The sequence below is a fragment of the Elaeis guineensis genome, chromosome 5, assembly GCF_000442705.2.
Source record: "Elaeis guineensis isolate ETL-2024a chromosome 5, EG11, whole genome shotgun sequence".
In the NCBI taxonomy this organism is placed as follows: Eukaryota; Viridiplantae; Streptophyta; class Magnoliopsida; order Arecales; family Arecaceae; genus Elaeis; species Elaeis guineensis.
This window is the reverse complement of record NC_025997.2, coordinates 22,439,386-22,511,474: the sequence shown is the minus strand read 5'-3', so window position 1 is coordinate 22,511,474 and position 72,089 is coordinate 22,439,386. Positions and strand designations below refer to the sequence as shown.

Sequence of the window (72,089 nt, the reverse complement as noted above, 5' to 3'; positions counted from 1 at the left end):
TACAAATATGTAGAATCTAAAATTTACTATGGAGAAAAAGTAGATACCTCATCTGACATCAGAAAAATATCATCACTTTCTTCTGCATCGCTATCTTGGACTGTTGCCGCAGTAGCTTTTGTCTGATCTCTGAGATGTGGGCAATCTCTAACTCGATGTTCTAACTCATCATATCTGTAGCATCTAATCTTGCTGAAGTCTCTCGACTTAGATCTGGACCGTCTACCTTGTGATCCTCTGCCCCTTCATCCTCTGTTACTACCTCCTTCAATCACCGTCATAGTCAAGTCACCATCTGAACTCAAAGCTCAATTCTCCCATCTGAGAATCTTATTTTAGAAAAATGTAGAAGTGATATCATCCATCTTGATGGTGCTCTTTTCTACAAGAAGAGTAGTCACTAAGGACTCAAAGAAAGGGAGAAGCGAAGAAAGCAAGACCAACACTCTGATCTTCTCCTCAATCTTTTCACCAATATCGAGAAGATCAGTGAGGATCTTCTGAAAGTTATTGAGATACTCCTGTATGCTCTGTCCCTCGCTCATCCATAATTGGTAGAACTACTTTCAGAGGAAGAGAGCGTTGGTGAGTACTTCATCATGTACATCTCTTCGAGCTTCGTCCATATCTCTGTTGGAAAAGTCTCGCTAAGTGCATAGATCACCATATTATCTATCAAGTACAAATGAATCATACTCACCACCTGCATCTAGAGCCACCTCCAGTCCTTCTCCTTTATAGTAGTGGATTTTTCTTATACAAGAGAGCATCAATCAACCCTTATTGAATGAGCAGATCCTTCATCCTTACTTGTCATAGGGAGAAATTACTCTTTCCATCATACTGATTGATTTCTATCTTAATTGAGCTTATCTTCTCCATCTTCTTCAATCTCGATCAACACCATTACAATCTGGACAATCATGTGCTCTAATACCACTTGTTGGAAAAGATCCCTCATGAGTGCAAATATAGATCTCCTATCCAAGATCGTTAACCCAGGTGGTGATATCGATATCGTAATAGAAAGAAAGAAGAGAAAAAAAAGACACGATCAAATACATGGATCAACCCAAGACTTACCTCCATGAGATATGCAAGCTTCACTATGAAAGAAAATAAGTACAAAGGAGATCATACCTTCTCAACTCTCATATATCAATTTTTCTCAATAAGAAGCATAACTCTTTATAAAAGCTCTCACAAAATCTCTCAAGAAGACTCTCTTATAGGCCTACCATATTAGGATCCTCTAATACCCCTAGACGCTTCCTGCAATGCTCTCGGCCATGGATCCTCTCCTCTGAGGTGCTCCACCTCCTCAAGTTGTCAGGCCCTTTTAAAACAAAAATACTATGTACAAGAGCCCTAAATCTCATCCAAAATGTACAAAAACTTTTGTCAGAAATTTGAAACATCCCTGACCGTCCGATCAAGCCCGCATACGATCCTGGCCATTCGATTGTGCAAAAACATCCCAGGGCCACACATGAATTGTGCGGTTAGTCTATGCACCATGCGTGGACTGCGCGTCTAGCCTCCCTGTACTGCATGATAGACCTCGCGATGGACCATGCGGGCGCACCTTGGCCGCGCATGCAGTCCGCATGGGTGCATGCTTGGACCGCACGCCCATACACATCCTAGGCTGCACACCTAATTGAGCCACATGCACTGTAGGCCCTGCCTGGGCCGCGCATGCTGCAGGCTCCACCTGGGCCATGCGCGCTGCAAGTCGAGTGCCTGCAAGCTTGGCCTGTGGGCTTCTCTGCTGTGAGCTTCACTATAGTGGGTCGAATTCGAGGCATCAAAATTCAATAGATAAAGATAAGGGTGTTATGCTGATCGATGAAGGTTATGTTTTAGAGATAACAATCAACATGATAAGTACAAATTTGGCCAATGCGGTGGATAATCATGACCGAAATAGAATGCAAAAGACTGAAGACATGAAGAAAAAGATATTGAAGAAACCACAATAATGGGAAAATGAGTTTGTGGATCTATGATATGAAGATCTGTTGCATTTAGAAGTTCTATGCCAATTTTGCAATTGGATATTCTGGTTCAGTGTCACACCAAAAATGGTAGTATAATATGAGAAGTATCACTAGAAGAATCGAACTCAACATTTGCTAGTTAACAGGTGGAGAAGAAGGGGGTGTATACCATCGGATGTAAGGCTGGTGTTGGAAAGAAGGCAAACCAAAAGTTCAGTTAATATATAGGACAAAGGAAAAGAAGTGATGAAGTATGAATGTATAGCATGACAATATAAACTTAGTAAGGTTGAGTATAGGAAAGCATGTTGTAGAAAGGATAAGACTGAGATGGACTTTCAATCAGTCGAACAGGCAAGATAGTTGGTCAACTAGCCTCGTAGAGTCAACAATGTTATGGTGAAAGGAGGAAGTTCTGGTAAAACAGACAATGATCGGAAGAGGCCGAAGTCAGTCAAACCTCCCATAACATATGTTGGAGAATAGTATGAAGTATGGCCAAAAGAAAGAAGACAATTTCAGCCAAAGCCATACAGAATGAAGACACAAGAGGCGATGACAAAAAAACAAGAGCATTAAAAAGAAACATAGCATGGGAGGTGCATAAGATGTATCTTCAACGGCAATGGAAGACAAGAATCCACCGATTAAAGTTGAAGCTCAAAAATTGATGGAGGAAGAAATCTCTGAAGAAGTTCAATCAAAGATTCGATTTGGGACACTGCTATGTTGATGTGAATATGATATTTACTTTATCTTGTATCTTTCAAGCTAAACCAGACTAGCCATCACAAATTGAAAGGGACATTATAGAGAGAGGGGAATATCCAAAAGGCTTATGTGTCAATCATGAGCCAGATGTTGTCAAAAGTAGACAAAGCCTAGGGAATTTGGCATCTGACAAGAATGCGGTGATAATTTTATTTCAAAGACTAACAAGAGAGATGAAGAGACACATCAAGCCACTGTATATTGATGTACATATATTTGGAAAATCTGTTCAATCGATTCTGGTGGACAATGGTACAGCGATAAATATTATGCGAATAGAAGTGATACATAAACTCGAGAGAAAAGATGATGAATTGTAGCTATAGATGTGGTGGTTATAAACTTCATGAGAGGATCTTGTAAATCGAATAAAATTTTGTCAGTGTGTCTTGAAGTAGGTTCACGGTCCTCTAAAATTGCATTCTTTATTATTAATGCTTCGACCATATACAATGCTTTATTGGGTAGATATTGGATACATGCCAATTTTTGTGTCCCTTTATCCTTGCATCAACAATTGATTTTGTGGAATCTTGATGTAAAAGAAAATAAGGATGAAGTAGAGGTTGTCATAGCAAACAACAGGTCATTCATGTTAAATACAAACATGGCTGAAACTATGTTATACTAAGATGATGTGGGTCCATTGAAGTTTATTGGGCAAGATAAGTTTGGAAAACCTATGGGAGTAACCGTAATGAATTTCATGGATGTATGTCAGACAAAACATGAGATTCAATTGCAAGAGATAGAAGAGCAAATTTGCTTGCAATAAGTTTATGATAACTCAGGAAGCAATGAAGGCCACGATATATACTTTTACCAGATTATTGGCCAATGAAAAATTTAAAGAAGCAGAAAGTTGAAATATCATATATCTAGAGTAATGAAAGATTCGGATGAAATACAATTGGATGAACTCAAAATGGCACCAGTAGAAGATGGCAATGCTGGAGTGCCTGATGAGATAATGAAAGTAAATTTGAAAAAAAATTACACCTTCAGATCACCTTTATCAGTAGGGTATTGCAGTATGAGAAAAGAGATCAGTTAGTTACATTGTTATGAGAATTTAAAGATTATTTTGTGTGAGATTATATGCCTAGTTTGAGCAGAACTCTAATAGAACACTGATTGCCGATCAAAGAAGATTTTAAACCCTACATATAGCTAAAGAGAAGAATGTCGACAGAAGTTGTTTTGAAGGTGAAAGAGAAAATAGAAATATTATTTGAAGCATGATTCACAAGAACTAGAAGGTATATAGGATGGTTGTCTAATGTGGTCCCTATGGTTAAGAAAAATGGGAAGCTATATTTTTATATTGATTTTGGAGATCTCAACAAGGCCACATCAAAAGATAAATATCCAATATCAATTGCTAACACACTCATAGATGCGGCCATCCGCCATAGACTGTTATCTTTTGTAGATGATCATCCTAGGCATAATCAAATTTTTATAGCTGAAGAAGATGTGCATAAAATAACTTTTCAATGCCTAGGATGATTGGGATGTTTGAATGGATAGTGATGTTTTTTGGCTTAAAGAATGCTGGGGCAATATATTAGGGAGCTACGAATGCCATATTTTATGTTATAATTGGCTAGTTCATGGAGGTGTATATAGACGATATGGTGATCAAGGCTCAAAATTTTGAAGAATATTTGGACTTTTTGAATAAAATATTTCAAAGAAGGAGGGTACACCGGTTAAAAATGAATCCTCAAAAGTATGTATTTGGGATTTTGGTTGATCATTTTTTTGGTTCTCTTGTTCATCAGAAAAGAATTGAGATTGATAGAAACAAAGCATAGGCCATTATTGCAACAAAGCCACCTAAAAACAAGTATAATTATAAAGATTCCTCGAACAAATGAATTTTCTTAGGAGGATCATTTTCAATTGTGCAGACAAATTAAGTTCGATGTTGAAAGCACAAGATGAATTCATTTGGATCAAGGTATATCAACAAGCATTTGAAGATATAAAGTAGTATTTGGTGCAACCTCCAATAATAGTACCATCATGCTAAGGAGTACCACTGAAGCTATACTTGTCTACAATCAAAGATTCTATTGGAAGTTTATTGGCCCAAGATAATGAGAAAGGGATTGAATAGGTAGTGTATTATTTAAGTTGAGCATTAACTAAAGTTGATGGTAGTATATGTTGATTGAAAAACTATGCTTGGCTCTATATTATTCATGTACTAAGTTGAGATATTATACATTATCTATTCTAGTTACATTATTTATGTTGGTGATGTAATCAAATATATGTTAACAAGACCTATCATGCATGGAATGATCGAGAAGTGGATGTTAACTTTATCGAAATATACATTATAATATGTTTCATAGAAATCGGTTAAAGGATAAGTATTAGTCGACTTCTTGATTGATCATCCTTGCTTATTAATTGATACTGAGGTTGTGGCAAGTGCACCAATTGGGTATGTTAATTTGAAATCATGGATATTGATGTTTGATAGTTTGAAGATAAACAAAATAGCTGGTGTTGTTAATGAACTAGCGTGGTATGTTAATTATTCGGCTAATAAACTAGCGTAGATTGCATCCAGATTGAAAATTCCTGAAGGAATATCAGAAAGAACATTAAAGTAGAAATAAAAGTACTATCATTAGTTATAGACTGTCGAAGAGATGATTATATTTATATTAATGATCTCAAATGGTTCAGAATGATTAGAGATACCCAATCAATGATTGGATAGAAAAATTAGATTGAGGTCTCTTAATTATGTTTTAATTGAGGATGAATTATATAAGAGAAAGCCAGATGGTCTTCTTTTGAGATGTATTAGGGAAGAAGAGTTCTTATTAGTGATGGGAGAAGTATAGAAGGAATATGCGGGACTCATCAAGCTAAGCCAAAAAATATATTGGTTAATTGTTCGACATGGATGTTTTTAGCCGAAGATGTAAGAAGATTGTATTCGATATGCAAGAGGCCATTAAGCATATCAGAAACATGGAACAATCCAAAGAATTCCCGCAATAGGGATGCATTATGTGATCAAGTTTTGACCATTTAGAGGATAGCTTATAGATTTGATTGGCCAAATTTATCTAGCCTCTTCAAAGGGACATAAGTTTATTATGATAGCAACTGACTATTTTACTAAATAGGTTGAAGTGGTTCTCTTGAGGTCAGTAAATCAAATATCCATAATAAATTTTATTAGACAACATATCATACATAAATTCGGCTTGTCAGAAACTATAACAGTAGATCAAGGATCTATTTTTACTAGTCAAGAGGTAAAAAACTTTGCAGAAGAGTCTTGATTCAAAATAATTCATTCAACTTCTTACTATGCACAAGGTAATGGACAAGCTGAAGCAACAAACAAACTTCTAGTAAATAATATAAGAAAGTTTATTGGTGAGAGACCAATGGTATGGCATGAAGTGTTGTTAGAAGTACTTTGGGATTATAGGACTTCAAAGAGAACATCAATATGTATGACATCATATGCTTTAACTTTCGATCATGATGCAGTACTTCCTATGGAGTTAACTGTGAAATCAAGATGAGTGATGCATCAAGATATGCTAGGCAAAAGAGAAGTATTCGTAAATTATGATAGCCAAATTAGTTACTTTAGATGAAAGAAGATTAAATGCTTTGGAGTGAATGATTGCCAGAAAAGGAAAGTAGCCCGAATTTATGATAAGAGAATCTGATCAAAGTGTTTTAAGAAAGAAGAGTTAGTTTGAAAGACTATCTTACCATTGGGACAAAAAGAGTCGAAGTTTGGTAATGGTCGTTGAACTGGGAATGGCCATTTATAGTACATTGTGTATGACAAGACGGAATGTATCATTTGAGAAACATGGATAGAGTTATACATGATCGAATGATCAATAAAAATACTAAAAGAAATATTACTAATAATCTAAGAAATGTAGGAAGGAATAGATATACAAAAGCAAAATTCGACTGTATAAGCCAATTGACATTAATATTTCAATAAGTCTACTCTTTTAATGTAAAAGAAGTAAAAGTTTGACTAAAGAATCACACAAAACAAAAGCAAGATTTATAGCTTCTTGAAAGCCAATTGAAGTAAGCTCCACTGATCTAGCATTGGTGTTCCTAAAGATTTCATTTCATCGGCTTGTTGTTATAATTCAGGAAGGCATGCAGATAGCTGAGCGAGATGGTGCTCCAGGTCCTCTAGATGTTTTAGTTCTAGCCCATGAAGGTTATTATGGTTGGCACAATATTTCTATAAAGTTGATATCTCAATCTTAATTTAAATAACTCTATTCTCCAATTTGATCAATGTTCTCTCTTTCTCCCATAGTTGGTTCATCCATCTTTCAGAGTCATCGATGGCATGTTGAAGTTTTTGTTGAAGCTGATTTCTTTTCTCTTCTAGTTTAGTTTTCTTAGTCAGTATGACGTCTACTTCATTTGAAGGGATAAAGTGCCAGGGTCGACTCAGCAAGAGTAGATAGACTTTTTTTTAGTTTCAGCAAATCTAAAGATGATGAAAATAAAGTGCTCCTCAGTAAAACCTCTAAGGCTCCTTGGGCTCCAGACAATGCAAATGAAGATTTAAGATCATCCAAGAATGAACTGGCAAGCCTAAGTAATATATAGCAAACTTGGATAACTTCAACTAGAGTACCACCCTTAGATGGTCTTGAGGAGGCCGAAGATGTGGAGGAAGGGGCCCATTAGGTTTTTACCCATGCCAATGAAGCCAATGGAGGATGTTGAGACTGTATAATATCCTACAGGAAAAGAAAGTTAAAACTACTAAATAGAAAAAAAACTTAACATTCTTGGTAGAGACTTACTGATTGAACAACTGGAGCCACAGGCTTCTGAGATGAAGACACCAAGGGATGTGTAGTTGAACTCAGAATAATGTAGTCATGTTTTCATCTATAGGAGTGGCTAAACTTGGAATAGTTTTAGAGATGTCTTCATCTATAGGAGCAACTTGTGAAGGTTGAAGTGATGTCGATACTGCTAAAGCCATGCTGTGTTTTGGAGGCTCTTTTCCTTCCTTTTCTTTATCCAACTTAACTTGAATGGATGTGGGATTTTTAGTTTTCCTATGTCGAAGATGGAGACCAATAGCTGAACCAGTAGGAAGATGATGAGCTAGAGATTTACATATCTTTGGTACATGTGGAGCCAAGATGGGTTTAGGTCTAGACTTGGACTTAGAGTTAGGCTTAGGTTTCTTGATAGAAAGAGCCTCTAAAATACATCGAGAATAGAAGAATGATGAGTTAGTACAAGAAGGAAAGACTGAAAGATGAAAATATTAATCTTACCCTTAAAAGAAGAGTCAACTGTCGCTGCTTTTTGATAAGCTGGCCATTCAATGTCCGAACAGTATAATCTAGACTAGATAACTTTTCATTTTTAGTAAATTCAATAGGTGCAACAAGATTGGCCAGCCTAAATCTAGTAGAGGATTCATGAGGCCAATGCTTATCTAGCCATCCATAAAATTGCCTATAGCAGGAGACCAATTTAGGTGTCTACCTAAGATATTTCTAACTATATTTTCAGAACAAAGATGAAATTTATATTTAAAATCTTCTAGTATACAGTCTTTGGCCTCTTCCCTACAAAGCATATTAGTGTGACCCTTCCATCCAGCATACTTAACTCCATAAAATTTTTTATACTTTTTGATTGATTTGCAGAGCTCCAGAAGAATACTTTTATCTATAGGGAATGCCAACAAAGCTTCACCTATATTCTACACAAAAAATTGAGTTTTAGCTAGAAAAGAAGCTTCATTCTAGGCAATTCGGATAAGGATATTTGAAATCAGCTCTTGTAGAATGGTCTTCAAGTGAGATGCCCATTATGTTAAGAATTCTTCAGAATTGGTCAATTTGGGATCGAAGGGGGAGAACTCAAAAGTAACATAGGATTGCTTGTAAATATAATCAACCAATTCTATAGACGTATGATCAGTAATGGAAGTTCGATCAAACAGGTTTTGATTAAAGAAAAATAATAAAAGATATAGTATAGCTTGAGGGAGGCCGAACTAACAAGCCACTAGACTGAAAGAATACTGTTCAATAGAATACCTATTATTATCGATTAATTCTATGATCGAGCTGACATGCAAATCTTGAAAAATAAAAAAAGATTGCCAAAGCTAACTAATGGATTTTGTTTCATCCTCGGATGCGGCAGATGAAGGCATAACAAGCCAGAAAAGATGAGGGGCTCATAGAAAAGGAAATAAAAAAAGGAATTTTTCTCTGAGAAGGTTGTTCATAGAATTTATAAAAGTATGCAAAGAATAATAGAAAAGGATCTTCTAGATGAGCCAGTTTGATGTCGGCAGGTGTAGAAAAAAAAAGAGATGGTCGAAGGCCGAAATTTAGAGAAGTAGGCATAAAGCTAAACCTGAAGTAACTAAAAGGGGCCACTATAGTTAGTGGAACCCAAACAAAATTCTTTCAAACCCTTGAATAAAGAACCTAATAAAAGAGAAGAGAGACAAATAAGGCAATTTTTGGCCAGTGATGTAGTAGGTCTAAGATATGCTTTTACTACCTTAATAGATTTACAATAAAATAAGAATTTGTAAAGCCAAGCAAGATAGAAGGCCATTAATTCTTGATGTGTAAGAGAGCCACTTCGATTACTATAGAACTTGATGTAAGATGAGTAACTAGCCATTTTATCTAAATATAGACTGAAGTTGTCGGTTAAGATAAAAATATCAGATGTAGCTGAGAAATGTTCAATCATTGGTCGAAGATCTAGTAAGAATCCTAAGTCAAGGAGAGTTAGGGTCGACATGCCATGATTGAAGTGGAAAGTATTGGTTGAAGAGGACTAGAAGCACAACGTGGTGAATAACAAGGGTTGATTTTTTATCATTTGAAAGATAGAAAATTTTATAAGATTAGAATCTCTATGCCATTCCCAATTGGTATCTTTATAAGAGAGATTCGATAAACCTAGCAATCTCAAGAAGGAAAAAATATAGACCAAGGTCTGTGAGGGTTGGTACCCTCCCAAACAGTAGTTCTAAAGTTAGATTGTTGATATAGAAAGACTTCTTTATGAGAGATTGAAAAAATAAAAGAACAAGATAAAGGAACATCAAAGTTGAAGATGGGACCCAGGATAGTAAAGCTAGAAGATTTAAGTATAAGTACTTAAGGGTTAATGAAGGCGAAAATATTAGAAGCCTCGAGTTTATGTTTCTTATATCACTCGACTAAATGAGGGATGAGGATGTTATGGAAGAAGCTTGAAACAGAGGGTATAGGAGTCAAAGTAGATCAAGGTCAAAAAAGAAGAGACTTATTAAGATATAGTATCCTTTGGAAACGTCAATTCAACAAAAACACCCAAAGAGAAATTGACATGCATAAGAGACTTTCAATATTTCAAAAATATTGAATCAATATTTATGGCTGAGGTCTTGATAATTGTTCACCGATTAAATGAGATCGAAGAAAGTGGATGCTAAAGTTAAAGTCATAAATACATCTTATAATCCTCCTGTCCGTCGGATTAAAAGATGTAGAGGGCATTGTTTGCACCATAAATATACATCTACCAGCTATTTGAGTTTAATGGATCAATTGAGGAAGGTCTGATAAAGAGGGTGACATGTAAAGGATATAGAGATGATGAATTTTAATGACATCAAAAATTATTTTAAAAGAAGCGATTATTAAGAAGTGGATGAGTGGGGGTGTGCGGTATTGTAAAACTTATTTATCCTAGATGTAACTGCATGAGAGGGCATGAGAAATCTATGACTACTGCACATTATCTTCTTATTAACTTTATCTTTTGAATTACAATTTTAATCTTTCTTAGAACTAGAGGGTAGTTTTGTAATCCAAAAGTCTTTGAAGTTTTAAGGAATCTCTGAACCCTATTATTCTCTGCGAATTTCTGACCTGTGCTGTATTACACTGCGCACTTCTTTTCATGTTGCCAATTTATTATTTTTTCTAAACTTCAGCCATGAAAATAGAAAAATAGGACTAAACTTTTATAGTTTAGGGACCTTTTAAAAAAAATTGATTTAGTTCAGGGATCAAAAACATAATTTATCCTTATTTTTGTTATAGATCCAAATATAACATAAAGCTATTTTTGAGATTAATGCTTGCTAATATGCTTACCTCCTATATACACCATAGAATCATTTTTATCCATGTTGATAAGAGCATGATATGTATGTCTACAGAGAGAGAGAGAGATAGATGATTTTTATCCATATCAACATCATTGTTTTCTTGATGGAATATGTGTATGTGTGAGAGAGAGATTTTTCATTTTATGCATATATACTTCATCCATATCATATGATATATTATCTGTTTAACCTTAATTAATTGTTGGCATCTTGGTAATCCCACTTCTAAACATAAATACAATTATTGATTAGATGTAATATTTTAAACTATATAATTTAAATGTCATTGATAATGCACTTTTTCTTTTGCCTCCATCATCATCTCTCCTTTATTTTCAGAAATATAAACATTGCAATTTAGAAGAAAGAAACAAAAAGGAAATGTTATCAAGTGTATAACAATGGAAAGATTAAAAAAACAAGATGAGGGATGAAGTATCCCGCTTCGATTCCTTGTCTTGCAACAAAACTAAGCCTCGAAGTCTATTTTTTTGACTTAGTATAATATATAGCTTTAGATGTGAATGCAATGTTAATGTAACTTTTAGCATCTAGTCCAAAGAATGATACTTCTTTTGAAATTCATGCAAATTAATTTTTATATTTTCTAGTGAAGTTTATTTTTAAAAATTAATTATTTTTCAACCAACTACAATAAATGGTCAAAAGAATCAGATCAACCAAGATTTGGTTAATTATTTGTACATAATACTTTAAGAGATCCTATTTGACCATGTTGCTATTGGTCTTCTAACTAGGTTAGCTTAATCAGAGAAGGGATGAGGCTAGTGCTAGACAGTGGCACTTGATTGAAAAATAAGTTCCTGATCGAGTTGGCTTTGATGGGGATCCTCCAATGCTCAAGTCACAAAACTAAAAAATAGAAGGGAAGGAGCAAGTTAGAAGAGAGGTGAGAGCATACTCTGGGTGTCTCCTTTGGTCCTCTATTTATAGGTGAGGATAGAGATGCCGTAAGGAGAAAGAAGAATCAGATTTTTGCATTTGCCTTATCGGGTGAGATATGTTTGTTATTTGCTACCTTACTTACTCATGGTAAGCTATTACTGTGAATTTCAAAATTTCTCCAACCGTGCATAATTTAGGCAATAAATCGACTATAATCCTTTTCTAAAATATTGATTTAGCTCATCCTCTGAAGTACCTTAGGTTGGTCATGCTCGAGGCAGCAACATGTCAGCTCATCCGAGATAAAATTTTTCTCTCCATATCATATACCTCCCACTCTTGAGTCCAAGCTAGAGTTAGATCGGATGAAGAGAGTAGATTGGTTCATTTTTCTTGACTTTGCTAGGGACATATGTTGCACCTCTATTGCTCCATACGAAGTGTCACACCCTCTGATGGGCCATCCGTGGGAGGTCTGTTCGGCCAACCAGAGGATGCTAAGTGTCGGCCAGCCAACGAGGCTAGCTAAATCAATACATCGTCAGCATCGTCCGAGAAATATATAAATAGGGGTCCGGTCCTTATTATTTTTACCTTTGCTATTTAACTGTCTGGGGCTCTAAGGTGGTGGATGATTTCCAACAAAGATGCTACATCTCCTCCAGCAATGCTCTAATAGTTTCTTCCACAATTGATCCATGGGAAGCCTCGGTTTGGCAACTACTTCATCCCTCCAAATCTTCTTTCTTTTCTATTACTGTCTTTTTATTCTTTCTTTTCTATTGCTGTCTTTTTGTTCTTCATTTTTTCTCCTTTTCTTTTATTTTGGGATGGGTGAGTGGGAATGTATAGGGAGCTGGTCATCTAACTCTTTCTCATCCTCCAGAGTATAGCCCCAGAGAGTCTAACATTCAATATAGGCCCAAAGAAGAGTTCTTTATACTCAAGCACTTGTACTTAGTGCTAGATGTGGACAACTTGGAATTTGATCCAAACTCAATTCCAAATCCCACCTGAGTATCGACTGGAAGCTCTAGGATTGAGTGGTCGAATTTACGACCCTCCTTTAGGTCAGCTCAAACTCTATGAGAAGTCCTTCAAGATTGGTCTTAAGCTTGCCCTTCATCCCTTTTTCATGCATCTTTTTTTATTTTCTTAACATATAACTAAGTTCGATTGTACTAAACTTGTGGTGATTTATCCACAGCTTTACAACCTTTTGTTTCTTGACTAAAGTTTAGCTTACCATCACCCTTTTTAGGGTGTGTTTCACTTTCAAGGACACCCATATGCAGGTGATTAGTGGTATCCTCAGAGAGGAGTTTCTCCTTTGGTCTGAGGTATTCCTTCCTCGGTTCATAATTGGAAGGAGAGGTTTATTCCCCATGGGGCCAACCTAGAAAATCGATTCTTTCAGCTCTAACTTTGGGGGATGAGGAGTTTTGAAATTATAATATCTTGGTTGGGTACAAGGTCCCGCCATTGAAGGAACTACTATCGGAGTAGATACTCTTTAATGTCAAGCTTAGCTAGGTTGATGCTCGAGGTGAGTGTTGGATTTTCTTTAGTGTGTGTGTGTGTGTGTGTGTGTGTGTGTGTGTGTATTTGAACTAATTTACCATGGTTTGGTGTAGAAATGATGTCGAACGAGTTGGAGAGAATCAGGGTGGTGCAGAAGAGGAAGAAGGCATCAAGCACTGTCGAGGCTCAATAGAAGCATCCCCATACTAAGACTTTTGGAGGTCGGGGTAACCCTGGCCTAACACAGGGCCAACCTATGGTGGAGAGTTTGTCGGCTTATACCGACATAGTTCTTGCTTTCTCGGGTCAGGTTCATGCATCGGATAGTGTTGTCGCTCCGATCTTTATCACTTGCCCACCAAAAGGGAGGGGGGTCTTCTCAGTCATCTTCCCCCTGGGGCTTCTCGCTTGGGGCTGACCCCTACTTCAGTTGAGTAGGGGTTATGCATCCCATCAGTTTGACTAGCCTCCAACTCGACTTTGGAGAGTTGGAGGGTTGCCTGTGACTTGGTTCATAGGCTTCTTCTTCCAGCTGATGCTAAGAAGCTGGAAGAGATAGGTTCTAGCTTGCAAAAAAGGGACATGCTAGACTCGTTCATCCAAGTGAGTTGCCTTCTGATCTTTTTTCTTGTCTTATTTACTATTTTTTGTTGCTTCTTTAGTCTAACTGATGTTTTTCTTTTCTGCAACTCGGCCATTATCTGAGAATCTTCATAAAATCAGTCAAATTATCAATGTCAGAAGTTGTCGAGGCTCTTCATACGATTGAGGTTGCTGAAAAGAGGGCCTCTGAGGTGGAGGAGGCCATGAAGAAGGCCCAGATAGAGGTCAAGATAAAGCATTTGAGGGAGGTGCTACAGAAAATCAAGGCAGAACTTGTCTTGAAAAAACAAAGGGGATGAGCAACCCAAGAGAAATTCACCGAGGCTATAGAAAAGTCTGAGGGCAAGACCATCAAGCCAGCTTATCAGGCAGTAGAGGCATTCTGAGTCTTCGATGATTTTGTCGAGGAGAAGGCCAACCATGCTTTTGAGTCCTATACCATCAGCCTAGGAGTATGTTGGCAGAAGATCCTCGAGCATTTTGTTAAACTGGACCTAACCTTCCTGGTTGAGGATGAGGACAAGGATGACATTGAGCTTATTGAGGTTTTGCCCCCCTCTAGTCCTGAGGTTGTTGCCACCGATACCGTCTCCGCCCTAGTCGCCAAGGATGCCCCCTCTCAAGCTAAGGATGTTGCAGTAGAGATGGCAATTGGGTCAGATCGGATCATATATGGATCGGGTCACTGCAGGTCAACTTAGAAAATCATCAACCAAACTCAATCTGTTTATTAAATGGATCAAAAATTCAAATATGAACACAACCTATTTATTAAATAGGTGATCCGATCTGATCTATTTAATCTATTTATGAAATAGATCAAATTATATTATATTAAATAGATTAAATAGGTTAAACATGTTAAATAGATCGGGTTAAATAGGTCAGAAATAGATTAAGTAGATTTTAAATAAGTTAAATAGTCTTAAATAGATTAAACAGGTTAAACAGATCAGGTTAAATGAGTTAGAAATAGGTTAAATAGGTTTTAAATAAGTTAAATAGGTTAAATGGATGGTTAAATGGATTATTTAACTCAATCCGATCTGAATATTAAACGGATTAAACACGTCAGATATCTAAAATGCAAATCCGATCCAAATATTAAATGAGTCAAATGGGTTGATCTGTTTATGATCCAAATCTACTTAGCCTAAATTCAAACTTGTTTATGATGGATTGAACATGGATTGGGTTGGTAGGTCAAGTCATATTTTCGACCCTATGTTACAGCCTCCAAGGCTTAAGCTTGTATCACTTCATTGTTTTTTCTTTTTCTTCTTTTTATGCTTTTGTAAAGATCAACTAGATGTTTTTCGAGCAAGAGTTTTATAGTTGGCAATTAAACCTTTTGTTTAGATCAATGAAATGCATCTTTCTATTTTATTGTCTATAACTTCTTGTTCATTAAATTGTCTTACTAACCTTAGAGATATTCCTCAAAGTCCAGCTCTTTGGAATGGTCCGTTAACTTTAAATAGTGGTCGATACTAATCTTGATTCAGACATCCGATGTGTGGAGATTGTAACATCGATTCAAGGAAGCCGCATTTGGATAACCAACCTAATTTTTCTTACATTGGATAACATAGGCTGAGGTGTTTAGGCACCCTCTCCTTCGAAATGGTCTCTTAAAGATAGCATATTTTTTTAGATCAGCTTGACCTCGAGGTGGCTCTGATTATTTTTGTGTGATTATTCCTATAAGGATCCTGGTTTAGTTTGTTTAGATCTTGGACTAGATTGGCATTGCCAATGCACTGAGCTTTCGAGGATCCCCTTAAGGGCTTTTCCACCACATTGTTGTTTTGTAGCTTAGCTCATTTGAGGATGAGGAGCTACTTTAGATTGGGCCGGTATTGCTAATGTTTCGAGCATCCAAGGATCCTCTTATGGGGTTATCTCTCGCTTTTTGATCGTCCAAGGTCTTCGGCTCAGATTGACAAAGACAATATTTTAGGCATTTGAGGGTCCTCTTATAGAGCTATCCCTTGCTTCTCGAATGGCTAAAATTTTCAGCTCAACTTATTTTATGGATGAGGGGCTTTTCGTGGATCCTCTTATGGGTTACCCCTCACTTTTTAGTCACCCAAGATCTTCGATCTGGATTGCTGAAGATGATGTTTTAGGATTTTCGAGAGTCTTCTTATGGGTTATCTCATTGCTTCTCGAATAGCTAAGATTTTTAGCTTAGCTCGTCTTATAGATGAGGGGCTTTCTGAGGATCCTCTTATGGGATTATCCTTCACTTTTTGATCATCCGAGATCTTCAGTCTGGATTGTTAGAGATGATGTTTTAGTCCATGAATTTATCCTACAAACTCAATGAAAGAAATTTATTTTTTATCAATGGAAATGACTATTATACTATTGATGGCACATCCATAAGTTTTCAAAATTCCATGATCGAGGTAATGGGGTTCCATCAACTTGCTTCAAACAAGGTTTCGAACCTAATAATCATGTCTACCTAGTGGAGACCTTCCTAATTCAAAGTGAGCTTCTCTTGTCACCTAGTTGTGATACTTCGGCTCTTCTTAGCACCAAACACCGACCTTGAACATTTTTTTCTTTAACTTGGGCATTGTAGAACCAAGGTACTTGTGCTGGTAGACCACCATCCTCATCCAAGCTTGCCCTCGAATTTCTTTGAGTAAATTCATATTTATCCAAAGCTACTCTAAATTACTTTGTTCATCAAAATTTTTGATCCAATGTGATGGGATACCCAATCTTGAGAAAAATAACTACTTCCTTCTTAAAGGCAAGATTGAAAGGAGTTTTGTTGGTAGGAATCGATTAGATAGTTTGGTAAGCCTAGAGCACATGATGATGCTCATCTATCCAAGATCTTTTGGCCCGATCCAGCCTTGCCTTTAGGTCCAGCAAAAAAATTTGGTTAGTTACCTCGACCTCTCCATTAGCTTGAGGATAGCCAATCAAGGTCGGGCAACGGGTGATGCCTAGCTCTTGGCAAAATTTGGCGAATCGAGTATTGAAAAGTTGCCGACTGTTGTTTGTGATCAGCACCTGAGGAAGGTCAAAATAACATATGATAGACTTCCAAATGAAGTCTCCTACCCTGGCTTCAGTGGTATAGGCTAATGGTTCAATCTCGATCCATTTGATGAAGTAGTCGATGACGATCGATCAAAACTTTCATTGACTCAATGCCAATGGGAAAGGATCGAGGATGTCCATTCTCTATTATGCAATGGGCCAAGCAGCATCAACAAAGATTAGTAGTGTAACAAGTCAATGTTGTATACGCGCATATCATTGACGTTGGTCATACTTTCTCACCAATGTGACTGTATCTTACTATAAGGTCGGCCAGTAATATTCTTGTTGAAGTATCTTGTAAGCCAAGGATCTAGTCCCAAGTGATTTCTATATATCCCTTCATGCACTTCGCGTGACACGTAGCCAGCTTCGGACGGGCTCAAGCACTTGAGGAGAGACAAAGAGTATGACCTGTTGTATAGCTTATCCTCATGGAGGACATAATATGATGCTTGGTACTTTATCTTCTGAGTTTCCTTCAGGTTGGCTAGGAGCGCCCTATCTTTGAGGTAGCGAATTAGAGGATCAATCCAACTTGGCTTGGGATTGACCTACAACACTGAAGTGGTCTCCTCGATGTTGGGCTTTTTCAAGACTTCAAAAAAAAGATTCTTTGCATAGGTCATCTAGTGCGGAAGTTGCAAGCTTTAACAATAGGTCAACATGAGAATTCTCTAATCTTGGGACCTGTTGGATATCAAAATCCATAAATACCCAGGTTAAGTTCTTTATCTTCTACAAATATTTTATCATATTCTCCTCCTAGGCTTTATATTCACTCTGGACCTACCTGATCATAAGCTATGAGTCATGGCAGACTTTCAAGCATGACACTCCTAGCTCCTTTAACATTTTAAGCCCTGTGGTTAGAGCCTTATATTCTGCTTCATTATTGGTGGTTGGAAATCTGAAGTATAGGGCATATCTCCCATTGGGCTAGTAGGATAAATTCTACTTCTAGTTTGGCTGAGTTAGACAATCCATCTATATGTATGGTTCAAAACTCTTTAGGTTTTTCCTTCATAGGGTTGACTTCTACCGATTCTTCCTTAGGAATGGTGCATTCTAGTATGAAGTCCGTGAAAACCTATGCTTTGATAAAGGGTCGAGGTCAAAACTTGACACCAAATTTTGAGAGTTTAATTGCCTACTTGGCTATCCAACCCGAAGTGTAATGCTGGTGAAGTACAGTCTTCAAAGGCTGGTTGGTGAGAAACACCACACTATGGGCTTGAAAATAAGGGTGGAGCTTCCCTAGTGAGGTAATGAGCGTGAAGATTATTTTTTCAAGTTTTTAATACCTTGTCTTTACATCACGAAGAATCTTACTAATGTAGTAGATTGGCTTTTGGATCCTCCCCTCTTTGCGAATGAGGATCTAGCTTATTGTTGCAGCTGAGACTGTCAGATAAAGGTATAGCTCCTCGCCTAGCTTAGGCTTGCTAAGAAGTGGGGGTGAGCCGAGATAATCTTCAACTCGTCGAATATTTTTTCACATTCCTTGGTCCATTGAAAGTCTTTAGACAATTTGAGGATCCTAAAGAAGGAGAGACACAACACTGTCAACTTGAAAATAAATCGGTTAAGGATGGCTACCTTGCTAGTAAGGCATTGGACCTCGTTTATTGACTTGGGTGGGTTCATTTTTTACATAGCTCATATTTTACCATAAGGTGTTGGACCTTGTTTATTGACTTAGGTGGGTTCATCTCCTGCATAGTTCGGACCTTATCGAAGTTGGCCTCAGTATCTTATTTAAGACCATAAATTTAAGAAATTTCTCTGAGGTAACTCCCAAAGTGCACTTTATCGGATTTAACTTCATTCGAAACTTCTAAAAGGTGGCAAAGATCTCCCTGATTATCCAATATTGGCTCTCAACTAGCATATCATCCATATATACCTCTATATTTCTATCGATCTGATCTTTGAAAATTTTGTTCATCAATCACTAGTAGGTTGGATCTACATTCTTCCGGCTAAGGGGCACGATCCTATAACAAAACAGGCCACAGTCAGTAATAAAAGCAATCTTTTCTTCATCCTCAAGTGCCATCCAAATTTGATTGTAGCCGAAAAGGCATCCATGAAGGTTAGAAGCTCATGTTCTGAGGTGGTATCCAGTAGCTGGTCAACTCAAGGTAATGGATAGCAATCTTCTGGCATGCCTTGTTTAGGCCCATGAAATCTATGTAGATTCTCCACCTCCCATTCGTCTTCTTCACAACAATCATTCTCATGAGCTAATCTAGGTAGATCACCTCTCTGATAAATTCGGTGTCAACAAGCTGGTTTACTTCCTCGATGATTGCTTTTTGCTGCTCCAGTGCAAAATTTTACTTCTTTTGTTTGATGGGTTGGTATTCAGGTTCCACGTTCAGTCGGTGCACTATTACTTTAAGATCTATATCAGACATATCAGCCATCAATTAAGCAAAAACATCAACATTCTCCTACAAAAAGATAACAAGGTGATGGTTGGTTATCTCATCTATGTATGTCCTGATCTGAACTGATCGCTCCTTATTTTCCTCCTCAAAAGGGATCGTGATGAGGTTCTCCACAAGTTCCTCACATGGATCAGGCAATTCATTATGGGCATCCAAGCCTTCAATGGGAAGGTCTTTAGATGGCATTGCTCTTCGAAGAGCTATCATGTAACATTGCTGTGCTAAGGCTTGATCCCCTTGGATTTTGCCATCCCATGCTCTGTTGAAATTTTACTATCAAATGGTATGTCAAGACCATAGCTTAGAGCGTATTTATCCCAGCTGTTCAAGGATGGCATTATATTCTGAAGGAATTTTGACAACCAAAAAGTCAAGCTGCATCGTGGTTTATTTGGATGTTTGACCTACTATAACTGGTAGTGTGATTGCCCCTTCAACGAGCACGGTATTTCCAAGAAACTCAACCAGTGGTGAGTTGAGCTTTCCTAACTGATCCAAAATAAAATATATTTTAGAGAATGCATCATAAAATAATATGTCAGTTGAACTTTTATTATCAACTAGAACACGATGTACATCATAGTTCGTAATATTACGAACTACAACTACCATATCATTATGGTAGAGATTAGATTCCTTAAGCATCCTCTTCGAAGAATGTAATAATTTTCTCCATTATCTATCTCTTGGTTGGAACTGCTGAACTTCCCACTATGCCACCGATCTTACCCCCAATGACAGTATTTATCACCTGACGACAGGTCAAATTTTTATGGATTCTTCTTTTTGAGGTGGTTTAGGTAGACTAGATAATTCTGATGGAGCTTCACACTGCTCCCTCCAATGCTTCAAAAATCTATCCAATCTCCCACGCTTAATGAACTCTTCAATTTTGTCTTGCAGCTAGTTACATTTCTTGGTGTTGTGATCATGATCTCAATGATATAGACAGTATTTGCTCGATCACATTGGATCGACGGGGCTCCCATCCTCCTCGCTCTTGGCAGCTGCTCCTTTATCTCTATCAATATCTATGCCCTAGGGACATTTAGGAGGGTGTAGTTAGTGAACTTTCTTAATGATGATGCATTCCACTGACCTCGAGGAAGAGTCCACCATCATCGGTTCTGGGGTGGGGTTCTAGATCGTCGGTTTTGAGGTGGAGTCCTAGATCATCGAAGACTCTCCCAATGATCTTCTTGCATTGGTGGGCCTCTCCTATATTCATCCTTTTCTTACCTTGGTTGGGGTGCCATAGAGTTGTAGGCTTCTTCAACATTGGCATACTTCTCCATTTGGACTAGCATTTCATTGAAGTCCTTTGGATATCTTTTCTCTAGCAAGAAGAGAAACTGATACTTCTAGACCCATCCTTTAGGGCAGATATTGCAATTGATTGATTAAGATCGCGCACCTCTAGCGTGGCCATATTAAAATAGCTCATGTCATCTCGGAGGGATTCTTCTTTCCTCTGCTTGATATTTATCAAAATTTTGATTCGTGATGTTGTCTATTGCTACTAACGAAATGTGCTACAAATGATCGACTGAGCTGCTCGAAAGAATAGATGGAATTCGACTTCAAGCTAGAGTACCAATATTGAGCTACTTTTTGCAAAGTGGATGGAAAAGCTCGACATACAAGCTCGTCTATGGCACCATGCAGGAGGATTAGGGTTTTGAAGCTCTTGAGGTAATCTATAGAGTCGGTCAAGACAACATAGGTCTCCAGCTATGGTATCTTGAAGTGATTGGGGGTTGGCTCCTACATGATCTTTGTGCTAAAGGATAAGTCAACATTGAAGCTGAGATCACCATCTTGACATAGGGCTTGATTGCATAGTGCATTGATTCGCTGATTCATTTTCTGAAGTTTTTGATCCACATCAACATCTCGAGAGTTGTAGGCTTCTAAGTGCCAAGATGGAGATCGGCTCGAGGTAGAGTCCTTCCTAGATTGTAGAGTAGGGATCGTCTTCTTTCTCGATTAGGACTTCTGGGTTGGCTGAGCCAACTTTGCCATTCCAGTTCTGGGCTACATTGAGGAGGCTAAGGTGGTACTGGTCGAGGCATCTCTCTTAGTGCTTCATTAGCCTACTATGTTTCTTATATCGCCGTAGTAAGCATTTGCACCTACTAAATGAGAAAGTTTAATTGATTGGGGGCCACCTCCATGGCCAATTAGGAGGGTGGAGATGGTGCCTAAGGTTGCTATGCTAATACCTGAGCATTGGCAGGAACTTCAGCCAACCTTGAGGTAGTAGTGTTGGAGTGGCACAACAAAGTTTCTCTGTACGGTGTCATGGTGATAGGATGCTTGCTTCTTTCCATAAATAGATCTGGGGTCCTTCCTCTAGTGCTAATCTATTGTCACTGGTCTTTTGACTGAGGTCAGCTCGATTGGAGAAGAGATGTGGCTAGCACTGTACTGCAATAGCTTGATTTGCAAAATAAGTCTTTGATCGAAGTTGGCTCCAATAGGGACTCTTCGATGTTTAAGTCAGAAAACTAAGGATCATGAGGGAAAGAGTGAGTTGGGAGAGAGATGAGACCATACCCTTGGGCTCCCTTTTGATCCTCTATTTATAAGCGAGGATGGAGGTGCCATAAGGAGAAAAGAGAATCGGATTATTGCATTTGCCTTGTTGAACAAGATATGTCCTTTATTTCCTGCCTTATCTACTCATGACAAGCTATTACTGTGGATTTCGAGATTTCTCCAACCACACAATTTGGGCAATAAATCGACTACAACCCTTTAGGAAATATCAATTTGGCTCATCCACTAGAGTACCTTGGGTTGGTCAAGACAAAGGGTCGGTCATTCTCAAGATAGCCAGTATGTCGGCTTATCCAAGATAAAATTTTTCTCCCCGAATCAGATCACATATCAATTATATAAGAGGTCATAGTTGGATGGTTGATTGAATTGATTATCAATTATAATTAATTTAATTACATCTTGATGAACAACATTTCAATTGAAAACCATCTGAGCCTAGTGGCTTATTAGATGACAACTCCATGATTATTGTAAAAACATCCTCATGTTGCACCATGGCTACAAGAATATGATTATCAGCCTCAGTTACATATAAATTGAAGCAAGCTCTGATACTTGGCATTGAAACTATGAATTTATGAAAATCATTCTTATTTCCGCAAATTCCAAACAAAACCATCCACTGACTAAAGTAATTCCATTCTTATTCCTCCTTAAGATAGTAGGCCTATGAAAGACATAGGTATTAGCATCCCTTGGACAAAGCTAGGTTATCCGTGACCTTTTGCTTGTACATTGCTTCTTATTATCTTCGTGTGTCTACAATAGATGCAATGGCAAAGACACTTCTCCAGATTTGGGCTATTTATGCTTAGATTCCAAAAATTTAAAAAATATTAATTAGTTACCAAAGCTTTAAATTGGTTGCGATATAGCCCAATTATCTATTTGAAAATTAACACTATTATTGGAATGGAAAAAAGATAAAAGTACCTTTACTGTAAAGAGATTGTCCTTTGTTAATAATCTATCTACATAATCTTCAAGCATTCCATTCTCTATCATTCATCCATCTGCATAGATCTTAAAGTATCCAATTTTTTGTAATTTATTTGCCGACATAGGTTTTAAAGTGCTCCAACCTTAATCATCCATCCGCATGCAAATCTTAAAAAAAAATATTCTTTATTATCCATCCATCTACACATATATCAAAGTGCTTCATCTATGATCCATTGGTTTGCATAGATTTGAAAGCACTCAATCTTTATCATCCTTTGTCCACACAAATCTTAAAGCACTCCACTCTCTATCATCCATCCATCTGTACAAATATTAAAGTATGCATTCTCTATCATCTATTTACTGGCACATACTCAAAGTGCTTTATCTCTGTTATCTATCCATCTGCACATATCTCAAAGTACTTAATTCTATATCATCTAATATTTATCATCCATTTGCCCACACAAATCTGAAAGCACTCCATTTACTATTGTCTATCCACTTGCATAGATCTTGAATATCCACTTGCATAGATCTTGAAGTACTCTATCCTCAATCATTCATTGGCCTATATAACTCTTAAAGTACTATATCCTCTATCATCTATTCGCTTGCACAAATCTGGATGTGCACCTTTATCATCCATCTACTTATACAGATTCAAAGCACTTCATTTTCTATCATATATTTGTTTATAAAATCTCGAAGCGCTCCATCCTCTCATTCATCCACTTATATGGATTTTGAAGTGCTCCATCTTTTATCATCTATCTGCATGTACAAATCTCAAAGTGGCTCATTCTCCATCATCCATCCATTTTTATAGATCTCAAAGCACTTCATCATTTACACAATGATCTTAAGGCATCCAACTATTTTCATTCATCAGCCTATATAAATCTTAAAGAGCTCCATCTATTGTCATTTATATGCTTGCATAAATCTTAAAGCATTTAATTTTTGTCCTTGATTTGCCCCACAGGTGTTAAAATGTTACTTTCCTTCTTTTCAATTCTCACAAAAATAAGAGTCTTTTGCTAAGTAGTGAAAAGAGCAATTATAAAATTTTATAAAAAATCAGCTATCAAATAACCATCACGTGATAACGTTCGCTAATGAAGATAGACAGCTAGACGACATTGCAACGATTTTAAAGTTTGGAATCAAGTTGATATTTTTTAAACTTTTAGGATTTAAATATAAATAACTCAAACTTAGAGGGATGATTTTATAATTTTTTTCTAATTTTCTCATAACAGTTGGAACCTAGTCCACTTCCCTCAGCTTCTGATTTTGTATTTTAAAGATTTTAGCCTTATGATACCAATCTTTCTAAACATATTGTCAACTTATTCTAATATTCTATGTTTCATTTCTGAATTTTTTTTTTTTTTTATTTTATGTTTTACACAGCGAAGCAGCATTAAAACCCTTCGTCACGGGCTAATGATAAACAATACAATGTCAAGCTCGAGACACTGCCACCTTTATACCATGAGTTCATCATAGCTCAATCAAAATTTCGAAAACCTAAAAGGATTTGTGTACCCTTGTTAGAGTCCGGTCATAAAAAGATGGAGTAGTGATCAAAGGCAATATGAGAAAATGGCATTTTCTTTTGGTTCGAAATTAGGATGCCACTTCTCAAGAGCCAGGCCTTGGCACGCAAGGATGCATGATCCTCTCAAAAGAACATAATAGCGATCCTGTTCCTTTCCAAAACAAAAGATTAAGCAGCCATAAGAAAGAGACAGCCTGGAAATCTCTGCTCAACTCGGAAATAGATCAGAGTTACTTGCCTCATCGCTGGGATAACAGCTATTATTCTATTCCTGAAGTCATTGTCCAAGCCAAATCATGGGCCTCACAGCGGAAAATAAAGGTTTCTGAGGATATTTTCGATCCTTTTCTTTCTAATACTGAGATTTGGGTTCCTATGATCACACCCATTCTGTCCATCAAAAGTCTCAGAGGATATACATAAATTATCTTTTTATCCATTATTAAGTGCAGTTATAATACGCAAAGGATATAAACAGAAAACTTCAAACCGTTAAAAAAATTAATATTAACAATTAAAAAAATGGACATATAGAAAGTTGAATTTGATTCAAAAAATCTAAAAATATATATTTGCAAAAATTACACATTTTGAACATTCCTCACCCCTGCAGTAAACACCCCAAACATATAATAACAATGAGATAATATATTTTGGTTGATCCTAAGATGAATTGATGCATAAACTAGGGTTTCACATAGCATAAGATTATTGGTAATAGGAATTTTAGACTTCTACTTCACATTTAGCAGTTTAAATTTTCATTCCACAATGACCAATATTGAAATTGGTAGTGGGTGTACAAAGTCATTTATTTACACCCTATATGCGACCACAATATATCCATGAAAACATGTAAATGCAGAGCCATGGGTAAGAGTGTGATAACCCGGCCCAATTGGGCCCAAAATCAGCCCACAGCCCAAATAAAAAAAAAAAAAAAAGAAAACAGAGGAGAAGACTCCCGAAGGGAGTCTTCTTCCTCCTCTCACCAGCTCCCAATCGGAGTCGGAAAGAGCTCCCCTCCGGCTTATTTAAGGAGGAGAATCCTCCTCTCTCCCTCTCACCAAAGACCCGAGACCCAGTCGGCGGCAATCGCCGGAAAATCACTGCGGAGACCGTCCCTGTGCCATCCTTTTTGCTCGTCGGAAAAGCCTCACCGGCGTCGAAGATGAGCCTCCTCCCCTTCCTCTCTTCTCCCCCTTTCTCCCAGTGCCCGTATGCACGATCGCCGGCGACCGGAGTCGCGGATTTCTTTGAGAAAGGGATTCGGTCCCTTTTGAATGTTTGGGCGTCGGTGGCCACCGTCGGCCACCGCTTGGCCTTCCTCTTGCCGCTGGGTCGCCCCCTCTACCGACGGCCGCCCCATGCCGGCTGCGCCGCCAGTCGAAACTCTAACGAGGGGATTTGAGATCCCCTGTTTCGGCCCAAAGGAAGCCCGGGAAGAAGAAAAGAAAAGAAGAAGGAAAAGAAAAGAAAAAAAAAAGAAAAAAAAAAAGAAAAGAAAAAAAAAGAAAAAAAAAAAAAAAATATAATAATAATAATAATAATAATAAAGAGAGAGGAAAAAAGAAAAAGAAAAAGAAAAAATAATAATAATAATAAAATACATGTGAGAGAAAGTTTCTCTCATCTCTCTCTCTTAAGTCTTTCTCTCTCTACTTTCTCTCTCTACATTTTCTCTCTAGATTTTCTTTCTATTTTCTCTCTTAGACTTTTTATCTCTTTTTATGATTTTATCTCTCTAGGGTCATTCTCTCTCTCTGATTGTATCACAGACCCTAGGACAAACTTGAAATGAAAATATGATGATCTGAGACTGCTCCAAAATTATGCAGAATTGGATCCCGATCCGATCCTTATTCAAATTGATAACATCGATCATGGTTAATCCATATTAAGTCACCCTAATATAACCTCTGATGATCTTAATCGTGATTGCCACTTTTGAAGGATACGAAGATTCTCTCTCCACTTTCTCTCTCTACTTTCTCTCTCATGACCGACTTTCTCTCTCTAAAAAGATCTATGAATCCTGTATCAAGTCATGCCTTCATTTTTTAGAGGCTCATATTGACTCTAATAAGATGATCCAAATTACTTTGATATCCATACTGTATATCAACTTCATTTGGCCATATCAAGTATTTTTCAAACCCATTATTAAAAGAATCTATTGATTGATCTTGACCTTAATTCGATCTGTGCTTCACGATTTCTTGATCAAGTCACTTAAATCTATCCTCAGATCAGAGACCTTGAATTGCCTTGGTTTCTGGATGGTCCAACATATCCGACAACAGTCCTCTTTTCTTATAATTTAATCTTATTATATCATGAATAGAAATTGATCATAATTTGATATTTTAAATAGAATTAGCTGATTCTTCTAACGAAGTCTGAAGATCTAAGATGAATGAGGTAAGTGGATTTATGTTATTTTTTAAATGATCATATTTTTATGCAAAGAATCGCTATTGATGAAATCATAATTTTTCATAAAATAAGGATCGGCATATGTGATATGGAAAAAGCATGTTTTATTATGAGCATTGATTTCAGGAATATGTCTTATGAAAATAGCATGATTATGAAGCATGAATTTTATTGTTTTTTATCTATGTATATGCATGCTTTAAGAAAAAAATATAATGATTTCAAAGGCTCTCAGATAGCTATGAATGAATCCCTTCGGGAAGGTCGACATTCGGAGCTAGCATCCACACGAAACATGGCTCTGCCAGTGGGTATAAAGTTGGCACATGAATTAAAACTCTGTCGATTAAGAAACATGGTCCTGTCATGGGTATAATAGTGACCTTAGCATGAATATCTGTGAGCAATGTTTTGAAACATGACATGAATACATGATGAAAATGATTTACGATTCATGATTGTGAAATATACATGATTTATGCATGCATGATGAGTTTATAACTTGTTTTGTTATATGCTCTATAAAATATTTATTTTATATTACCTATTATTTTTTAAATATTGCATTATCATGAAGAACTTATGCTTGATCCGATAAGGAAGCTCAAGTTCTACTTACTGGGCTAGTGTAGCTCATATTCTTTTTGTTTTCTTTTTGTTTGAACAGAGAAATAAGGTTAGGATCAGCAAAAGGAATCCAAGCTTGAAGATCAGCATAGCAAGCTTGAAAATTTGACAGCAAAGTTTAATTTATTTTATAATCATGGATTTGTAGTTATTTATGAATATTGAGATTCGGGTTAGTACTTGCTTTTGGATTTAGATGCTCTGAACCAATATTGGTTCGATTATTTGATAAATAATAGAATTGAATCTTTTTATTTGACGGATTTTAGATGATTATGATGGATTGGCTTCGTGTTATCGTGGGCTCCATCCCTCGGTAGCATGGCCGTGTTATGTCCCGAATTTGGGCGTGACATTTTATGGTATCAGAGCTTAGGTTATGATCATTGGAGATTATGATATAAATGATTAGGATATGATAGAATAATATTAGAGCTTAGGTTTAAGATCATTGAGATTATAAAGTGATATCAAAACTTTATGTATGATGAATAGGATGCGACCGAGTGGAGTATAATGGATAATATCAGAGCTTAAGATTATGATCATTAAGGACGTGATAGAATGATATAAAGTTTAGGTTATGATCACTAGAGAATATGACTTAACTGGTATTTGAACTTAAGGTTATCATTATTGGGATTATGACTTTAGTGATATTTGAACTTGAGGCTAAGATTATGAGAACATGATAGATATAAAAGAAAAATTCAATAATTTGATTTCGAATCAATAGAATTATGATGAAATTTATGCATGAGTGGCATATGATGTCTATAATAGAATTGACGAGTTATATCTTAGATTTCAATTAGCAAGGTTGATCTGAGTATGAGAAGTGTTGACCCTAGAATGAAGTGGAAGGTATTGATATATTATGTTAGGTATATTTGATGACATTGGAATGCTAAACCTATATGGATAAAGAACATGATAATTTTGCTGATTTTGATGTTAATTTCTTTGCAAGAAAAAGTTGGTTTGGAAGTTGTCTATAAATGATTGTAAGATAAGTCAAAGGTTAACTCAAATTAATTTTAGACATATTGGATTCTTGAGGAGTGATAAAGCTTATGTAATAAGTTCAAACATAGAAGGTGGATGAAGATTTAATTTTGATGTGCTATGCCTAAAAGATAGTAATAAAAAGAAATCTTAAATTTTATCCTAAATTATATATGAAACATGAAAGTTGGATCTATCTTTGATTGATTTAATATACAAAGATATTTTTATTTTTGATAGACTTGATAATTTGGTAAGTTGAAATCAGAGTGCGCAGCAAAAGCGTGATGGTCTGAATTGATTAGAAATATTAATCTTTTAAATTAAAAGATATTATGAAATACGTTAGTTGTAAATAAGGAAGGATTTTACTGATAATAAATGGATGTTAGAGAGAAAATCTATCTGATCAAGGAAAGACTCAAAGCAGCACAGGATAGACAGAAGAGTTGGACAGATAGAAAAAAAGAAGAGAATTGGAATTTTACTTCGGTGATCATATTTTTTCTAAAAGTATCACCTACTAAAGGTGTCATGAGGTTTGGAAGACATGCAAGCTGAGTCCGCGATATATTGGACCTTTTAAATTTTAAATCGAGTAGGAATGTTGCTTACGAACTAGCCTTACCACCAGATTTATCCAAAGTGCACAATGTCTTTCATGTTTCACTACTGAGAAAGTTTGTACCTGATCCAAATAGTATGATAAAGTATGAGCCATTGCAAGTTCATTAAGATTTAACCTATGAAGAATTTTTCCTTCAAATTATTGATCGAAAAGAGCAAGTTTAAGACGGGCATCATTCCGTATGTAAAGATTATTGGAGTAATCATGAAGAGAGAGAGGCCACATGGGAGCTTGAAGATGATATGAAGACGAATATCCACATTTATTTGAAAATGAAGGTATGTTAAATTTCGAGGACGAATTTTTTTTTTTAGGGGGTAGAATGTGATAACCCGCCCAATTGGGCCCAAAACCAACCCACGCCCAAATAAAAAAAAAAATAGAGGAGAAGACTTCTTCCTCCTCTCACCGGCTCCCAACCGGAGTCGGAAAGAGCTCCCTTCGGCTCTATTTAAGGAGGAGAATCCTCCTCTCTCCCTCTCACCAAAGACCGAGACCCAGTCGGCGGCAATCGTCAGAAAATCACCGCGGAGACCGTCCCTGTGCCATCCTTTTTGCTCGCCGGAAAAGCCTCGCCGGCGTCGAAGGTGAGCCTCCTCCCCTTTCTCTCTTCTCCCCCTTTCTCCCCGTGCCCGTGTGCACGATCGCCGGCGACCGGAGTCACCGAATTTCTTTGAGAAAGGGATTCGGTCCCTTTTCAATGTTTGGGTGTCGGTGGCCGCTGCCGGCCACCGGCTTGGCCTTCCTTTTGCCGCTGGGTCGCCCCCCTCCTGCCGACGGCCGCCCCATGCCGGCTGCGCCGCCGGTCGAAACTCTAATGAGGGGATTTGAGATCCCTGTTTCGGCCCAAAGGAAGCCCGGGAAGAAGAAAAGAAAAGAAGAAGGAAGAAGAAGAAGGAAAAGAAAAAGAAAAAAAAGAAAAAGAAAAAAGAAAAAAAAAAGAAAAAAAAAAGAAAAAGAAAAGAAAAAAATAATAATATAATAATAATAATAATAATAAAGAGAGAGGAAAAAGAAAAAGAAAAAAAATAATAATAATAATAATAAAATATATGTGAGAGAAAGTTTCTCTCATCTCTCTCTCTTAAGTCATTCTCTCTCTAGAATTGAACTTTCTCTCTCTACCTTCTCTCTACATTTTCTCTCTAGATTTTCTTCCTATTTTCTCTCTCTAAATTTTTATCCCTTTTTATGAATTTTATCTCTAGGGTCATTCTCTCTCTCTGATTGTATCACAGACCCTAGGATAAACTTGAAATGAAAATATGATGATCTGAGACTGCTCCGAAATTCATGCAGAATTGAATCCCGATCCGATCCTTATTCGAAATTGATAACATCGATCATGGTTAATCCATATTAAGTCACCCTGATATAACCTCTGATGATCTTAATCGTGATTGCCACTTTTGAAGGATACGAAGATTCTCTTTCCATTTTCTCTCTCTACTTTCTCTTTCATGATCGACTTTCTCTCTCTAAAAAGATCTATGAATCCTGTATCGAGTCATGCCTTCATCTTTTAGAGGCTCATATTGACTCTAATAAGATGATCCAAAATTGCTTTGATATCCGTGCTGTATGTCAACTTCATTTGGCCATATCAAGTATTTTTCAAACCCATTATTAAAAGAACCCTATTGATTGATCTTGACCTTAATTCAATCTGTGCTTCACGATTTCTTGATCAAGTCACTTAAATCTGATCCTCAGATCAGAGACCTTGAATTGCCCTAGTTTCTGGATGGTCCGATTATCCGAACAACAATCCTCTTTCCTTATAATTTAATCTTATTATATTCATGAATAAAAATTGACCATGATTTGATATTTTAAATAGAATTAGCTGATTCTTCTAACGAAGTCTGAAGATCTAAGATGAATGAGGTAAGTGGATCTTATGCTCCTTATTTATTTTTAAATGATCATGTTTTTATGCAAAGAATTGCTATTGATGAAATAATAATTTTTTATAAAATAAGGATCGCATATGTGATATGAAAAAGCATGTTTTATTATGAGCATTGATTTCAGAATATGTCTTATGAAAATAGCATGATTATGAAGCATGAATTTTATTATTTTTCATCTATGTATATGTATGCTTTAAGAAAAAAATATAATGATTTCAAAGGCTCTCAGATGGCTATGAATGAATCCTTCGAGAAGGTCGACATTCGGAGCTAGCATCTACACGAAACATGGCCCTGCCAACGGGTATAAAGTTGGTACATGAATTAAGAACTCTATCGATTAAGAAACATGATCCTGTCATGGGTATAATAGTGACCTTAGCATGAATATCTGTGAGCAATGTTTTGAAACATGACATGAATACATGATGAAAATGATTTACGATTCATGATTGTAATATACATGATTTATGCATGCATGATGAGTTTATAACTTATTTTGTTATATGCTCTATAAAATACTTTATTTTATATTACCTATTATTTTTAAATATTGCATTATCATGAAGAACTTATGCTTGATCCGATAAGGAAGCTCAAGTTCTACTTACTGGGCTAGTGTAGCTCATATTTTTTTTATTTTCTTTTTGTTTGAGCAGAAAAATAAGGTTAGCATCGGCAAAAAAAATTCAAGCTTGAAAATCGCATAGCAAGCTTGAAAATTTGATAGCAGAAATTTAATTTATTTTATAATAATGAATTTATATTTATTTATGAATGTTGAGATTCGTTTTAGTACTTACTTTTAGATTTAGATGTTCTGAACCAATATTGGTTCGATTATTTGATGAATAATAGAATTAAATCTTTTTATTTGATGGATTTTAGATGATTATGATGAATTGACTTCGTGTTATCGTGGGCTCCATCCCTTGATAGCATTGCCGTGTTATGTCCGAATTTGAGGCGTGACAAAGAGGTAAGCGATAATCTCATGTACAAAGGATCAAATGTAAAATGCTTTAATATAGTAAAGAACAGAAACCAACCATTATCTTAACTAACAGTATTTCATAGACATGTCACTTCATTGGCAAAACAGATTTACAAGGAACCCACAAAGCTCATACACATAAAAGAATGCACAAAGAGGGCAGGATGAAGTATCTTTTATTTTATAACGAATCAACGAATCATGAAGCCATTTCAGCACATACATTTCATTTTGAGCTACAACTTATTTTTGCAGCGTCCCTCCTTTTATACTTTCTTCAGTCTCAAATACATGTACAAGCCACAAAGCCACCGCAATTATAGTGAATAAAACATTGAATGTTACAGGGGAATACAGTCAATGAATCAGATGAAGCCTAATGAAAAACTTGAGGAGATGCATAAAACTCACTTTCATTGAAAACTGGCCTCAAATCCTCATTGCACATGAAATCCAGGGGAAAAGAAACAAGGTGGCCCCTCACTGACTGTAATCTCTCCATAGGATCTGTATCTTTGATATCACCATTCTGATAGGACTCCAGCTTCTCAGGAGAAATCCCTAAATCAGCGGTAGTATGCCCCAGTTTCTCCTTCCAGTATGCAGTGCTTTGTCGGAATGCAGCTCTGCACAAATTTGAAATTGTTTAAGAAGCATGTATGAAACTAACGGGCAGTTAACCAGACAAAAATGGTGTTAACTGTCATCATATATACCTGGAATGGATGAGATCATTGGGAACACACGAAAAGACATCCTGGTAGATCATAGTATTGGTCTGCCCAAGAAACACAATTACCTTATAATGGATGGCATAAAGAACCAAGCAACAAACTTGGCAATGATGGCATATGAATTCATAATCACAGATAACACACTGGAATATGTACTATTACAACATAACTTGTTCGACATCAAGTGCTTTAATTGTTAGAACAGAAACCTTTAATCCTAAACATCTTAGGAAATTTGTATGATAAATCTAAAAACACCCTAGACATCTAAAGGTCCGTGGGAGAAGAGAAGGAAGCTCATCTACATCTGTAGCAACTGCTACACATATATGATACTTGAGGATGGTAGCCGTTCATTATTGCCACCGGTTGCTTTGCATATCTTTTATTGTTCTATGCCAATATTTTGAGATTCGCAATGTTTCATTTCTTCTATATTCCCTGTTTTCCTGGGGGGAGTCAGAGAGGGGCTGTAGCCCATTCAAGCCAGCTGGGGGTCACAGCCCAAATGCAGCAGGATCTTTTAGCCTTTCAAATCCACAACCCCACTCATCAAATGAAATCAGGATACCATCAGGGAAGTTTTTGCAAATGATAATTGGCTGGATATAATTAACATCAAAATGAAGCAAGCATGTGGGACGAACATGAAGCAACAAAACAATATAACATGCAACATCAAGCTTTGACCAACTATATAGCTGTTTGAAAAGTTTGTCCATTCCATAATGTGATCCCGTGCATCAAGAGCTAGTTAATATGCTGAACAGTCCTCTATTATGATAACATTAAGCTGGAGACCAAGTTTGAGGGGAAAATAATATGATATGATTATACGAACATGGGTTCTGTGGATGGGTCCTGAACAAGTTTCTTTCCATCTGCTGACATGACAAGAGACAATCTAACCAAATCTCCATGCAAGAGAACTCCCCAGTGAAAAAACCAAGATAATTAAGGTTTTCAAGGATTGAAAAATAACAACCATGTATTTTTTTGGTTACTAAAAGAATAATTTTTCAATGCCTTTTTACTTCACCTTTGCAGTAGCCATCCAGATATCTCTGTAGGTTGCATCATGCACGGGATCACGAATCAAACTGATCTGCAAGAACTTAAAGAAAATCTGTTGAATACGAGAAATTTTGAATAAACTTATATGACAAAATGCTGCATCATAATTTGCATTTCCTTAAAAGGTGCAGTTGAATTTGTCTTGAAATACATATATCACAATAACTACCAAAAAAAGTCATTCTACTATTAACAAAAGAGTAACATCATTTTTTTTTGCCCACCTCATTCTCAAAGAATTGAACATTATAAAGAAGACAAGGTGACAAACATAGGAAAGATAGAACTCTGACAAAAGAAAGCTACAGAAAAGAAATCTGATACTGGAGATGATGCAAAAGAAAAATAGAGAGTATCAGTAACATCAACACATGGAAGACAGAGGAGGTTAAAAGAACATATGCATGATCACTCATGCTGCATCTGGTCAAGTAAAATGAATTAGCTTTTAGCGATGGCAAAAGTGCAGCAAAAACCTGACAAGCAAAAAAAAAAAAAAATCTATTCTAAAAGTGAAATAAGAAAGTAACATGTAAAATCTTTGCACCAGAAATCTCGAAGAAGTAAACCAGTGATACATAAAAAATGGAAATCTGTAGTGAAAATTAAAACTTGAACTGGCTTAAGCAGGAATGTTCATAATTTACATCTATCAATTCACATGGCAAAAACAATAAGAGCTCCAAATAGGATATTGAAGAATCTTTGATCATAAGCAAACCATCTAGCCTTTGTCCAACTATTTGACATCGGCTACATCGATCCATATTCACCAAATTTTCCTCTTTAGGGTCACCTCTGATGTTACTCCAAGATTCTCCATATCCTTGCTGGGAATCAAATCCAAAAGCTTAAGTTGATTGGAGGATAGGCTCATGTGTATTTAAGGCCACCTTAGTTTCCTTGCCTATCAAATGTGATACTATCCCACTTCCAATAATCCTTCCTAACAATCTCCATCCATGTTACCTAGGTCTTTTCCTTTTTCTTGTAACCTCCAACACCAATGAAAACACCTCTTCTTACTGGAACCTTCTCAACTCTCCGTTATACATGTCCATATCATCTCAATCAATTGTCCATCACTTTGTCCTTAATTCGTCAACTGCTGTAACTTCTTTAATATATCCATTTCTTACTTTATCTTTTCTAATTTGACCACAAATGCATTTTTAACATTCTTATTTCTGCTACACTCAACTTGTTTTCATGTACTTTCCCTATTGCCTAGCACTCTAAAAGCCATGGAACATGGCAAGCCTTGTTGTTCTAAAAAATTTTCTTTAAATCTCCAATGTATGCATCTATCATGTAATATTCAAGATGCACCTATCGACTTAGTGAACTATATCTAATTCTATTATACATCTTCATCTATCTTCCTATTATCTTGTACAATAGATCCTCAATAACAATCTTAATCAGTATCTCATCTTTGTTTGCATTCTCACTCAAGTAACATTCCATATACTCTTTGTTCAACTAATTTTAAGCCCCTATCCTCTAAACTTTTCTTTCATAAGCCCAGTTTAGTACTAATCTAATTCTCTTTTCATCAATTAATACCACATCATTTGCCAATAACATATCACATCTTGAATATTAACAGTAAGTTTATCCATATTAGTGCAGAAACTATGGACTTACTGTTGATCCTTGATACAAGTCCATAGTAGCTAGAAATATGCTTACTGTATTAGCAACTCCTAATACTTGTCAATGCCCCTGCATGCATGCCCTCAACTATGTTAGCTTAACTTTATGTAAACTCTTCCTTCCTAAAACCCACCAAATTACCTTTCTTTGATACCTATAATAAGTTTTTTTCTAAGTGAAGAAAGATCAAATATATACTTCTTTTTCTCCATATTTTTCCTATCAATTGTTTAAGTAAAAGGACAGCCTCTATTGTTGATTTTTCATCTATAAATCCAAACTTGTTTTCTGAAACACTTACTATTTTTATCTTTGTTCAATTACTATTTACTAACTCCATAGTGTCTCATAAGTTTAGCTCTTTGATAAAGAACAATTTTACGCATGACATAAAATGGTATTAAAATACTTGTTGTCCAATCATCTAATATTTTCTTGGTTTTTTTAAAAAAAATTAGATAAGTTTGTAAGCTAATTTAGCCCAATATCTTCCATGATAATCCAAACCTCACTAGGTATTCATTTGGTCCAAATGCTCGCTTGCATTCTTTTCGAAACAATCTCCACTTGGCCTTTATGTTGTACAAATAGATCTTTGACTCCTCACCAAGTACTTTAATGAAGATTTCTTTAGTAAAATCATCATTTAATGAAGTTTCAGAATATTATTTTCATCTTCTTTTATCTTTCCATAATATCCTATTATCCTCACTTTTAATGTATAGAACTCAACTCAACTAAGCTTTAGTTTGGGGTTCGTTACCTGAATCCCAAACTTAATGCATCTAACTCAATTTTCATTTTTAGATTTCCTCTCTCTAGCTTTACCTATTTTACAAATTTCATTCTTACCTTTTCTGAAACCAAATTATCATATAAATAATATATGCTACATATTTAGACTTACTAGCCTTTTTGCATCTTTCTTAGCCTGCTTAGCTTATGAAATCCATGATAACTATTTTCGGCCATTGTTTAAAATAAAACTATTTTATTTTAATTACCTGTTGTACCTATTAATCCCATCATCATGTTTCTTTGTGTGTATCTCATCCCCTTTGACTTTCCTAGGACATCTTTAGCTACCCTCTTAATACGGTTGGTCATTTGATCTCACATTTTATTCAGTTTAGTCCTTAAATTCCAATTTTCCTCCTCTAATAATATAAGACTAGTAACCTACATTATGTAGTTAAACACTCTCTAGGAAGCACCATATGATCCTTGCATATTGATCTTTCTCTTAGTGAATAAGTTATCTATTTGTGACAAATTCATTTTACTCATAAAGGTTATTAAATACTTATCTCTCTTCCTAAGATATGGGTTTGCAACTGCTATGTCATAAGCTATCGCAAAGTCAAGAATCAAATTGCCTATCAAATCTCTACTCCTAAACCAAATCTACCATGTACAGTGCAATATCCCATACTGCTCTAGCCTACATGCCCATGTAAGTCACCGCTCACCACCTTTAAGTATCATTTCTCTTTAGGAATACTTTGCATGAATAACCTATATATTAGTCCTCTCTCTCAAGTTACTTGTGGTGCATAAACACTAACTACATCATGATATCCTCTTTTGAAACTAGTTTAACATCTTTTGATCTATCACTTATATTCTCCCCATCTAGAACTAATTTGATAGCTATTTAATCTATTCCCATCTACAATTTTACTTTTTATTTCTCTATTCATAATTATGCCACTCTATTTCCATGATTATCTTGATCTACACATAATAGTTTATAACCATCCCCAACATCCTTAGATTTACAACCTTTTCATTTAGTTTCTTCAAGCAATCTTAATTTTCCTACATGCCATTGTATCAACTAGTTCTCTACACTTTCCAGTCGAAGTTCCAACTTTCCTAGTAGCAAATCTAATTTTCTTTTTCTGTATAAAAGAGAATGCTTAATCAACAAACAGATATTTAATCGGCTCAATAAAGACATGGAAACGTCGCCATATAACCTGACAATTATGTGAGAAAATGGTTCATAATAACCAAAAGAATTCAATTTTGGAATAAGTCATTTATTATATGTATTCTCTTTCTCTCTCTCTCTCTATATGTGTGTGTGTGTGTGTGTGAGAGAGAGAGAGAGAGAGAGAGAGAGGAGTGGGGGCGCGGCAGTTAGAGCAAGTAGAAGTATTTGGATTTGGAAACAAACCTCTTCAGCATGAAGACCAAGGTGTTCTGACCATAAAGACAGGCGCAAGCTAAGAGAAAATTTTCCAGCTTTCCATGGCTTTCCATTCATATAAGAAGCAACAAATTCTTTATCTTCAATAAGAACACCAATCTGAGCAAACAAAAAATGGGACGCACAAATCCAAGTGATGTGAGAAAAGCAATGAGAAAGTTGATAGCATTGCAGAAACATAATAAACTAATCCATTTAAACTAGATTGTATAGAAAAGTGTAACTGAAAATTACTACAGACATGAACTTCTAGCAACTCTTGATGTAAAATGTCTCGGAATAAGTATCATTTGTGGCAAATGATATACTCGATATCAAACATAACATACCTTTTCTTCCATACAATGGAAATACGAAAGACAGACAGAGAGAACTGTGGTGTTGCCCATTTACTAAACCAAAAACAATATGGTTGACCCACAAAAGAAAACACAAGAGGTCTATGGTACAGTTCATAGATACAAAATCATACATATATGAATTTATCTTCAAGCATGCATGCCTGCAAACATCCATCCATCCATTCATATACACATGTTTGTATAAGTGAATACATTTTGATTTGGACTAAAATAATAGAACCGTACCTCAGAGTCCCTGGATCCTAGCAAACTTCTATCATTTATATTAGCTGAACCGATCAATGTTATACGATCATCAACAATCATCAATTTGCTGTGAACATATACCTGAGAGGAAAACAAAATCCATTACCAAAAACCTAGTAGCACAATATAACTCAAATAAAAACAAGACATCATACCTCAGATTTTGCAATTCATTATGGCTGTATCTTTCACAGCAATTATGTAAACAATAGGCTTTATCTTTCACAGCAAATATGCAAACAATATCATTTTTAAACATTATCAAGTATGCCCATATAAAGAGTTTCATATAAGAGAGAGAAATATAAATAAAATGGTACAACACCAATTACTCCCAATCTCAGCTCAATGCACATGATTGAAAGGGCAGAGTCTCCCATGATTGTGTGCAGATAAATATCCATACAAGCATGTCTACTCATGTCCACACTAGCATGCATATGCACGGTAGGATGGATATTCTCAGCTATAAGCCGCAGCAGAATAGAATAATATATTAGTGGTGTTAAAAGTACACATATAGATGAAAATAGCCTGCATGCACTAGAAAGGCTCCAATCAGTACCTTTCCAACTGCTACTTTGACCCCACACAACATCTTGTATAGAACTCAAAAGGCACGCATTGATGTAAATGTTTCGCAAAACAAATGGGTGAAAATCACCTAAATGGACATGTATGGAAGCATCTCTGGAAACTTCACGATTATTTATTAGAATTTTTTATGAACTTCTTAAAATTATCTTCTATAAAAAATCAAAGATCAAAATGGCATTATAAGGAACAAGGTCTGCAATCTTGGTGTTGGGGATTGTACTAGTCAAGTACTTGCACAGTATGGTATCGAGTTGAACCATATAACACCTCGTACATAGATGTGAACATGTTCCATACCAATTTAATATTTTTTTTTGTCTTTTTTCTTTTTTTTTTGTTTTAAATATTATTTTAGGTTTTATGGATATTTAAATATGATTTTAAGGATGTTTTAATGTTATCTTATTTTATATCAGTCTCGAGAGACTATATGATTCAAGGCCCACGGAACCGGTATTGGGATCCATGCTGGCCAGCCGGCCGGCAGTACAAATCATACGGATCCATACCGGACCAGACCAATGCGAACGATATAAAAGTGAAGAAAGAAATTGAGAAGGAAAAGAGAGAGAGGAGAGGGGGAGGGAGAAAGGGAAAGGAAGATGGTAACCGAAGGAGATGCCGACAGTGGCTACAGGCGGGCTGCAGGCGTGCTTGGAGGGCCTCCAAGGCCTCCGCTTCTCCGCCAAATCGTGACTAAGAGAGAGAGGGAGAGGAAGGAGGGAGGGGAGGCGGCAAAGAAGTCTCTGGAGGACCTCCAGCTGACTGCCGTGGTCGTCGAACGATGAAATCATGGCCCGTGGCATGGGATTTTTTAAAAAAACCTTGATCACAGTGAAGCCGGCACATCCATTGCCAGCTTCACTATTTCTCCAATTTTTTTAAAAAAATTCTGTAATAATGAAGCCAACAAACCCATTGTCGGCTTCACAATTCATCATCATTTTTAAAAAACATGATGAACAGAGGTGGTCATCCCTGTTCACAGCTGCAGCTCCACCTGCACCTTTTCCATTGCTCGATGGCCACGACAGCCATCCGACACCCTCTGACGGTCTTTCCGTCAGCTATGCCTTCCTCCGATACTCTCGCTTTTCCTCTCTCTATCGATTAAACACTCTATCGGGCGACACGAAACTGCGAAGGCTCAGCGACCCTCCGATGGCATCATCCCCTCTTTCCCTCCCCTCCTCTCTTTTCCTCTCTTTCCCTCTTCCTATCCAATGTTCTGATTTGAAACATCGAACCATCTTGTTTTATGGTTGGTACGATTCGGAACGCCTAACCATCCGATTCGAGATGGTTCAGTGAACCATGACTATGATTGCTTGATGGATACAACTATAATTATTAAACACAAAATTGTAACTCGGTACATAGATGCATATCATTGTATCCCTAATTTTTGTCATCTACATCCTTCTCTTAACCATTCCTCCTCGAACTCTTGCTTTTGACTTGTGTCATCCTTCCCTTACTTTTAACTCTACTTTTGCCTTCCTTTCATAGTACACATGCTACATTATCCTAATAGGGTCATGTTATTGCCTTGCTCCTTGGCTTATGGTTGCACCTCTCTATATCTCCCTAATTATCACTAGTTGATTCACAATCAGCATCTAATAGAGAGGCATTAGTCCAACCAAACAGTCTTAGGGTTTTTTTAAGCTTTCATTTTGTCTATGCAACCACTTTTGCCATAAAGAGTTAAAATATCATAGGAGGATTACAAAGTTCCTAAATGACAAAAGATTATGGTTAAGGTGCATTTTGTTCATTTGACTCTCATGTGAGAACTTACCTTCTTTAATCACTATCATGGAAAGTGTTTTTATTTGTTGACGGCTCAATTAAGTAGCACAAAGCTTACGTGGTGGTCAATTGTTTTATTTATAGGCATGTCATATAATATGAAAAAAGTTATTAATGATGGGCATGATTTTTATTCAAATATTAAATATTGTGATTCAAGACTAGTGAAATCAGCATCGAGATCGATATCGATTGCCTATAGGTACGGTACGGAATGGTAATGTGTCATGCTGACTTATGGTGTACCAACAAAGAGGAGGTAGAGAAGGGAAGGGAGAGAGAAGGAAAGAGAAGAAGAGAGAGAGAGGGGGGGATGGGAGAGGGAGAGTGTTGTGGAGAGAGGGAGAGCGAGAGAGAGAGAGAGAAAGAGAGGGCTTTGAAGCCCCTTTCCTCAGGCCACGGCATAACAAAAGAGAGAAAGAGAGGGGGGCCCTTATTACGCTATAGCCAGAGGTGAGGGGGCTCAAAAGTCCTCTCCCTCTCTTGCCCTCTCTCCCTCTCCCTCCCTTCCTTCCTCCCCCTCTCTTTTCATCTCTTTCCTTCTTCCCCGACCCTCACCATATACTCAAACCCAAGGATGGAGTGGTGCCAATCTGCCCCAATGTGGCTTGGTATGACCTGACCAAAACATTCGCGAATGGTATTGCCTTTCATATGCTGTGTATTCAATAGTTCCCCTTCTGGAGGAACTGAATAGAACCTCTTTCACAAAGACCTATATGAAATCTAGGTGTCCTAGCCTTTGTCGCGCTTTATACATATGGAAACTGATTATGATCAAGAACATCTCCCTTCCAATGCCTTTTAACTAGGGAAAGAATTTCAAATTTTTACATAAACCTAATCTTGTGGTAGAGTATATAATTTTTTCCTATGCACCCATTGCTTTGTAACTTTTGAAGAAAAGAGAGGAGAATGGCATCCTATGACCTCCCTTTTTGGTTAGGAATGGCTTGAATTTACCGGGACTGCTCGACATTGAGCAGAAACAGGTTCCATTCAGTTCATAGCAGTTTGAGCCAATTCTTACCAGATCCCGAATCAAGAGGCCAAACCGATCAAGCATACACCAGTTTAGGTCAATACGCCCTGAATTGGTGGTTCATGTCGATTTGGCAAGCTAAGACTAAGTGTATGTGTTACATGAAGCTTTGATAAAATTTATGGACCAAATAGGATATGTTCTTTAAGTCTACAAGAGAGGTCAATTTATTTTTTTATCTGTAACTTGAAAAATCAAGACTACATTAAATAACATATATTGTAAGTGCAAGGAGACTCACCTGATTGGTAACTAGAGGGCCTCCATCATAAAGTCTACCATAAGCTCGAAGACCGTAGAAAGATATATAATCATGTGCCTTAGGACCCATTATATCATAAAGATTTTGCAATATTGAATTTGGCCCTCTGCAAATAGTTCGGTATTGCCAATGCATTATTGCCCTTACAGATGCAGCACCAGCATCATCAATGCCGCCCTATCACAAAAATGTTCAGAAAACAACTAATAAAAAAGAAAAGAAACAAGTCAAAGATGAATAGTTCAAGGCATGGCACCTGGAATCCAGGTAACAATGGTATGATTATAATAACTCGAAAACACCTCTTTTCTTTCTCTGCCCGCATAATTCGCCTGTACAATGCTTCTAAAACACGGTTCCTTATTGTATCATCTCCCGAAAGACTTGATATAAAAAATTGATTCTGAAAAAGTGCCAATGGAGATAACAAAAAGTCAGACTTAAATATAAATAAAAAAATGAAATCCTTATGCGTGCATGAGGGTGAGGGATCCAAAGAGATAGATGGATTGATAGAGAGACAAAGTGTGTGTGTGTGTAATAACATAACAAAAATTGCATAATATTACAGGATTGTTTACGTGTTAAGATCATTTGAGAAACTATCCTAATCAAATACATTTTAATGATCAAACAAATGCTTCTAAAACAAGAAATATTTCTATGATACCTAACATTTTGACAAATGTGATCACATTGTGGGAAGGCTCATACCAAAGATTAGTCTGCAAGAAGCTAACCCCAAAGAGTAGGTAATGGAATGAGACATGGATGCAAGAAACAGAACATCAGTGGGAAGTCAAAAATAGTGGTTTAAAAGATCCTAATGCAAGAAAAAAGAAATAGGACGTGCTTAAAAATATGGAAACTATTTCCATTCTCATTCTCTGCATTTTTCCCCATTTTGTGTATCTGAATCCAAAGTGTTATGCTATGTTTGGTTCTTAGGAATTGAAAAGAATCAAAATAGAAATCAAATGAAATGGAAATTGAAGATAGAGAATTGGAATCTCCATTCCTGTTCCATTATTTCAGCACAGATTGAAGGAATACATGGAAAAGGATTGAAATTTCCCTTCTACTATTTAATTTAGCAAATTTTAAACAACCATTATAATTTAATTGGAGACCTTCCATCAAGGTTCGCAGACTCAGTACCGGAACCCATGCCGATTGCCGATCGATATGATACCGTACCATACCATACCGTACCGCACCAATAATAAAAAATCAAAAAAAATCCCATCCAATGGCAAAAAAAAAAAAAAATCAAACCGAATCGGACTGAACCGATACCGTACCGGATCAAACCATCCGGTATCATGCGGTTCGGGCCAATACCATACCGAACCAGTTGGTTCGGTCCGGTTCAGATCATTTTTCGAAAAATTGACCTGAACCGGACCGGTTCTCCACTGGTACGGTACAGTATGGGATGTACCGGCCGGTTTGGGCCGGTATGAAAAACCATGCCTTCCATTGTATACATACATATACATATACATTAGGGGTGGCAATTAGATCGGATCGGGTCATATACTGATCAGGTCAATGCGGATTGGGTCAAAAACTCATCAACCCAAATCCGACCTATTTATTAAACAGGTCAAAAATTCAAACCTGAATCCAACCCATTAATTAAACGGATAACCCGATTCAACCCGTTTAACCCATTTATTAACATGTTAAATTAGATTAAACGGGTTAAACGTATTAAACAGATCGGATTAAATGGATCAAAAATAGGTTAAGTAGATTTTAAACAAGTTAAACATGTCTTAAACGGATAAACAGATTAAATAGATCAGAAACATGTTAAATAGGTTTTAAACCGGTTAAATGGGTTATCTAACTCAACGCAACCAGAATATTAAACAGGTTAAATGGATCAGATATTTAAAGCCTAAATCCGACCCAAATATTAAACAAGTTAAATAGATCGACCTATTTATGACCCAAATCCATTTAGTCTAAATCCAAACCTATTTATGGCGGGTCAAACATGGGTCGGGTTAATGGATCAGATCATATTTTTCAGGCCCTAATATATATATATGTGTGGGGGGGGGGTGCCGGGGGCTATGGACTTAACAAAATCTCTTTAAATTCAAAAGTCAACCAAATAGTTTATGCCATAAATACTACTGCTTGGTTCATACACATTGTTATACTAATGAGAATGATGATTCCTCCCATTTTCAGAGTGCAATTTCAATTCCTCTATTTCAGGGAATGGTGATCCTAAAGCAAACATGATTTATTAGTTGTGCAAACCAAACATTGGAATTTCTATTTGATTACATCCCATAAGCTGGACCAAATGCAGCATCATTGTTAGAGAAATACATCTTTGGTAACTATGCCTCACATTAAATGTTTCTTGGCAACATAAAAAATAATAATGTTATAAATCATCAGTGTCCAGCTTCAAGAAAAATAATGCAAAGCACATGAAATCAGATATTTTTAGCCTAAGAGTATTTATAGTCAAGTCTGCATAATAGGTTGCTAGCATGTCCAATTGCATGTGGCATGAATGATCAATATTGTCATCAGTTTTATGCCTATATTAGATTTAGCCGTTATCCTCATCTCCTAAGTGAATGTGGCCTTATATCATAAAAGGGCAATGGAAATTGAATTTGCACCGAAAATAACATATTCCTTAATATTTCTATGTTCCATTGCATTATCAAAGCAGGGTTTTCCTTTTTCTTTTTCTTTTTTCTTCTCAAACACGACTTTTTTATTGCACAGGTAGGTTGTTCAATGTCCTTTGAGAATTTGCAGGCATCAATTCAAGACTTGGCCCAAATTTTGTTTTTCCAGTTCTTTCTTCCCTCCAGCCTTCATTCAGTTGAAGGCAAACATGATGTGGTTGGTATTACCTTAGTTTCCTATGCCTTTATTTTTTATTTCTTCCTCCCCTTTGAGAGATTTCTTCCCCCTTCTGTAATTGGCCTGCACACACTCTGACTGGACTGTTCACAACCAGCAGCTATTCACCCAACATCAGATGCTATCCAACTATTTAATGCAACTGTTATCTCTTATTTTTATTTATAAGCCCCTGATCTCCAACTCTCTTTTTCATTGCCTCCATTGAACAGCAACATCACTATTTGTTGCTTTCTTTTTTCCTTCCATTTGTTTATTCCTTTTTTCTTCATGTAACCTCTTTGTCTTGAGAGATTTCAGTTTTAGGTTTCTGTTCCTTGCCACTACCTTGTGTCATTATGGCAGTCAGCTCTAACCTTTTAGCCGGAATTCATGTAAGCCTTGTAAGACTAGCTGCATATGACAGGTTATGCCATCTAAAATTCATACTAATGGCACAAATCTCTCACCTACTAATTGTGATGATTACTATGCAAAGCTATATATGATAGGGGCTACCAGATTATTGAACATTTCCTAGCATATTATTCTACCTAGCGAAGAGAGCTTGTTTGTCTTCCATTAGCAAAGGATGTATGAGGCGATCAAGGCATGTATGACCAAACTGTAAGTGCTTGCAGTAAAAACTTACCCAAGTTTGCTTTTCTACTTCTCAAGGTCATCATGATGTAACAACTTGGTTACAAGTTTCTTCCCCTTACGATCAACTATTAAGAGCAAGTGACTACTCTCTATCTTGTAGCATGTTCCTTGTGGGCTCCTGCATCTAATGCACAATAGCCTCGAGAAGGTATCACAACTACCAAATGCTTACCCAAAATTTCTAAAGCATATACACGAGGATTTAGGGGCTCATGGCTTATATAGGTATTACTAGATTATGACAAGGGGTGGCAATTTCTAACCTGACCTAGATCCAAGCTTGCCTTAATCAATGCATCCGGTCCACAGGTTGGATATGGGTCAGCCAATCCTGACTTGCCAACAAGTTGGGTTCAGTTTGGGCCAAGGCCTCTCAACCCATCAGGTCATAGAGGAGGGTTATAATATATTATAATATTTATATTTATTCTATTTATATATATACTAAATTATGTATATGAGCCATTAGAACATTGATCCAATGGCTTAGAATTAAAGGAAGAGATAAGTTATAGCATAAATGGTCCAAAAACTATAAAAACACACCCTATCCGTTTAAGTATAAAGCCAAAAACTAAATGGCTTGGGTCGTAAATGGGTTAGCGGGTTGGTTGCACCTTGGAAGTTAGCTGTGGGTTGGCTTCAAGTCAGGCATTCCTAACATTCTAGTGGGTCGAGTCAAGTTGACCTCATATATCAACCACCCCTAATTACAAGGAAACATTTGTTCATGTGGCCAAGATAAGCAAGTTCAACAATTTTAGTGTGGCAATTCAACAGGTTCGAGTCAGGTCAAATTCAGGTAGGGTCAAAAAACTGCTCAACCCAATCTAGATTTGATTGGATTGAATGCAAATAAGGATGGGTTTTGGTCAGCTTGGTATATTTTCTTTAAAAAAGTAGTCTACTAAAATAGATATTATGTTTGTCAATATCATAATTTTCCTTTATAAAAGCAAGAAGGTTAATAAATAAATAACAAATAAAAAATTATCCTCCTATAATAGAATTCTTATTCTCATAATATAATTAACAAAATTAAGTGGCTCAGACTTGACTTCAGGGGCTTAAATGTTGGGCCTTGGCCCTTATTTTTCCTCCAAGAGACCGAACTGATCAGTTTATTCAGTTTGAATGCCCAAAGTAAGAGTTAACCCAGAATCTTTGGTCATGAAAAGGCCTACCTAAGCCAAGCTTCTTGAAGGTTGATTGGCAGATTTGGGTCAAGTTTTGCCACCTAGATGAAGAATCAAGAATGTGTTTCCCAATGAATTTTTTTGGGAGGAGGGATATACAGAGCCAGCCTTAGGCCTTCATCATACTTTCCAGTATGTTTTCCTTCATCAGGTACTCTATGGTGGAAATCATGTTTCAAGTAGTTTAGTTGTGTGTTTCATTTCTGGCCAGATTTTGACCCAGGACTCAGATAAGATGATATTCAGGTACATTTAGGACAACACTGATAATAATGGATTATTTTTTCAGTGTAGGTACATACAAACCAACATAGACTCATCATTCACCTTATTCATGTAGTTTAGTTAGTTGTTGTACCCTTACATTGGTGGCCACATTTTGACGAAGGTGAGATATGATGTTCTGGCACATGTAGGACAGCAATCATAATAGTGTATTATTTTGTTAGTGTAGGACCATAGGTACATACAAACCATAAAAGACATCATCATTCACCTTATTCCAAGTCATATGGTAACCTAGTCTAGCTAAAAATTGAATATGATATGACCAGACTATATCACAATACGTGTGTATGTGTGTAGATGTATGTATGTATACGCATGTGCATTTGATGCGTGTATACATAATATAAATGTCAAAAGCTATGGTTTACCACAGTGGCATAGTCCATACTTCACATAATAACATCAACACTTGGTAACTCCAAACAATGATACTACATCACAAACTCTCAAATGTAATCACCCATTTTTTATACAGTAACATTCATCAAAAATTGGAAGGAAAAAAAAAAAAAAAACCTCCCCCTTTGCTAGAGGTATTGAGAAGCATCTTGAGCAAATCCATCAAGCACCTAGAGGCATTTTTTATTGATTTTTTTGCTTATACCCCTTCCTCTATAGATTAATTGTGTATGAAGATTTTTATTGACATATGGGCAGACTAATATCATGTTTATCCTAGAAAGTTCATAAAGAGGACCCAAATTAACTTTCCATCAGCCATATTGGAATATTTACTACATCTTCTCTCATGTCTCTCCTAAGTTTGACTTTTGAAGCTTTTACTAAGTGAAATACCCATGCTCCTGTATGTCATCATTATTGAGTTTGAGCTATAATCAAGACCTTAATCATGCAACAGTGGCAGCGAGGAGCTCAAACCTGATGTTGGTCTCATGGAGGAGCAAGAGTAGCTCACTAGCTAGCAGCTCCAACAGGTCAACTAAGGAGAGCTATGAGAGGAAATTTCCAACAAAAAGGAGATATTGACATGGATATATATATATATATATATATATATATATATATATATATATATAAAAGATGGATCTTTATATCAATCAGCATATAAATGGAGTTATAGACAGAAAACCCGGTTACTTTAGAAATAATACTGGTATGCACCCAAGCCATATCCAGACTAGTACCAAATATGTATCAAATATTGGCATGATATGCTACTTGAAGCAAGGTTCGTTGAACCCTCACGAACCAAGCGGTTCAGGGCATGCCAAATCATACCGGTGGCCCGCTAGTATGGTTTCGATGTGAAATTCGGAACACTGGCAAGAGGGGGAAGAAAGAAGAGGAAAAAAGAGAGGGAAAGAAAGGAAGGAAAGGGAGAGGGAGAAAGACCCTCCGGAGGCCACTGTGCTCGTTGGAGGGCCAGCAAGGAGGGGGAAGAGAGGAGAAGAAGGAAGAGAGAGAGAGAGAGAGGAAGGAAAGGGAAGAAGGAGATAAAGCCTCTAAAGTCCGCCGAAGGCCTATCGAGGCCTGTGGAGGCCAGAGTTGGCCAATTGAAACAAGGGCAAAACCCTCTATTTTAATTTTTTTTTTTATTTTGCCGACTAACAATGAAGCCGGCAAACCTATTTCGATCGACAAAAGATGGAAAGGAGGAATCAGGCCTCCGTGGCCCTCTGCCAGTAAGTGCCGACCTCCGCCGGCATCCCTACCCTCTTCTTCTCCCTCCCCCCCCCTCTCTCTCTCGTTTCCTCTCTTGGTTCAGAGTTCCCCACTCCTTCGAGGGCCTCTGCGGCTCTTCGGCAGCCACCACCAGTGTCTCTGTCGTCTCCTCTCCTTTCCTCCTACCTCTCTCTTTCTCTCTCTCTTTTCCCCTTTCTAATTCTCCCTCTCCCTTGCTTTCTTTATCGTGTCAATTCAAGACTGGTGCGGAACAGTTTGCCGGCGTATCGAGCCATACTATCGGCCGAGCAGCACGACAAACCTTGACTTGAAGTATTCATGATTCCTATGTTGCGAGACACTACAATAACAAAAGAACTTTCTTTTTATTACTTATCTGGAAAATCATTCTATTTGGAGCTTCAAAACAAACTTGATAAGGATTTACACTAGGACTTCAAACTTATTATTTTACCAAGGCAGCTTAAGCACATAGTTCTTAAACAAGGATAGTCGAGCAATTAGAATAAGAATTAACAGCCAATACCTGTATATAAATGAAAAGTCCTCACCTCAATATATACAAAGTGCTCTGCTTTTTCAATAACAGAAAAGTAGGCATTGTGAATGCTTTCTTCAGTTTGGCTTGTTCCAGCAGACCATTGGCCAACACTTCTAATGACCTACACTTGAAAAGTGATTATGCAAACCTTAGTAGATAACATGTGCATGTGCATGCGTGCATATCTGATGTGTAAAATGGTAAAATTTGAATCCATCAGAGGGAGGAAAGGATCAAGTTTAAGTCTGGATTGCCTCTATCATTACGAACTAGAGTTATACCAACCTGACACCGACATTCAGTGCGTGGACCAACTTGCCCAGCTTCATCAGCAGAGACAACTTGATCACCTCGCTCCTGTGTTTCCCACCACTCATCCAAATTCTGAGAAGGTGGCTGGGCCATCACATCAAAATGTGTTTCCCTCTGAAGCTGTGGGGAATCAAGATCATCCACAAAACCTTTCATCTGCATGTCCTGGACTGAATGCTCAACTTTGGTCTTCCTAAAAGAAAAGGGCTGGCTCTGACTGGTTATACTTGGATTGCCTGCGAGGCTGCAATTTATGTCTAACCCATTAACCTTTATATTACTGCTAGCCATTGATGATCCATCAGGTTCTTGAGGTAAAAGCAATGGGATGTCTTGACATGATGAACGGGAGAAGGAATCCTGCCTCTTTATGTCTTTAAGGCTGATATCTTCTTGCTTATTTGGTGCATCCATTTTTCTGCCTTTTCCCATGTAATGTGGAATGACCATATGGTGTTGAGGCATCAGCAATGGAATTGCTTGCTCATTTGGAGCTTTATTTCTCTGGGAAAGAAAATATATTACTCTAAAAAATCATAAAGGTCTCAAAGAACCATGACACCGAACACAAATAGAACCACCACAAGGTAAACCAACCTTTGCATAATTCCAGCGTTGAACAAAGTGTCTTGCTACATCACGACAAGGTGGACCCCAAAGTGCACAATGGGCATCATGCCAAGGCATGCGAGGATATTTTCCACGATCCAATTCATCTTTCATTGTATCTTCCCAAGAATTTGGTTCAGATTCCCTTACATTTAGTAAAAGGACATTACAAGATGATGGACAAAAAATTGATTTATAATCTACATTTCCTACGAATTCTTTAGACAAATTTCAACTGCATGTCTTACACCGGTGAGCTTATTTAAAAGGTTCACATTAGAATACCTAGGATTGTAGTAGTCCTTTCCGGGCCAAATTAGAGGTGGGAAATCACCAACTTTGTGCTCGAAGTTGTCATAGCGACCAAAGCACAAATCAAGTCCTCCAATGAAGCATATCCGACTATCAACAATCACAATTTTTTCATGATGGGACCTAAATATAAATATAAATTATTAAAAACATTACAAAATCGAATCTATCAAAGAAGATAAGACAATATTAACATCAAGATATGCTTAGTCATCTTAGACTACGATTTCATACCATAGATAAACGCCGGTTGAGAAATGATCTGGATAGCGTAGAACTTTCACATTCTCGTGAATATTAAGTAGTCTCTGTTTACTATATACACTGTTGATTTTTAAAGCAAGAGCAACCTCTTTGTAAAGAAGGATGTAGATCTGCAAATCGTCACAATTAACAATGCCAAATAAAAGCAATTAGAATGTAGTTCTATTACAAATGGATGCTGAATTTACAAACTAATAATGCATGACATCTAAACTGGCTAAAGAATAGAAAAAACAAAGAAAGAATAGGTTCCCTAATTAAAACATGAAAAAGACCAAGAAAAAGAACGATGAAATGAACACCAAATAGTGCGTAAATATTGTTGATATCAAGCAGTAAATATTAAGTTGGAATTTCTCAATAGTATAAATTTTATATTAAAAAATATTTAGAAAGGCACAGCTTATTGTATTAAGATTCCAACTATGAGCAGCTATGGAATTTCTCCAAGAAGAAACCATCCCTGTACCCTCATTGATAATAAATTCAGGTGGAAACAAAAGCTGAAAAGGGAGCACATGGGGGATCATATGGCAAAAAAGGGATATGCACATTCAATAATACAGGAAGCAACAAGAAGAATCTAGCCCGCAAAGCCGCTGTGATCCAAATGCAATACCAGAATGGCATATGCACATTCTAGAAAATACATATACAATATTTTAGGTAGCTATCTGCCACACCCCCAACCTGAAATTACAAGCTCCCCAAATCCATCTCAGTCCTCCATCAAACTCCTCGAACCATCCTCCTCCCCAAGGTTTGTGGACTCGGTACCAGAGCCCGTGCAGGCCAACCGACGGTATGGTCGGTATGGTCCGTACCATGCCGGACCTGCGCGAACCGAAACAAGAAAATGAAGGGAACCAGGAGGAGGAAAAGAGAGAAATAGAGAGAGAGGGAGAAAGAAAGCAAAGGAGGGAGGAGTCAGAGGGGCCACCGGACGGCCTTCGGCTAGCTGCTGTGGCCGTCAGACAGTACAGTCCATGCACATGGCGCTACGGGCGTGAAGGAGTTTTTTTTTTTAACTGAAACTTAAGTGAAGCCAGTAAATCATTTGCCGACTTCACTGTTTTTGCTTCTTTTAAAAAAATTCAAAAAAATGAAGCCGGCAATCCGATTGCCTTCACTATTTTTATTTTTTTTAAAAAAATATCTTAAATAGTGAAGCCGGCAAATAGTTTGCCGGCTTCACTGTTCATCTCCGTTTTCAAAAAAGGGCCAATGCACGAACAGAGGCAACAACCCCTGTTCCGCGGCCACGACTCCATCCGCACGGTTTTCACTGCCCGTTGGCCACGGCGGCCGCGGGGAAGCCTCCGACAGCCCCTCCACCGTCCCGTCCTCCCTTTGGTGAGTCACTCCTCCCTCTCTCTCTCTCTCGTTTAGCAATCTTATCAGGCGAACCGAGCCTAGAGGCTTCCGCAGCTCTCCGACGGCCGCAGCAGGCCACCACTGGCCTCCGCAGCATCCTCCTCTCTCCCTCTCCTCCTCCTCTCTCTCTTCCTCTCTTTTCCTCTCTTTCTCCCTCTGTGCGTGTGCTGATTTTCAAGCCAGAACCGTCCGAGTTCCCCGCCGGTCCCGTTCGACACGTCCCGAACCACCCAATTCGGGATGATTTTAAAAACCTTGCTCCTCCCTCTCCCTCCCTTCCTCCTTGTCTCTCTCTCCCCCCCATTCTTCCTCTCCCTTACCCTCCCCTGGGTTTGCTATGTCAGTATGGGTTTGGCATGAAACCATACCAAATTACGCCACCAGAAAACCGCTACAAGTCCCGATACCAACACACAATCCTTGAGCATAGGTATTTTGGTCACTACAAAAATTTCATTAAACCAAAAATAGCTTCTCTACATAAGCCAAGCATTTGGAGACAAGCTCAAAAATTGAGCTTCTTCCACGTAGACATTTTTCACCTTTTTGGGAACCGGAAAGCATTTTCATTTTTTTTTTATTTTACCAAACACCACCAAATATCTCTAAAGTGCTTTTTGGCGGGACAAAAAGCACTTTCTAGCTCTCCAAAAGCATTCCAAATGGGGCCTTAATCCTAAACTAGTTGGGGTCAACTACCTGAATCCTTTTCCTCCATTTTGCTTGGTTTAAAGCTATACTTTTTGAGAGATGTTGGGATATCAAGTCCTTAATTTATCCCATGTGATTTTTGGCCTGCTTCTATCCCGCTTTTCTTTTGTACATACCAAATCAATCCTTCGTACTGGTGCATCTCTCAATCAAATGTTGTACATATCCAAACCATCTATAAGATAGTTCAGTTGAGTTGAGTTTATATGTTCGAACTGAACTCAGAAAAGTTGTAAAATAAATTGTCAATTTAATAATACTACTTGCACATCAATATAAATAAAATGGAAAGCATAGTAACCTGTAAACACCAAACGTTTTTTTTAATAACATAAAATGGAGTTAATTTCACATTGCATTTCACTGTGGGGAGGTTTTCTAGAATCTTGACTACTAAAAACCCATCAGACTGGCAGTTCTCTCATAAATAAATTTCCCAAAACCAACAAAATATTGGCACAAGATATAATTTTTGGCTCACAATATAATTCAGATAAAAAGTTGTATAGGTAATACCTGTACACCTTGCTTAGCTTTAGCCTCTAGCAAAGCATCAACTCGGGAAGATCCATTAACACTAAAAGGACGTCGTAGATACAATTCTGGGCACAGCCACCAGTCAGTAATGAATATCTGCATTGAACTTACCAAACATCTTAGGCTTTTGGGAAAGGAGTTAAGAAGCTGCTAACTGTAAAATGATATTTTCAAAAATATTAGAAAACATACCTCTGATTTTGCTTCTTCGATGGCAGAAGCAATTGCTTCAAATGCAGCTTGCCCATCAATGAACCACTGAACCTGACTACCATCCTCAGTCAAACCCCTTGGTGGTGCAAAAGAACCAAACCGATGAGGATAGCACCAGCCTTCTGGAGGCCGTAATCCAGCATCATTTATTGCAGCAACCCAATCCTTTACCTTGGCATTAGTTCTCACTCTTAACTTTATAGTTCGGCTTCCACAAGATACCTATTGAGATGAATATTGGTTAGAAATCAAATTTGAAACATTCAATCTTAATTAGAATCAGAAAACTATGACACAGTAGCTTCTTACAAAAATTTATGGAAAAATAAATGCTAAGTTAATCAAAGTAAACTGTGACTCAAAATAATCAAATGCATATTTTTCCAAAATATAGTACTAGTGAATACTGATCTGTGTGGGTCGTACCATTCTGCATCATATCCATAATGTATCCACACCTCTCAACAATGTACAGTACCAACACATTATGCGACATCTCAGTCCTATCATATCAGCACCAGCAGCCATACCTTACAAATGGTACCACACTGTGCTGGTGCTAGTATTAGATCTTTAAGCCTTGATACAAGCTAACAATGCCACTCAATTTCATAGTTTAGTTAAGATTAAATAAATAAATTGTTATTTTAGCAAGGATACCAGCTATCAATTTTTAAGTAGACAACTAGAAATCTTGAGGCAAACATAAAATAGATAAGAAACCATGTACAGAATAGTAAGATCCTATTGAATTATGAATAATTTTCTCTTTTCTCCTATCAAAACAAAAGAAGGTATACACTTTCTAAATTCTCACAATTTATCTTTTTCCAGAAAATAATTTCAGAAGAACACTTAGATTTCATCTGAAATATAATGCCAAATATTTATATTAGATTATCAAATAAGTTGAGTTGACAAAGGTGCATTAAGCAGTCTCAAAAAAATTAATTTTCATTGAAAGATGCCCTTTCTTTCGATTTTTTTTTTAATTTGATAAAATTAAGTATTTGATAAATTTATGAGGTAAGAAATTAAGTCTCATAGCTTTCTTCCATATGTAATGTCTAATTTTGGCTTTCTTCCATATGTAATGTCTAATTTTGCAAAAACTAAAAAATCACTTTTTCCACATGTAATCCATTTCTCTGAAGCAACCCTGTACAAAATTATCAGAACATCCCGATTAGTACTCACATTAAAAAATAGTTCTCACTCAAGATTTTCTATAGAAACAAATGATCAGTCCATTATATCCATACATCATAAGTTTCTGGATTTTGAGGCTAGATTTGGCAGGCCTCCATAACTCATATACAAAATAAAATGTTTAACAACCAAAAAATTGGGGGCAATTGATTTTGGGTGGAGGAACATTTCCACCAATGAATCATCAACTGCTCGTTTTGAGATCGATGCGAATGGATGAATGGAGTTTTGAGCACTTTGAGATCTGTGTGGTTGATGATTGAACAATGGAGTCTTTTCACGTGACAGATACCCAGGTTTTCCATCATCAGGAAGGGAAAAAAAGGCATGTGATTTTTTGGTTTCCCCATGATTGGCTTGAGTCCTATGATTGGCTCGAGTCCTGTCCTATTAAAGGAAAAATGAAAGAAGAAGAAGAAGAGAAAGGAGTCCTAAAAATCAAGCCCCTCCCTCCTCCCTCCCAGTGATGACACCAACCAGCTGATGCATCATCCGAGAAAAGGTAAGGCTGAACTGGTTTTCTCTTCCTTTCCCCAACCAACAATGAGCCATCATCAGAAAAAAGGATCGAGGGCATGTCCCAACCAGGATGGCCATATTTGGTGCATGAACTGGCCGGGATGAAGGTGGGTTGGGTGGTATGGGGATAGAAGTGAGTTTCGGGGTCTCACACCCATCCCACCCAGACATCAATCCTTGGTCTCAATTAATATCAACATTTCTATAAAAAATATTACTAAGAAACTATAAAAAATTTATGATTACAATGCTAGAATGTTGAAGTAAAAAATAAGAAATATATAGGTGTTGTCATGAATTTAACTATAGATTCTAGTCATATAAAGGTTCAGCTTCAAGTTAGAGAATGCAAGAAAGCAACCTGCATAAAGACACAAAAATTCAAGCTTTCGTATGGATTGCTTGATCAGAAATCCATTTTGTTAATACCATGCAAATGGAGTAATGATGTAGGAAAAACTTATGTTTTTTTATGAAATGTTTTTTATGAAAGAGTAAAATGACGCTATTGAGCAACTTATGCCTCAATGTGCCTTTGGAATGTCTATGTACTTGGTTCGCTTCTTACTATTAATCAAATGTCCGTCATGAAGAAGTAGCATCTTCATCGTTGACATTGTATCATTTGGCACAAAAACAATATTTTCATATGAACAGGGAATTTTCTGGATTCAAGAGAATATAGAGGACAGATCTGTTCCAATAGTCATTAGACAAACATGATGGTAAGATCTGGTGTGCTAAATTGCTGATTATTGCCTAGATCATTAAAACAAATAATGATATCAACATTGATGGAGGTTTCATGAGGGTTTAGGCTTGAACGTTTGATGATAAGCATATTTCGATCATAGATCACTAATAAGGACTGATATGGTTCAAAGAAGCATTTATTTGGTGAAGGTCCAGTCTTCTTGTGCTTTGGATTTGACATGTTGATACCATGGATTTGAATAGATAGTTATGAAAAATAAGAATCCATAGAAGATGAGTAATGAAATTGAATGCAGATTGCTGATTTCGCCAAAGGGGAAAATATAAATCATAATGACAGAATAATTTAAAGCATGATATGCCATATCAGTTTGTGCCAGTGCATATCAGGCATAGCATACCATACTGATATCGAATGATATGCGGTGGAGGGGGCATACTGGGTATAGGTACAGCAAACCAACCCAAGCATATCGAGACCAAGATGATATTAGTACAAGGTCAGGTACCAAGATTGTGAATCTTGATCTAAAGCAACTTACTTGAAATCCAAAACGCAAAGGAGTACGTTCCTTTGTCTCTTTTGCTAGAAGAACCCTGCCTTCACCATTTCCGTCAGAAGATGGCAGCACATCAAAAACAATAATGTCTAATAGTTTTGTATCGAAAGGATCTTCCAGTAAAGCCAGGAACCCTGGTTTCAATACAGCCCAGACCTATAAAACAATATTCAATCAATTCATCAGCTGACATGTGACACTGATATAGACAAACACAATATAAGAGATGAAAACTATATAACATATACAGCAGCAGGGTTTTAGTTGAAGATTATGTCACCGTAGAATGACTGGGGATAATACACACATCTATGTATGATTGCATGCAGAAATCATTTCAAGGTATATAGATAACATTGGTAAAGGAGGTATTCAGACCATGTATTCATGCATTCAAGGAAAAAAATTGCAGTGATTTCATCCATGACTATAATACTGGACATGACAACACACATAGGAATAACCTGTAATATTTTGCTTTCCTTTTTCAGTTAATAATGAATATGTAAACAATAAATGCCTGCAAAATCTTAAAGTTATGCGTGATTGCAACCTATGCTGAAATAGGGTTTTTACTGATGCTACTATATACTGCATGTTATATGTGACAAAATCTCAGGCCTTGACAAAGTATTATAAAATCATAGCCATTTGCCAACTTGATCCAGCAAACAAGAAAACTTTAAGATAAGATCATAAGTCTGGTTTATTATGATCATACAACGGGTCCAAAATGTGAAAGCAGCAAACAACTTCCACAAGCTCTGGAACCAAGATATCATGGAAAATGAAATTGTTCAACCTTGTTATCAGAAGATGTCATGCAGTATTCATTTTTTTCCCCTTATTTTACTAGGTCCCTTTTTGAATAATCCCTTCATTAAAGGTAATCTGAAAAGTCAAAATATGATCACCTCAAGATGGAAACTATAACAGATGCACTACAATGAATTATTGGAGTCATCCTATTAAAGGATATTTCAGTTAAGATAGGGGCACCAAACCTCAACTACCATTGGAGAAAAGGAAAATTAAAAGGACAAAAATGTAAAGCAAGAAGTGCATGATGGACATACTACAGCAGACTATAATGTCAAAAAGTAACATATATGCATTTCTTATCATAAATGGTGATCCTTAGTTTGGTTTCTAGGACCCGTTATTTGGGTTGCCACAGCCCACACCTACTACAAATTTGTGATGCTGCTCCTGTACCAGCTTCCTGGTGCATCAAATCACCTTTGGCTCCACCATCTTTAGTTGCTACTTGTTAGTATATCCAACTACCAACCAAACCTTTTTTTTAAAAAAAAAAAAAAAGAGGAGTTACTTAGCCCTTTTCCCACACTTTTAAAGTCCACATATCTCATTGTTTTGACATTGCTTCATATAAAAGCTTTAAAATCACTTTTGCTTCCTAAAAATTTAAGTAGTGCAAATTCCTTGCTTTAGAGCCATTCTTGTTCAGACTGCTAATATGTGCAGTCTGCATCATAGAAGGCTGCTACCATAGCTGGGCAAGATGAGCCCAGCCAGCATATTTCTCAACTACACGTATCCTACTCGTCAGACCCATGAGAAGCACATTTCAGTAGGTTTGGTGACCCAAATAAGATCACTACAGTGATCTAAGATCATTAGCGATTCAAATTCTGTGGTGATGTGATCACCAATGATTTAAAATCACGGCATTTGGTAGGCCATGACCTAGTGATTAAAAATCCTCAAGTATCCATGTGTAACCTATTTGGTATTCTATGAGAATCCAAGATCACTAATTATATAATACCAAAACTATCCATAATATATTTCATAAAAATATTTTTATTAATCATATATAATATATTATAAATAAAATATTTTTATATTTATTAATATATTAATAATTAATAGATTCTATAAAAATATATTTATTAGTCCTATAAATTAGTAATCCTATTAAAATATATTAATTGTTATTATAGAATTAATATTTTTATTTATACTTATAATATATTATTTATTAACATGAATATTTATTTTGATTAGAAAAATATGACAAATTGAAGTAATATATTAAATATTATATTATATAAATATAAAGTATAATAAGATATTTTTACTCTAATTCAATGATAATCATAATATGACAATAATATGATTAATAATATATTATCATATAATATATATCATAAATATAATATATAATATCAAATATAATATAATATTATATATACAATATTAATATAATATATTAACAGTATATTGATATATCAAATTAAAAAACTAGATTGAGGGATATTTTTGTCCTTATATTTCAGTCCAAGATCACTACTAGGAGTGATCTTGGATTCCTGACCTCGAGGATAGATATCCCATCACTGGGTTGAGGGATGATTTGAGTGGGGGTGATTTGAAATCACTACTACGTAGGATCAACATGATACAACCAAATGCGGTGATCTCATCATCTCCACCCACATCACCCTTGATCTTAGATGAATCAACCCATACCAAACGCCCCCTTCCAAGCATAACCATGTGATCACCAGCTGGTGCCCATCCAGGCCAGCAGCAATTGCAGCTTAATACAGCCCAAAATTCTCCTTTACATAGATCCCAATGAAGGTTGTTGTTGGCAATGTAAACCATACAGCCTATTCTTTATTTACCAAACAAAGTAATTTCAAAAGGACCAATCCATGCTATCAAATCATGTAACAAATTAGAGATGCTAGGACTGCACAAGCCAGCAGCCTCTATGAGCCTCCAAGACTGGTTCTATCTAGGATGGCCTTGGATGAGCAGTTATAAAGCAAAGATAGGTCGAGGCAAGTTTCAGCACGTAGGAAAATGGGACAACAAATGGTTTTCAGAAGTTTTATGTTGTTGTATTTCATATTTACATACACCTTTCAGTCAGGCACTGCATGATTGTATCATGTGAATGGATCTATGCTCCATGTAGCAAGTAGGCTTTTCATAACTTAAATTTGAGAACACAGTAATGTTCTTGAAAATTTAAAACAACATGCAAACTAGTTAACCCAACTAAGAGATTGCAACTTGCAAGATACATAATGAAATACCTTTTGCCAGTTGCCATTACAACAATTAAACCAATGACATGCACAACATCTATTATCATCATCTTCCTTCTGAATTTTTGGCAAATGTTTTACTGTAACATAATCTTCCTTTAGCTTGGGTCCATACTCTGGTAAAAATGATAACCTTGAGACCTCCAAAAACTTGCAGACCTGAAATTTACAAAACCTCATAAATCAATAACCATGACCATGAATCAATATTGGGTCATATTTATAGTAATGGTTAAAGCTTTTTCCTTTTTTCAAAAAAATAAAAAAGAAAAAAAGAAAGAAAACTCCCAAAGAACAACACTAGATTATGCATCATAACTAAGTATAGATTAGTTACTAACAAGGAAAGGAAGATGTGTCCAACATATTACTTTGTATTGATACTTGAACATCCAAAACAAGTGAAATATGGAAAAACTTATTACTCAAAGGAATTCTAAGAAACAAGCAGTGTCAATCAGTAATAAATTACACAATAAGCATACATGCAAAGGATGTGCATCAAAGCTGTAGAAGTATACAGAACATAAATCATATTTTTTCACATTCACCTGACCTCTCAACAAAGGCTCATTCAGTGTTTACCATTCAAAAAGGACATGTTGCCACCAAACTGTCAAACATATATCATGTCAAACAGAGGCCAAGCTTACCTCATGAGAATTCACGATATCCAAGTTTCCGAAAAAGTGATTTAGATACCCTTGCATAGCCACCTTTGCCCTGTCTGATATAGAGTGCTGCCTTCCTAGTTGTGGTCGAATGATAGGCAATGCAGCACTAGAAGGAACATTTCTACACAAAGAATGAATGTTCTTAGTATATATATTAAACAAAAAGAAAAACAGGATCCGTCATAGTAAACCATAAGTTGTGTATAACTCAATTCCACTAAATAATCTTCTTTGCATAGATGATTCACATCAGATCATGAGCTTGTTTTAATTGTGGATCATCTTCCCTCTTATAAAAGTAGATAAATAGGCAATCCTTCAGTAATATTGCCAACATATATTTGAGATATCTCAAAGTGATAATGAGGCACAAGAGGGATATTGAAATAAATATCAGAGGTGCAGGATAAAGTTTGTAATATATGTCGGTACTTGCTAGTTCATTCACCAAAATTCAAGAATAAGAGTTCAGGTTGACATGTTAGTTGATGTGAAATTGATGGGATAAAGCCTGCATATGATAAATCAACATTAAAAGATCGAAACTGGGAACTGGAAAGGACATAACTTCCACAGAGTAAAATTCTTCTGGACTTCTCATTTTTCCTAACATGGCTGTATATCATCAGAAAAGTGGACTGACAAATTCCGTTTCAACAAACCAAATCCTCTAGAGCATCCATCATGCTTAAACATTATGAGAGATTACATGGCTGTCAGTGCAAAGTTATCAGTTTAACTTCTCATCTTAACTCAAATGAAGAAAATGTAGGGCAGTTCTAGTTTTCCATTTGGTTCATAATAATATTAATTAATAAATTAAACTTGTATAATGTGAATGGATCACCTTAATGTGACTGAGTAGTGCAGATGTTACTAAAAAGGCATTTTAAAATGCACTTTGTAAGATCAGATTTCTTATTTTCCATGTAAGCAGTAAATAGAAACAGAACCATCCTTGGAAGAGCCCTACTGCCATATCATGGGATGCCATGCATTGTCAAAAGTGTTTAACAAAGTAAAGGGCTACATTCTTGTGCTACATTTCTGTGCTTCTGCTGATTGTGAAAGTACATATTTTCTTTTTCTGTGTGGACATTAGGAAATACCTATTTTTAGATGAATAGCTTTCCTCCTGATGCAGAGTAACATGCTCATCATCAGCTTCCTCATCGTCCTGTACAACTGGTGCATGCTCTCCTATACCAAGATTTTGAAGCCATTCTTTAACCTTCAATGAAAATTTTACAGAAAAAGAATATTAAAACTACATACATATGATGCACATTAAACAGATTTAAAAGGTCTTTCCAGTGTTTTCCACATATCCAAGTCTATGTTCAACTACATATAGCCACTGAGATAGGTTTAGGGCACAGGAAGTGCTACCAGAAATGTAAACAGATGGAAGTGGAAAAATGTCTCCAGTTCTCAAGAGAAAAGTAAATACTTCTATAAAATATAGGAAGCAAAAAAGAAAATTCAAATTTGTATGCACAGGAAACATGTTTCTGGTACAGAAAAAGTTAGAATTTAGGGATGATGCAGCATGAACACCAATTTACAATTTGTCAAAAGAACCAGATAATTGAGAGAAAATATTTGGAAGTCAAAAAGAATTAAGAGGAATAAATTAAAGAATATTGGAAAAACATTGTATAAAACAAACAAAGTTCAACAGCCATCTAAGGAGTTTCGAGGAAAACTTAGTGATACAAAATTGCAAATTACTCGAAAAGATCCTTATTAAATTGGATAAAATAGAGAAAAGTTTGATGGATATTTGAGAATTGGTTTCAGATTTCCGATCACCGGAGAGATTAATGACCGACCCAATAGCTACACATGGAAGAACCAGCATAAAAAACACATTCAGCAGCCATAGTTAAATAATATAGGAAAAAAAATCATACAAAGAATAATTCTCTAATGGAAGAAATTGTATAATTAAAAAAAAAAAAGCTAGTAAAGAGAGATTTTTGACAGGATCCTGCAGACAGACCTGCTCTTGTTTCTCATGGAATTCTTCAATAAATGCTCGTTTCTTCAGTGCAAAATGTAGATAGAAAACTTGTGAGGCTTTCTTCAGTAAGTGCCATTTGAACTGATGAAAAGTATACACAAGTTAATCGAACTATGTTTATACACATATACCAAACAGAATATTATGCAAGTTGAGAAAAGCAGAGAGAAGCCTACATATCATCCTTTAACAATAAGAGAACCAGTAAAAATTGTGACATTAAGGCAGCTGGTTTAGCATGATCATCCAACATTGTATTAGCATAAACCCATTTTTAGAAGTGATTGATTTTTCCTTAAAAAATGATTTCGTGTTCACATCAAAGTTAAGGCAAGTCGACACTCGAAAAATTTTAGCATAGTACCAAACCAGCATAAATGCATTATGCATGACACAATCAACTCAACTGTCAGACACTTAACAATGAAGAAAATAAAGAAGGTAACCAACAGAAAAGAATTAGTTCTTATGAAATAAAACAAACTGGAAGAATGCAAAGAACACATCAAGTCAGAAGTCTATTCTATTGCTGGCAACCATGCGAAACAGAAATCATATGCAAAATATATTTTTTCTAATTGGTAGGCTGAGAATTTAAGTTACAACTCATCATTAATTGCATTCATATTTATAACTTTCGATTAAAAAAAAGGTCCAAATTTCAGCTATTGTTTCCCTTTCTCTCATCCCACTGCATTTTAGTGCCTTATGCATTGCTCTTTAATGGTAGTTTTAGATGGGAAAAATCACTGAGTTAAATTCTCTCGTGCTGGAATAGCAATTACTAATCACAGGCTATATCACTATAGCAAAAAAATTCTAATGCGCACAAGTCTACCTTGTCCATGTCCAATCTGATATATGCTATATAAGTTGTATAGCCTCAAAATTTAGAATTTCTATTTTGTAATTTTTGATACCTTGCTGGGGGAGAAAGAAAAGATATCTTTTTTACCTTAATTGGATGTTTTCTCAACACTCCATCCAAGTAACTTCTCCACAAATATTGTTCTTCATGATACATCATTCCAAGAGAATGGATCACCTAAGCTTATAAAACTAACAACCTAGGATGAATGACCTTTCAGCTTTGAAAACTACTGCACGTGGACCAGGAAAAGAGCATCGACATTGGTATACAAATTTCTCATCCAAAGGTTTCCCTCTAAGGTCTGCATTTTTGTCCTGCTTATTACATCAAGGTCATAATAATTTAAGTCCTTCAAGAATGATTCATTAGTTCAGTGCAACACAACTACATCTGAGAACATGGGCAAATGGAGTGAAGTCATAAGTGATCAAGAGAAATGAGAAAACATGATGCTCAAGGTGCTTCGGGCACAAATTATCATTTGTCATGTCACGTATAGAAAAACTGAAGGTAGCAAGAATCCAAATCAAAACAGTTAGTGATACATGGAATAAATAGACTGCAATTTAAATGGGCTAGAAATATTCTAATGTCATGTGGGGCCCACTTGGCGATGGCTTGCAACGTTGATGGTCTCATCAACAAGCTTGCATACAATTTGGCAGTGCCTCCCACGCATAACACCCCACACCTAAAACACTAAATCTTCATGCTGCAAAACCAATAAGCTTCTCAATCTACCAACATATAATCCAAGCATGAATAACCGAAAGAACCAAACTTGCTCGCCTCAGGTTTAATAGAGCAGAAAGGATCAAAATTCACCAACATAACCCATAAATAAGGAATCTTGCTTTCGGGGAAAAAACAGACAAATGGCATCGGACCCAGCCCTAATTCATTAAAGTAAGAAATAAAGAAGCAACCTTGATGAGAATTCTCCAAAAAAAAAAAAAACAAAAACAAAAATCCAACCGAACGGCATCCAACCGAGCCCTAATTCCCATCTTTTGCCACACGCATCACATCAAAACTCAAGAAACCACAAATTTCATCGGAAAAACACATAAAACCGAATATTACACGAAAGAAAATGAGGGGGGGAAGAAGGAGAACCTGTTTGTACTGGATTTCGATGGTGTAGGAAAGGAGCATGGGGCTGATGTCGCTAGCGTCGGGGCGCGACACCGAGACGATGGTGGCCTTCGGCAATTCGTCGAAGATCCTAGGGTGCTCCGACTGCCGGAACGAGTGGGAGGAGGAGAGGGTCGGCTCGGACTGCATCTTCACGTAGCGGTGGCCCCCCCCGGAGGCGAATGGATCGGAAGACATGGACGCAGAGGGATCCGGCAAAATTTGGGAGGAAAAAGAGAAAAGTTTTCTTTTGGTTCTCTCTCTCTTTTCCTCAGTTCTTCCTCAAAATTAAGACATGCAATCTCTGGAAGCCGTGATGGAAATGATGGGCTTTTTATAGGATGGAAAGAGGGGCCAATGGAAAGGGCAAGGAAAGAGGGGCGGCGCGTTAATGTTTTGAGTTTGCGTGACTAGATTTGATTTTTTGGAGTTGATTTATTATTGACGGGTGGTTCTGGTGCCATTGGATCTTGTCCGGTTGTTCTATCTATCTATATAACATAAGTAAAAAGATCAATGAATATTAGAGATAAAATTTTATACTGATATATTAAATTTAAAATAATTTATATAATATAAATAAAATGATCAGCGGATATTGAAGATAAAATTTTGTATTGACATATTAGATTATGAAGTAATATATTAGCATACCACGTATCACTATCAAACTGTTATTTATTTTACTGTCGTTCTTAAATCTCAAAATTATTTTTTTTACTTGCCTTCCTTTCTCTCTTCATCCCTTCACCTTCTTTTTGACTCTTCCTCTCATGGAGTCATTGAGGTAGGGATGGCAATGGATAGAGTTTGGATCGAATATTGTACTATCCATCTCCAAATCCAAACTTAATATCCTATATCCAAATCCTACCCGATATCCGATCGGATAAGAAAAGAGATACCCATCTCCATACCCAATAGATTCAGAGATACCCACGGATAACCCATTTTCCCATACCCAACCCATACCCGCATCATGTCTATCCCATACCCAAAAAAAATAAACAACTAATATAATTTTATGCATATTATCGATCAATATAAAATTATCAATTCAACATAAAACATAATTTATAAGTCCAAATTTATAGAAATCAAATATAAAAATAGAATTACAATTCAACATAAAACATATAAATAAGTAAAATAATTTTATGCATGTTATCAACCAAAACAGAATTACCAAAACAGAATTATAAATATATATATATTCGGATATGGGTTCGAATATTACCCAAATCCATAGGTTCGGATCGGGTTCGGATAGAAAATAGCACTACCCATATCCTACCCATATCCGTGCTATAGTTTTCGAGTTTTATCCAAATCTGATCAAATCCTATTTTTCAGATGTGACCGGGTTTGGGTAGGGTGCATACCCATCGCATCGAGTCGATTTTGCCATCCCTACATTGAGGTTGTAGGGGAGCGGAAGTAGTCGGAGGAGGAGCCAAAGAACATGGCACCATCGAGGGAGGAGGAAATTCAAGGTCCAAGGCAGTGGGGATAGGATTCAAGGTCCAAAGAGGCGGCATATATGACGGGGAAGAAGGCGGTGCTAACAACGATGACCATGCGATCAGAAGGGGGCTGAAGTCAAGGGTGATCAAGATGAGGTAAGATCTTGATTGATCATGTTTTTCTTTTCATTTCATTCTTTTTTTTGGAGATCTATAGGGAAGGAGAGAACCTAAGGGAGATCAGGGGGTTTTTTAGGTTTCGGTTGAGGTTTTTTTTTGAAGCATATAAGATTTTGTGCGAGGTGCGGTGGTGTCCATTGGTCCTTAAGGTTCTGAGAGCTTAATCTTAGTAGAAGCATGATATTTTGTAGGATTTGGAGATTTTTGATCGAAAGAATTCTTTTTGACTACAAAATTTTTAATTTATGGATTTCTATCTCATGATAACTGGTTGGGTTTTCTTTTAGAGCATATGGGATTTTTTGCAAGCTGTGGCCGTGTGAGTTAGTTTGTTGAGGTTTTGAGAGCTTAATCTTGGTAGAAGCATGATATTTTTGATCGAAAAGATTCTTCTTTGGCTACAAAATTTTCAATTTAAAGATTTCTATTTGCACGATAACCGATTGAGGTTTTTTCTGGAGCATATGGGATTTTTTGGGAGGTGTAGCGGTGTGAGTTGGTCCCTTGAGGTTTTGAGAGCTTAATCTCGATAGAAGAATGATATTTTGTTGGGTTTAGGGATTTTTGATCGGAAGGATTCTTTTTTGGCTACAAAATTTCCAATTTATGGATTTCTGTTCCCATGATAATTGGTTGGGGTATTTTTTTGGAGAATATGGGATTTTCTATGAAGTGCGACCGTGTGAGTTGGTCCCTTGAGGTTTTGAGAGCTTAATCTTGATAGAAGCATGATATTTTGTAGGATTTGGAGATTTTTGATCGAAAGGATTTTTCTATGGCTACAAAATTTTAATTTATGGATTTCTGTTCTCATGATAATGTGACTATAATACCAAATCCATGGTGTAAGACTTGCACTAAGCTAACTTCCACCTTTCTGAAGTATCATGTGTGTTGTAGCAGAAATCCATCTTAAGGTTGGGTTGGCTGGAGCTTGGAGGCAATGGCAAGTCGGCAACAGCTAAATGGCAGTGGCAGGACCTGTAAAAAAATTTTTCGACTAGAGTTGACTCTGGTGGGATCCTCCGATGCTCAAGTCAGATCTCTGACATAGATAGAAAGGAGCAAGCATATTGAGAGAGAGATTTTTCATACCTTGGGGTCCCCTGTGGGTCTTTATTATAGGCAGAGGTTGAAGAGTCATGAGAATGAAGGAAAATTAGGCGGTTAGCCTTATCTTATTGGGTGAGATACACTTGTTGTCTCTTACTTTATCGAAAGAGATATATTTGTTATCTTTGCCTCGTTGGGAATGCCGGCTCAGATGGTTAGCCTTGACTTATCAGATGAGATATACCCATTATCTTCTTCCTTATCTGCTCTGTGGCCAGTTGTGATGCTGCAGTGTTTGAATTTGAAGAGAGATGCAGGATTCTCTGATCAGATCGGATCTAGCAAGGGGACCTTGGATCGACCGACGGCATATGTGGCAAGGGTGTCTCCTTGATTTTGGTTATTAGATGTATATCCTAGGAGTCAATCTGACAAACGCATTATATTATTCTAAGACATAATTTTATACTTAACTCATTTATTCATCAATAAAATTAGATTATTTTTTTTATTCTTATATTACGTGTCCTTAAATCGTTTAAGAAATTAATGAGATGTTGATACTATTCTCAAGAGTTGAGAATTTGAGATATACGTTTGTTGGGTATAAAATCCTCTCAGCCGAAGTTCTCAACGGGATTAACCCTCGCGGGCCTCGTCCCCGACTTCAACTGCCAAGCAGACTCCGCCTGGACTCCTACGGGAGCCGGACTCCGCCCCTGACTTCAACTGCCAAGCAGACTTCGCCTGGACTCCTACGGGAGCTGGGCTCCGTCACCAACTTCAACTGCTGGTAAGCTCCACCTGGACTCCTACGGGAGCCGGACTCCGCCCCTGACCTCAACTGCCAAGCAGACTTCTCCTGAACTCCTACGGGAGCCGGGCTCCGTCACCAACTTCAACTGCTGGTAAGCTTCGTCCGGGCTCCTACGGGAGACGGACTCCGCCCCTGACTTCAACTGCCAAGCAGACTTCGCTTGGACTCCTACGGGAGCCGGGCTCCGTCACCAACTTCAACTGCTGGTAAGCTTCATCCGGACTCCTACGGGGACCAGACTTTGCCCCTGACTTTAATTGCAGGAAGACTTCGCCTGGACTCCTACGAGAGCCGGACTCCGTCACCAACTTCAACTGCTGATAAGCTTCGTCCGGGCTCCTACGGGAGCTGGACCCCGCCTCTGACTTCAACTGCCAAGCAGACTCCGCCTGGACTCCTACGGGAGCCGGACTCTGCCCCTGACTTCAACTGCCAAGCAGACTCCGCCTGGACTCCTACGGGAGCCGGGCTCCGTCACTAACTTCAACTGCTTGTAAGCTTCGTCCGGACTCCTACGGGAGCCGGACTTCGCCCCTGACTTTAATTGTAGGAAGACTCCGCCCGGACTCCTACGGGAGCCGGGCTCCGTCACCAACTTCAACCGCTGGTAAGCTTCGTCCGGACTCCTACGGGGGCCGAACTCCGCCCACAACTCCAACTACCAAGCAGACTCCGCCCGGACTCCAATGGGAGCCGGGCTCCGTCACCAACCTCAGTTGCTGGTAAGCTTCGTCTGGACTCCTACGGGGGTCGGACTTCGCCCCTGACTTTAATTGCAGGAAGACTTCGCTTGGACTCCTACGGGAGCCGGGCTCCGTCACCAACTTCAACTACTGGTAAGCTTCGTCCGGACTCCTACGGGGGCCGGACTTCGCCCCTGACTTTAATTGCAGGAAGACTTCACCTGGACTCCTATGGGAGCCGGGCTCCGTCACCAACTTCAACTGCTGGTAAGCTTTGTCCGGGCTCCTACGGGAGCCGGACCCCACCCCTGACTTCAACTACCAAGCAGACTCCTTCTGGACTCCTACGGGAGCCGGACTCCGCCCCTGACTTCAACTGCCAAGCAGACTCCGCCTGGACTCCTACGGGAGCTGGGCTCCGTCACTAACTTCAACTGCTGGTAAGCTTCGTCCGGGCTCCTACGGGAGCCAGACTTCGCCCCTGACTTTAATTGCAGGAAGACTCTGCCCGGACTCCTACGGGAGCCGGGCTCCGTCACCAACTTCAACCGCTGGTAAGCTTCGTCCGGACTCCTACGGGGGTCGGACTCCGTCCACAACTCTAACTGTCAAGCAGACTCCGCCCGGACTCCTACGGGAGCTGGGCTCCATCACCAACCTCAGTTACTGGTAAGCTTCGTCCGGACTCCTACGGGGGCCGGACTTCGCCTCTGACTTTAATTGCAGGAAGACTTCGCCTGGACTCCTACGAGAGCCGGGCTCCGTCACCAACTTCAACTGCTGGTAAGCTTCGTCTGGACTCCTACGGGGGCCGGACTTCGCCCCTGACTTTAATTGCAGGAAGACTTCGCCTGGACTCCTACGGGAGCCGGACTCCGTCACCAACTTCAACTGCTGGTAAGCTTCGTCCGGGCTCCTACGGGAGCCGGACCCCGCCCCTGACTTCAACTGCCAAGCAAACTCCGTCTGGACTCCTACGGGAGCCGGACTCCGCCCCTGACTTCAACTGCCAAGCAGACTCCGCCAGGACTCCTACGGGAGCCGGGCTCCATCACTAACTTCAACTGCTGGTAAGCTTCGTCCGGGCTCCTACGGGAGCCGAACTTCGCCCCTGACTTTAATTGCAGGAAGACTCCGTCCGGACTCCTACGGGAGCCGGGCTCCGTCACCAACTTCAACCGCTGGTAAGCTTCGTCCAGACTCCTACGGGGGCCGGACTCCGCCCACAACTCCAACTACCAAGCAGACTCCGCCCGGACTCCTACGAGAGCCAGGCTCCGTCACCAACCTCAGTTGCTGGTAAGCTTCGTCCGGACTCCTACGGGGGCCGGACTTCGCCCCTGACTTTAATTGCAGGAAGACTTCGCCTGGACTCCTACGGGAGCCGGGCTCCGTCACCAACTTCAACTGCTGGTAAGCTTCGTCCGGACTCTTACGGGGGTCGGACTCCGCCCACAACTCCAACTGCCAAGCAGACTTCGCCCGGACTCCTACGGGAGCCGGGCTCCGTCACCAACCTCAGTTGCTGGTAAGCTTCGTCCGGACTCCTACGGGAGCCGGACTTCGCCCCTGACTTTAATTGCAGCGGACTCCGCCTGGACTCCTACGGGAGCCGGGCTCCGTCACCAACTTCAACTGCTGGTAAGCTTCGTCCGGACTCCTACGGGGGCCGGACTCCGCCCACAACTCCAACTGCCAAGCAGACTCCGCCCGGACTCCTGCGGGAGCCGGGCTCCGTCACCAACCTCAGTTGCTGGTAAGCTTCGTCCAGACTCCTACGGGAGCCGGACTTCGCCCCTGACTTTAATTGCAGTGGACTCCGCCTGGACTCCTACGGGAGCCATGCTCCGTCACCAACTTCAACTGCTGACGCTCCAGTCGGGCTTCCGCCGGCGAACCTTCAACCCCTATGCGTCGCAGTAACAGCCGTGATTCTGCTCCGCCCCCTGCAGCAGATCCCACGTGCCTCCATCACTCCACGATTCTGCTCCACCCCCTGCGGCAGATTCCATGTGGCTCCATCACTCCCTGGCAAGCCATAGTAATGGCCACGATCCTGCTCCACTCCCTGCAACGGTTACCACACGATTCTTCTATTCTCTGGCAAGTCGCGATGACGGACTCCGCTCCGCTCCTCGTGGCAGACTCCACGCGGCACGCCCCGGGGCTAGCCACGGGTTCGCCCCACTACTCTTCACAATAAACTCCCCCTGACTCTGGGCAGCCCACTGCCAGATGGTTACAGACGTCGCTATCAGTCTGTTGCACCCTCCGCCTATAAAAAGGGAGACCCCAGATACGTTATTCGATAAGCTCTCATTTTTACCTAGAAACTCTGCTAAAATTTCCGTTCGAGCACTCCATTCTTGTTGAGGCAGAGAACTGATTTGAGCGTCGGAGGATCTTGCCGGAGCAACCCCACCTCCGGTTTAGACTTCTTTTGCAGGTCTCGACGGCGACCGCAACTCCCTCGACTCCAGCTTCTCCGGCGCAAGCGGATTTTTGCACCAACAGGATTAGCGCTAAAGGAAGGGCCTGTGCCTTCGCAGTATCCTTGTTCTTAAAGGAGCGCTCAACGGGACCGCCCCCGGGTATCTTTCCGACATCCTCTCCTCCTTCCTCCACTTGGTCTTTGCTCGATGCCTCCCCGCAAGGCGTCCACGCGACGATCCACGGCCTCCGCGGCCTGATCTCAGGCTCCGACCTCACCTCCTGTTTCCCAACCTCCTCCTCCTCCTCCGATGATGGCGGTCGGCGCGGAGCAGTTTGATTTGCTAGCGCAGCAGGTCAGAGGCCTCACTGAAGCTGTGCGGGCCATGCAGCAGCAGTAGCAGCAACCGCAGGCATCAGTGCGCCTGGAAAGGGTGTCACCGAAATGCCAGAATCTGGCAGTGGGGCGGGCCACTTGGGCCAGCCACCCCGTCTTTCCCGGGAAGACAAATCCGAGGGTGGAGAGCCCTCAATCGGACCATGACTCCACCCCTGGAAGATCCCTGCCTCCATTCTGCCAGAGGACCCTCGAGATCCGGAGTCGAGAGAATTTTCTGGATCGAAGACTCCAGGAGATGAACCGGCGGATCGAAGAACTCCGCCACGCTCCCCCCGCTTACGGTGAGGATATTTGCACTGACCCTCCCTTTTCTCAAATGATCATGCAGGAATCGATCCCGCCAAACTTCAAACTCCCCCAGTTTGAAAGCTACGACGGGACTTCGGACCCGGTCGATCATCTGGAAGCCTTTCGGACGATGATGCTGCTTCATGGTGCTCCCGACGCCATTCTATACCGAGCCTTTCCGTCCACCTTGAAGGGAGCGACGAGAAACTGGTACTCGATGCTGAAGTCGGGTACCATCTTCTCCTTCGATCAAATGAGCCACCAATTTGTGGCCCATTTTGTCAGCAGCCGG

The 72,089-nt window shown here is 38.0% G+C and overlaps 1 protein-coding gene across 2 annotated transcripts; it reads right to left on the bottom strand.

Moving 5' to 3' along the window:
* Positions 1-32,308: 32,308 nt before the first annotated feature.
* Positions 32,309-64,833, bottom strand: LOC105045139 (phospholipase D zeta 1). 2 transcript variants are annotated; one of them, XM_010923298.4, is made up of 20 exons: positions 64,466-64,831; positions 62,458-62,559; positions 61,565-61,686; positions 60,435-60,576; positions 59,770-59,940; positions 56,684-56,857; positions 53,679-53,921; positions 53,466-53,582; positions 50,835-50,974; positions 50,574-50,723; positions 50,277-50,433; positions 49,653-50,183; positions 49,378-49,488; positions 42,415-42,561; positions 42,138-42,335; positions 38,425-38,526; positions 37,805-37,936; positions 33,935-34,000; positions 32,878-32,939; positions 32,309-32,787 (listed from the first exon to the last, which is right to left on the bottom strand). In XM_010923298.4, exons 1-20 carry the CDS (start codon positions 64,679-64,681, stop codon positions 32,538-32,540), a joined length of 3,333 nt encoding a protein of 1,110 aa, XP_010921600.1. In that variant the 5' UTR covers positions 64,682-64,831; the 3' UTR covers positions 32,309-32,537. The 2 variants fall into 2 exon arrangements, with proteins under 2 accessions (XP_010921600.1, XP_073113802.1); XM_073257701.1 differs by lacking the exons at positions 42,138-42,335; positions 42,415-42,561 and having other exon boundaries at positions 64,466-64,833.
* Between the last annotated feature and the right edge of the window lie 7,256 nt (positions 64,834-72,089).

Bases quoted from the DNA above. Each gene is read 5' to 3' on its own strand.
- LOC105045139 (XM_010923298.4), bottom strand. From the start codon at position 64,681: ATGTCTTCCGATCCATTCGCCTCCGGGGGGGGCCACCGCTACGTGAAG. The intron at 59,941-60,434 runs GTAAGCTTGGCC...TGTAAATTTCAG, and splicing joins ATATCGTGAATTCTCATGAG to GTCTGCAAGTTTTTGGAGGT. The intron at 42,562-49,377 runs GTGAGGACTTTT...GCACTTTTTCAG, and splicing joins AGCACTTTGTATATATTGAG to AATCAATTTTTTATATCAAG.